Here is a 52853-nt window from a genome sequence, read left to right on the forward strand (position 1 = left end):
TTCTCCATCTTCTTCTGCCCCTTCACCAAATTTTTGTTTGAGCTTCTTAACATTTTTTTTCTTCTTCCTTATTATAGAGGTTGTCTTCAAGTCCATAGTTATCTTAGACTTGGCTACATCATAATTACCAAAGGTTGTAGTCTTCTTATCTGTTGGAATAATTTTAGAATAACTAGGGAGTGAATCAGTTATCCAAGGTCCAGATATATAAACAAAACTTTTCACAGCTTAGTGAACCCATAAAACATTTATCTTCATGCATGCATCCATAAGATTATGAAATCCCTTTAAAACTTGTAGGTTACTGTCAAATCAACTTGCATAAATGTAAACATGAAACATAAAAAATTCATCAACACACTTGACATAATGATTTATGTGGAAACCCAATTTGGGAAAAACCATCAGTAACATGCTACTCTTTTTCACTCTTCTAAAGTGATGCCTTGTGGAAGGCCAACCCTATTAAAGGTTACAATACACATTATTAAATGTGACCCTGTTAAAGGATTTCAATCACCCAAATAAGAGTGAGGCTTGTTAGAGGACTTTAAACCATTCACTTGGAATGTCACTTGGTTAAAGGATTTACAAATGATTGTTAGGTCAACCTTAATCCAAAGGATTTAACCTAGACTGATACAATTGTTAGAGAGTAACAATAAGGCTTGATTTGATAACAACTTACAACTTCATTTGTAGATTATAGATCATTGCTTCAATCCTCCATTTTGCTTGGTCTTCATACCTTTTAGTCTTGACAACTTGTTCACCATTCAAGCATTCATATCCTTAAGCCTTCTTGCTTAACATGTCAATGCAATCTCTTCTCTCAGGTCACTTGATGAAGCAAAAACCCTTGACTCCTTGTCTTCCTTAAGTTCTCGCACTTAGCACTTTTTCTTCTAACTATCCATTCCTATAAATAGGAAATTAAGATATTTTCCTGCTCATTTTCCATTGTCCAATTTAGGATGGATTAGGTAGGATACAATGAATCTATCCCATATTCCATATCTCTTCTAGAAACTTCTCCTTGAATCCTCTTTGAATTTGCCTAAAAATGGTTTACCTTGAATCCTGTCCCACCAACTCATCAATCTTATCTTCCACCTAGTTCACAAATTCCAAGAAAACAAACTTGTTAGCTTAGATTCATCAAATTCATAATCTTTTAAATAATGCAGCCACTCAACATTATTTGGCTTCTGATGCTTGGCATAGACTGCATTGTTCAGCATCCTATGTGAATTTACTCAGCATGAACTAAAGTTTATTGGTGCTTGACATCAACTAAACTTTACTTGGGATCTACTGTTTTGCTCGGCATACACTAGAATGTACTTTTACTTGGCTCCAATTGATTTTCTACTTGGCTTGCATTGACTTTGCTCGGCACCTACTCTCCACTCAGTCAAGCTTGGAAAACAACCTCTATGTAACTTGTTCTTCCAAACCTTTTTATTGTAACCAACCTTTGTAACCTTGAGTAGATTATCAATACATCATGTTATCACTGTCTTAACTGATTCTTGTACTTCATTACATAATCATAACACAACCTTTCCTCTAGGTGCTAGTGTTACATCTTTTGATCAAATCCTCTTCATCAATCAACAAAGTGATAGTACTTAAATCATATAAGCAATTGTCTTACTAGAAAATAGCAGGTTTGACATCATTGACAAAACAATGATTGAAACATACAATCTTCTTCAACAATCTCCTTCTTGTAATCTAATCACAACAATCTTCCTCAATAGTGATCTTCCTCAATCTGATCTCAACACTTATCTACTTCATCTATCAGAAAAGAAGTAATTGCTATAGATGCCTCATCCACATTTATCTCATAACCTAGAGGCCTTAACCATCTCACCCTTGGAACAATAGCCTAGACATATGTGAAGTCAGTATCAACTAGAAATCAAATATCATTGAAATGCTTCTCAACTAGTGACACTAGTATCCTCATTCTTTATTTCATTGACTTCTTGAAGTCTTCAAAGTAGCTGGTCATTATAGACTAAACATTTTCTCCAAGTTGCTCAATGCAGTTACCTTTCTGCACTGCAATAGATCTATTTGTCTTCCATGCAACTTTACCAAAAGAAGGAAATGTGTTCTGCATATAGAAAAATATACAAACAAGTATTGAACCAAACTTGCACTATGCACTCTTGATTTGCCTTATGGCTGCCAAGCTTTCTAATAAATGTTATAATTGTAACTTGGCAAGGTCATAAGAATGATTCTTCTTGACTATCTTTTAGCCTGTGTCAACAGTAATGCAAGGTATATTGTTCAATCTGCTAGATTGAAAGAATTTATGTGCAATTATCCTTACAACAAAAGAAATTAGGGGATCTATGATGGTGTCAATTGTCACTCTTTTATTCCACACTACCCCTATGTTTTTCTCAATAACCTCTTTTGGATCACTTCTCATGGTCTTATGTCTATCTAGGGTTGGATACCTTGTTACCCTCTACGCAATCCTCTTGGTAATATTGATAGGTCCATCCTTTAACCACATAGAGTTATCATGAATCCTACTTGAAATAATCTCTATCCACTTTGTTTTGAAAACATTGGGGAAATCAAGGGCACGAGTTAACACTTTTCTTTCTACAATCTTATATTCCTCCTTCAATATTCTGTCTTCACATAATTTTCCATATAGGTCTCTATTCTCCATGTCACCTATGCTACCCACCTTACATGTGTAACAACATCTTACATCTTGAATCATTAAAACTTGTGGTGGTATCATCAATAGCACACTAGATGGGTCTTGCTTGTATGCCATGTCAAGAATTGCTCTAAAGTTTGGTTGTCTAATCTCATTACTAATTAATTAAACATTTAAAGCTTCATTTCCCTCTTTAACCTTGGTATCAGAAGAACTAGATGCCATATTGATTATCTAGGGTTTGCAAAAATTCAAACAACATAGCTCAACACATGATAAATACCTTTACAAATATGTTGAATAGTGTCAAATAGTGGTTGAATCCAATCTACAAATGTTTGGAACAATCTCTTCAATTTTCCTTAAGCTCTTTGTTTTCTCTCCAAATTTGAATGATGTCAACTGAGTCAAAAATTGATCATAAACCCCTTAAAACTTTGCAATTAGTGTTCAGTTCTTACACAGCTATAAGCTTGGCTTCAATAGTAATTTCAAATCACTCAGCTTCCATGTAATTTTATTTACAATCAGAAACCACTACAAGCTCAACCAGCACTATCACCTATGATAGCTCAACATTGACTAGATTTCGCTTGGTAGCTAAAGTGAAAATTTTCATGCTTGGTAGCAACCTAAAAACTGACAAAATTCAAAGATTTCTCTTAGGTTCTAAACAACACTTTGAATCTTTATTCATCCATATATAATCTTTTCATAACTAAATCCTTGGAACTGATGTATGGTATATCATTTAAATATCAGTCCCATACCTACCTCTTGATTTCTCAATTGAGGTTGATGTGATCACCTAACCCATTGGGTGAAGTGATCCCATCTGAACTCAATTTATTGCAATCTTCCTTCTTCTTCCATGTTGTGTTCATCTACACTTTGACTTCTTCAACATTTTCCTTTCCTTTGCCTTTGTTGAACTCACTACTAGGCGCTCTTGACCTTGTTGGACAATTTCTACTTATGTGACTAGTCTTCAAATAGCTAAAGGACATAGTTTGACTCAACCTCTACTATAGTCACTTCAAAAATATGTTCTAATTTAATTTTAAGCAACATGTCCATACTCTTGGCAATAGTGACAACTATACCTTGCATTGTAATCCTGATTATAGGATCTACTAGTATGGTTTACCTTGGCTTGCTTATTTGATAACCAATTAGGCTTGGATCTACACTCATATGCTTTATGTCCATACTTCTTATAGTTGTAGTAGTATCCTTCAAATATTTTTGTGCTCATGGTCTTGGTTCTGCATTCATGTGCTTGATGTCCTTGCTTGTTGCACTTGTGGCAGTGACCCATGAACTTATGCTTAGGATCCTGATTTTTAGTCTTGCTCCTATAAACATTAGTAGTATATCCCAATTCTCCACAATTATGGCAAGTAGGTTTGGATTTCTTACTTTATTATTCCTTTTTTCACCACTTTTTGATGATTCTCCTTCTTCAGTACTGGTGTAACCCAATCTAGTAGTATCACTGTTAGATCTAGGAGATCTCATCAATTGCTTAAAATACTTGATGGCTTCACTAGGTCTGTTGAAACTTTTAACAAACTCCTTTTCCCTTCTTAGATCATTACTCAATTGTTCATTTTGTAATTTTAGGGTTGTGATTACAATATCTTTTCCATTCAATTCATGAATCACAATCATAACTTGATTCATTGTCTCCAATTGCATGCTAGCAATCCTTTTCACTTCTAATGTATTTTATTCCAATCCATTGGTTAGTATCCTTTTGTCATCTTCAATCATGACTTTGTCTTCTACAACTTTCTTCTTCTATTCAATTACCTCACGAAGAAATATGGTTTGTGATTCTTGCTCTATCTTTATATTTCTAACCTCTTCAACTAGGGTTCAATTCTTTTCCATCAGATTTACAATTACTTCATCAAATTTTCTTGTATTTCCATCTACAAACAATTCAGTAGTGTCAATATCTTGGTATTGTGTGTCATTCTCTTCAATAGCTATCTCTTTCCTTCTCTTCAATGAGTGCTTCAACTCATCTCTTGCTTCATTCAGCTGATGTAGGGCAAGATGGATTTCAATCTTCTGATTCTCCATAGTCTTTCCTAACTTGTAGACCTCCATCTTCAAGATCTTTCCTTAAAGCTACAAAGCTTTCCTTTCTAGAGAACCTATGCTCTGATATCAATTGTTGAAAATACAATAGGAAAAGTAAACTCTAAGAGGGTGGGGGTGGGAGACGGGGGGTGTTTAATCAACACTTCAAAACTTCAACCATAAAATCATTCACCACACATTCATCTCACAATTGTGCATGTAAATTGAAATACCAAATTAAGCATATGCATCCATAACATGAAAGAAAATAACATTCAACACATATGACACAATATATGATGACCTAGAAACCCTCCAATGAGAAGGTAAAACTGGGGTGGGGATGACACCCAAAAATCTTCACTACTATAGTTGTAAAGTGTATTCAATGAAGGTTACAATATTTGATCATGAAACACGGTCTACCCTATGAAAGGTTTTCCCTGTTAAAGGCTTACAAGATTTTTAGATCTTACCCTAATAAAGGATTTCAACACCATGTTAGAAGTATGCTTGATTAAAGGACTTCAACTTACAATGAATTAAACACCCTATTAAAAGATTTACAATAGCTTGTTAAAACTACTATGTTAAGAAATTTAACTGATTCACCTGTTAGAATGTCTTAGCAATGATTCTTTGGTTAGCACTCTGTTGCTAGATAATAGATTGCCTCTTTATTGATGTGTAGTTGATCCTCTCTGATAAGATGTATCACTTTTGTTTCTAATTCCTTTTCTTTGTTCTCCTCTAACTTATATTTTGTAATGTATCTCAATTCACAACTCCTTAGCCACCATGAATGCTCTGTTTGCACATGCAAACTTCTCTATTCTCACATTCCACATTCATACAATATTTAAGGTTTACCTTCCTTAAAAAGATCTAGGTGACTAGGGTTAGGTATGAGTCAATGATTGTAATTCATCCATCTAGCCACTTAATTCATCCCTTTAACTAGTTGGTTGTATGTACTGCATAGGGAATCTCAATTAATATCCATTCTTATCATCTAGGATTTCAAAACACCCTTAAGTTGACTCCAAAATGGTTTACATAGTAGTTTGTGCCATTACAAACAACTATGTCAAAACTATTTTACTCGACATCTAAAGTACCTAATGCTTGGCATCAACTACAAATTCAATGCTGTCACTCGGCATCTGAATGATTCAGCTCATACTGACTATTCGACACTTGAGTGACTCAACACTAACTATTTACTCGAAACTTACTATCTACTTGGCACACACTATCTGACATGTTATGCTCGACATGCTTTACTTGTTCGACATGAACTAAGTTCTAACTAGTAAATGACTTAAGTGTATAAACACTCATATGTCAAAACCAATCTGAGATCAATAATACATACATACATATATACATATAGACATGAAAACAACAATGCACTTTCTAAGAGTTTAGAATTGTTCAACAAAATTAATGTTTTACAAGGTAATGCACCTGAAGTACTGTTAGCTTAGAAGCAAGAACATGGTGTTGAAGTAGTAAAGAAAGTGCTTGGATTAAGGAGAGGTAGATATTCAGAAGTTCGATAATCAAAATTTAAGGTAGGAGAGCGAAGGAGAAGGAGTGGCTTTAAAAAGAGACTGTATGGCAGAAACAACAACTAGACAACATAGAGAATATTATGGGAGCCACTGGATAGAATCTAGGATAGTGTTGTGATAGGTACTATGACATTGGAAACACTAGTTAAATTGGTCTAGCTGTTGATTAGCTAGGTTGATTACTTCATTACTATATTCTCCAATAGTAATGTTAGTTGTTATTTTGACATACATGAAAGTATTATTATTATTCATTATTATATATACATACATACATGAAAACAACAATGCACTTTCTAAGAGTTTACAATTGTTCAAAAAACTAATGTTTTACAAGAAAATGCACCTAAAGAATTGTTAGCTCAGAAGCAAGAACACAGTGTTGAAACAATACATAAAGTTCTTGACATGAGAGGTTTGCAAGTGAGGGTGTTGACCTAATCTGATGACAATTCTATTTGAATTTGTAATCAACCCAGCTAATCAACAACTAGACCCATTTAACTAGGTTATGGCTAGTTTCTTTCTAAAAATATCTACTATGATATGTTTTTTGTAAAGTTTCTTGCGAACTCTGCCCATTTTTCCTGGTCTGCATTATTTTGTGGAGGATCTTGAGGTAAGTCACTTAGCATTGGTTGAGTGAGTTTTATCGGTTTATTATTTGGATTCTAGAATATGTATATAGCTGGATGAATTTTTCTATTGTGCTAAGATGTACTAAGCACCTTAAGAAAGATCTCTAAATATATGTATAGAAGGAAATACAAAGAGATACCTATTTAGAAGGAAAAGAAACCAACATTTACATAGCTCCCTTGAAGAAAATTATAGAACTAGAGCACGACAACAAAATCATAGAGCAAGGGCATGATGCCATAATGAAATCGCAGAGCAAGGGCATGGAGATCACAAAGGCATGACATGGCAACAAATTCACAGAGCAAAGGCATGACAACGAAATCTTAGAGCAAGGGCATGACAACAAAATGCAGAGATCACAAGGGCACGACAACCAAATCGCAGATCAAGGGCACGTCAATGAAATGCATAGATACACAAAAACAAAATCTTAGAGCAAGGGCATGACAATAAAATGTAGAGATCACAGCAACAAAATGCACCAGTGACAAGGGCACGACAACATTCAGAGCTTTCCACCCTCGTTCAAAGCTCTCCACCCTCTTTTGTGCACAGATCTCCACAATCAAAACAAATGGGGAATGATTTATGTCATGTGTCTATATATATAAGCATCACAATTATGATGTAGATGTCAGTATTGCGATGACATTGAGGACAATTGCCAAAGAAAAACATGAAAATCACCACAAATTAGACCATCGTCATAAATTGTCGTCGCAATTTGACCCCAAATGTTGTAGTGAAAGGGGGAGATTCTTAGAGATTGTGATTGTTGGGAGATTTTTTCAAGAGTGACATTGTTGTTGGTTATGCTTGGCACTAATGTTTTGTCATTCAAGTCAACATACCTATTTTTTAGACAAAGTGTTTTTTTATATTGTTTATTGCATAGATCAGTTCAATGGTGACACCAATTGGTTCACTTGTGCTTGTGATTATTATGGGTTGATATTTAGAGTGTCTAGAGTCTATGTTTTCCATTATACATGGTGGTGAGCTATTTTGGGTGAATTATAGTGTATTTGATGAAGCTTATTACTAATAGTATTTATTGGTGAACTATCTTTGATAGTGGTTCAATTTTTTGCTCAAAAAGTTTAGGTGGTGCAGGCTTGCGATATGTAATTTAGGATACTTAATGGAGACCCATATTCTTATGTTTCTACAATTTTTTTGAGGACTATTTCTATGGAATTTAGTTTGATTGTTGGATAGAGAAAGGGAATTTATTTATTGGTCAACTTAGTTAGCAAATGTGTTTCTTTGATTATTGGGATTATCTATTAGAGTGCTAGTGTGTTGATTATTATTGTAACTAATTCTATATGTGGTTATGGGATCACATTTGTTAATGTAATTCATTTTTGTATTAGGTCCTATATTAATTTGACCTAATATGTGCTTGCGACTTATATATGTAAATGAATTCGTGAATACAACATGCCTATGGTTGGATGCAATTTTTTTGTTGTGGAGCTTGATCAAAGCTAATATTAGAGAAGAGATATGAGTGAAATATAATGTTGTGCTTCAAAGAAATTGTATTGACATAGTCAATTCTTTTGGTTAGTTCATTTTAGTGGACTGTTGACCATAGTCAATTGTTGTTCACTCTTTAGGTTGTTTCCCTCATTGTAATTGAATTATTGTTTAGGCAATGTTGTTTCCCTTGTCATTTTAGAGCAATGAGCTCCAAGTGAGTGCCTGCATGCATGTGCATTCTCTATTATACCTTTAACAGGGTTTTATATGTGCTACTACATCATCTTGTGGGTTTGATCCCCACTGAGGTTTTTCCCTTAATCAAGTCTTGCTCGAGAACAAAATATTAGTGTAATGTGTTGTGGTGTTATTTGCTTTGCATTGCTATATATGTTTCAAATCTCATTGGCAGTGAATGGTTGAATGTTGTAATCTTCTCACAACTGATTCACCCCCACCCCCCAGTTGTGTGCAATGCATTATTTTTCCTAACAATATCTCTTTCAAGTATACCAAAATGTGACATGGTTTCAAGATGCTAAAATCTTGATAAGAATGTTGTATTTTTTTCTCATAGCTTTATTGATATTGTTGTTTCACTTTACAATAAAGCCTTAATTTGTACTAATGCTATGCTCCAAATTCATGTGCAACCAAACAAAATGGTGTTGGAGCTGGCCTATCTCCAAAAGTTATTGGATCATTAGGGTAGTGTACCATATATTGTAGCTTGGGTCCCCTCCTACATTTTTGTTTTATGTGGCTATTCTTCACTTTGTGGTTGAAAGTGAGGCCAGAGGTTTTTAACTTAGCATTTGCAATCCTTAGATCTTGGGCACTTCACTAACACTTTAGTAGTAGGAGCAACTTGACTCCCTTAAGTGGCTTGGCAATTTTAGTAGCAAGGAAATGACAAAAAGATAAAGAAAGAAGGGAGAAATTAAAATGAATGAAGAGTTGTTTGCTTTTAATGTTGCCATGACCTTTTTGATGTATGGAATAAGCCCTTATCCTTTGCCTCCTACTAGTATTTCTCATTTATTGATCCTATTTATTGTGACTTTGAAGAATGATCTTACATCCTACCTTTATATATATATGACAAATGACACAAGACATATAATGTATAAAACACAATTTCAACAAAAAGTATATTTTTTTTAAAATCATAAAATCTTTAAGAATACTTTTTATAATATTTAGAAATACACCAACCAATAAATAGAACTTAAAGAATTGCTCTTTACAATTCTTGCCGAAGTTATATACTTTTTTCTAATTATATCTCCTCCAATAAATAGAACTTAAAGATACCTTTTTCTAATTATATCTCCTCCCATTAAGGAAGGAATGAATTTGTACTCAGCTTGTTCACGTGGATTCCATAAAATTTCAAGCAAGCTAACTTATATTCTTAAATTTCTAATATTTTTATGCGACGTAACTTATATTCTTAAATTTAGCACAATTCCTTACAAATTAAACTTTTTTTATAGCCGCTTCTCTTCTCTACATAAATCGTACATCCAATACATTATGAAACAACATTACAGTTGCTGTCAGCTAAGGAGCCCAAATGACGATGGAAGCCTCACAGTCTTCAAACCCCATGTATATTTATTACATCAGACAGTAGACACCCATTTTTATAATGTTATGTTCAGGTGTATTGTAAATCTAATTTTATTTAATTCGTTTGATATATTTCTTTTCTCAGGCCTGGTGAGACATTGGGCTATGTTGTGGGTAGTGAGCTCATCAGAGATGTTTGGGAGGCTTGCTGCAAAGCTTATAAGTGCAGAGATTTTCATGAGACCGAAATTAAAAAGAATTTTATAATTATTGCGTTCTGCGGTTCTCAGAAGGTAACCGATTTTATCACAGAAAGTGACTTCGATGAATGTGCAATAAATAGCTACCCCCCTCATTTTGAGAACTTTCATAATGACGATGTTGAAAACCGAAAGCCAGCACTGGTGCGCAAATTGTTTCTGGACAAATTTCTTTGCATTATGCAAAGCTCTATTCTCAAAAATAAGGTTAGTATCTTCAGTAAACTTTTTTATAGACTTGAAACTTTTGAATTGCATAAACGTTGTAACGAAAATATTCAAAGGAAAAATTGTGTAAAAATTATGAGTAATACATGTGATTGGATACTTTGGACAATTATTTATATTTTCTGGCTCAGTTCTTTTTTCCCTCTGTTTCAAATTTCATAACTTCTTAAAATTTTAATGTGTCTAGCATATTTAGTTTTCTTGGAGGCCCAGATTTATTTACGGTTTAGTAATATTTATTCTGAGTTCTTTTTCCTTCAGTTTGAAAATTGCCCTGTAACCTTGTTTGTTTGAAATGTACATTTGTTTACCCAACTCTCTGAGTTTGGAAGATGATTCTATGAAAATCCTAATCTAATTATAAAATCCGTTTCTCAAGAAAGAATCACAGTATTATCATCATGCAGTTAACTGATATATCCACCGTTAAGAGTCTCAAAATTTCACGCATTAACATCATGAAAAATCTTCTCGATGGTGCAGGAGCACCTAGGCTAACTCCTAATCCTAGCTCTACATTTTAGGTTTTTGGGTTGTACTGACTTTAGCCAAGTCAGTTGATTGTGTTTGGACCTTAGAAGGTCATGTGTGTTTGCTCCTAGGTGGATTTGACTAGGCTCAATCCATCCTAGATGTTTTTGAGTTGCTTTTGCTTACTTTGTGTTTTGATTGTTAGGAAGCAAAACTAGGGTTATGGGCCTTGTACTCTAGAAGCCTGAGGAAGGTATGGTTTTGAACTTATTTTGTCATTTATGATGTTCTTACATCCTTTTGCATAAGTTGGAGGTCATACATTGTCATTTGGCAAGAAGTTGGAAAGATGTCAAAAAGATGTCAATTGTTGCAAAAGTTGCCCAATAGGTCAAAATGGTTAAAATCATGTGAATTGATGTTCTGAAGGCTAATTCATGCCTACACATCATAAATGGATCATAGTGGACCAATTTGGAAGTACGAAATGATGGAAGTCAAAGTTGGTAGGAAATGCAAAAAGTTGTCAGCAACTTTGAAAAGCTGCTTGACAACTTTTTTACAAGAGAGTTGCAAAGCGCAGGTTGATAGTTTAGATAATTGTCTGAAACCTCTTGAGGAACCTATAAAATCATGAAGGAGACCCATTCCAAGGGTTGGAGTTTTTGTAATAAGTGAATTTGAAAAGTTAAATGCACGAACTGGTGTCCAGTTTTGGCAATTTTCATGTTTTTGATTGCTTGAGTACTATGATGGATTGAAAAACTTCTTTTCTTGTTTGGTCCTTGTAGCTCATGTCCATACAGTGCTTTTTGATTCAGAGTGCAAGTTGATAGGAAGTAGTTTGTTTGTAGTTTTAAAATCATTTGTAATTATTCTGTTTGCTGTTCTGTTTTGGCAGTTTTTGTGTAAAATAGATCCTCCATGAATCCTCAGTTTGGAACCATCATGACTTTGAGGGACATGGAAGTGGAGTCTATGTACAGTGTATATAGCAAAGGAGAGGCCTAGACAAACTGTTTTGCTATTTTTCAAGTGATGCCCTAGGCAAGCCTTCATTGCATGGCTAGGCGATCACAGTGCTAGCAAATGGGATTTGGTGGATTGAATGTGTTAGATACTTCAATCTGAGAGTTGCAGAAGGAGGAGGGATGTGTGAGGAAGCCATGTACCAAAGGAGAAGGTTCCAAGACTAGTTTTGTTATGAATTTCAGCAGACCCTAGTGAATGCTCATTGGAAATGCTTGAAACCCTTGGTTTTAGGCATAAAAATAGAAAAGGGGTGTACGAATAGATTGAGGACCTGAGACCCACAAAATCTTGAAGCTTTCCCAAAAGGGTATTCACAATGGGGGTTAGTTTGTTACCTTGTTAAGAGAAATTTGGAGTTGGAGCCCAAAAACCAACTTTGGAGGCCTAGTTCTACTAGGTCTAATTAGGACAAATTTGTCAAGTTTGAAGGAATTGATAAGAAGACCTATGGATTTTGAGTCCGAGAGGTTAGGGGAAGACTAAAGGCCATCAAGTTGCATCCCTCATTCTATGTTGAAGGCAAAATGTCTATTTTTGGTAAAGTTGTGATCTTGAGGAGTAGGTGGCAATGTCCTTAGGATGAGTGCAAGTTGTAAAATCATTGGTGTAAATAGATGGTGAAGTGTGGAGTGTAGGATAGATACCCTCTTGAGGTTAGGGTGACAAAGGGGAACCCTAATAGGCTAGAAGAGAGCCTAGGTGAGTCCTTAGAGAAGGAAATGACTAGTAAGCAATCCAGCTTACATCACTTGACGTTCCAGTATTTGTTAAAGTTTACTTTGAGAAGAGAGGCCTTTCAAGAATTAAATAAATGTTGTACATATATATACCTGAAATTGTATAAGAATACAAAACTGAAATGTACAGTTAGTAAATAAATAATAACTAATCACAGAAACTAATCTTAAGGCTTGTTGTTTTGGACTTTGGGATGGATTTATTTAATTTGATTCAAGTAGTACCTAAAAAGCCAACATCTTTTTTTGAGAGTTCTTTAACAAATTTAAAACTACCAGGGTACCAACGATCTTTCCATTGAATGTAATTTCTGGGAAAATGAATAATATTTTTCATACTAGTTCACAACATTAGTTGGAACATGTAAAACATAAGAAAACTTAAGTACCAAAGAAATTAGCATGGGCAATGATTGACAACATTAATATTACACTGGAGAAAACACTCAATGGGTGAAAGCTTCATCAAGAGTGAGCTTGAGACTTCTCAATTACTAGATCCAGTCAAATACATATAAAAATGGGTCATTTATGATTACATACGAGCTTGTGGCATTCAAATTCCAAGCTCAACATCCACACTCTACCTACAATTTCATGGAAAATCCATTCTTCCATTTGCTGCTCCAAGTTGTGAACCAAAATGAATCAAAAGCACCAACCAACTTTTTCCTTCGTTTTATATATCCAAAAACTTCAAATTAGCAAATTCTGCATGAATAGTGGCTTAGTAGAGGAAGAGCTATCAACTGCACCCTTTACTCTGCCCCTGCAAGAAAAAATTACGAAACCACCACTTTCTGTAAACCAGCAGCTATGTAATCTCTGGGGAAAATACAAAACTCAGAGGGTGGCTAAGAAATCTCCCTTTGTATGGACCAATGGTTATGAAACGACCTCCTGCCTCAAGCAATTTGGACTGGTTGTTGACTTTGAAACCATTGTAACAAGGAATTTTTATCTTTGACATCTTTTGACTAATAGTGAAAACTTTTGTTGCTCTAAGCAACTAGTTCTATTTGACTTATGGATCACATCTCACTAATAGTAATAAGGCTCTTGGTGCCCAAATGCTCAGGAAGTTATGAACTGTTGATGTTGTCTGGGACCAGGAAACCATTGCAGGGCAACCAATCCGAGCAGCCAATGAAGAATTTCAAAACCTGGACACGCCCTAAAATTCTAAAAGTATTTTATTGAACTGGTCACTGGAAATAGCTACAGCCTATAACTACAATTTAGCAACTGATAAGTATAACTGGGACAATGCATGTTAAAAGCTCCATCATTACTTTTCTTCCCTATTACATCCACCACTACATTCATGCCTCTGGAAGACATGTTCGAATTGCAATATTTGTTTTCGCTTTCATGAGTTTTTCTTTTATATCATCTCTATTTTTTTTCTCACTTCCTCAGTTCTAGCAATTTCTTGACCTATATTTCAATACTCTCTCTATCATTGTAATTTGTGACATCAATTCATGTTCCTCATCATCTTTACTTTCACCTATGGATAAAATTTTCATTCTTTTCCCTTCCTCTTCTTCAGATTATCTCATCTCCTCTCCTTTATATCTTCTAACAACCTAGATGCCTCTAATACTTCATTTCCATCCCATTCCAACTTCTCCCTTGTAAATATCTCTCAAATAAAAGTAATTTTTATAACCCTCCTCAAGGCCATCTCTATCTTTTACCTTGAATCCATACCCACATAAACAAACCTGTCAAAAACCCAAAACCCAAAACAATGTCAACTCATAATAAGGAATGCATGTACACTCACCAAATTCGACAACTTATCTTCCTTAATAACTTGCATAGGTGTGCTACCTGACAATGTCTTCTTTCCAAAATATATATTTTTTATACATGGAGGTGTCCCCGCAACCCAAGCCCAGCGATGACCAGCGGCCGATGCGAGCTTAGGGCAAGACTAGTCCCCCATGGGAAAGAGCAACAGTGCGCAAGCCACTCTCACTAGTTAAACCTGGAGGCGGAATCGAACCTGAGACCATGGGGGTGACCCATGACTTCAAGCCTATCCGTCAACCGTTTGCGCTAGGGGTTGCCCCCCTCCTTTCCAAAATATTAGCTAAACAATGCACTCGAATTGATCAAACTTTCTCATTAAATTCCCAAGATCTCCAATTGATAAATCTGATTAAATATATGAATATATGCTTCTACAGCCACAAAATCTCCAGCAAGAACCAGCAGCAACAAAATGTAGAGATTATTCCAACAAAGTCACTACCTGAACTGCAACTCACAAAACACTGCAAAAATTGAAATGCTCTGAATGAAAGATGAATTCCACTACATCTGGGTTTTGTATAAAACACTTGTACTTCAGAAAACCAACCTTGTACAGCAGCTAACCTTGCTCCAAGAAAATCACACAAATCTGGAAACAACAGCATACAATGATTCCAACGACTATGCACTCGAACTATCATTGCAACCTTGCAAGCAAACTACCAGAAACCTGCTAAAATATTCCAAAGTCTTCAACTCCAATGTAATCCTTGGATGGAATTTTCCTCTGTGACAAAAAGGTTATCATCCTCTGGCCACCTGAAATTTTATGGGTTTTTATCTGCAAGCTCCAATTTCCAATGATTTTTTGTCCACTAAAGAAAGCACAAACACAAAGCTCGGTGAGAGGAAAATCAAAGATGCAATGCTTCAAAATGACTTCTGATTTTTATATGCATAAGGCCCAAAATGAGCACTGAAACTCCCATGCTTCTCTCTGGAAGATTCTACAAAAAGTTGCAATGAATAGGATATGACAATTGTCATAGCTCCATCACAATCATCAATGCATTTTGTCAAAGCTATCATATGGGGTCAATATTAAATTAAATAAAATAATATCAAAAGATGCTACCTAGATTCCCTTGGCTCATCTATGCTAGCATTAATTTATTTAATATTTAATTTGTCAGAAAATTTGAGTTAGGGTAGAGGGACCAATAGGTGATAAGGGCACTAATACATTTTTAATCAAAATAGACCCTAGAGTGGTGCAGTAGAATTGTCATGTCAATGCTTATCCCAGAGAGATTCCTCTAAATTTCAAAAATCAACCGCTCATGTGATGTCACATCAATGCACCATTAAACATCACTTAGTGCATGCCTATTGGTCTTATCACCTTTTGAGATTATTTTGAACACCATAAAATTATAAAAAGCATGCTGATGTGGCATCACACTTGACCATGTGGACTTGAAAACTATGTAAGGGGGGGACAATTGTACGAAAATTGAGAGTAATTTGAAATATCCACATAGGATTTTGAGAAGCCCAAAATTAAGGTGTACACATATTGGGCCCTCTCCCCTGAGTCTAAAAAAATCAATTATTAAATATGAATATTATCTCTAGCTAATTCAATTAACGCTCAAAAAAATACAATGGGTTGGGTTGATACCAGTCCTAAACTTAATATTTTTGGAAAGGAGACAACCACAATCTACCATGGCTAGTCGCCCCAAAGGAAAATGATTCAAACACTAACCATACTAATTTCAACCGTCACTAGCATCTAGAATAGAAATTGTCACCACAATCAGGATAACCGTCTGCTAAAATTTTAGCACTCTTGAATGGTGTTGGATGCTCCTATGTCATTTGAGGAAATCTCATTTGCATAAACTCAATAAACACCAACCTTATTTGGTGGTTGTTTCTTGATGCAACCACGATTATAGGGTCCAATGAAGGACTAACCACCTATGTAGCCACGACAAACAAAATGACATACACAAAGGGAATTCCCTAAAACAATTGCAAAAATCTATTGAATCCACATTTTTAAATGATTACATCTTATCACAGTCCAGCCATGCAGCATCGCACAAAATGCAAGACAAATGACTAGAATAAATATGTCATCACAAATTTATTGAGTTTACAATAAAAAATATTAAATAACTACAAATTTTCACAATGGGATTCATACATTTCTACATGTTTCTTTCCAACAACTAGCACACATTAACCTCACATAGAGCTATTAATTATAACATCTTTATTCAAACCATCTAATACAAGAATTGTTCTCCTCCTAACTATATGGTTCAAATACAGCCCACCCTTGAGCTATTCCTCACTCACAAATGTTTCTTTTCTAGCTTTGTTCTCTTTGATGAAAGTTAGGGATGATATGTTTTCCACCCTTCATGATCCTTAAACAGTTGTAAGCAATGCATGTATAGCAATTAGTGTTACTAGCCTTGGACTCGGCTCAGACTTGGTTCAGCCAAAATTGGCCTTGGACTCGATCTTAGTAGCCAAACTCGGCAAATTAAATAACCCATGAAATTCAAAGATTAAGGATTTTAAGTTTTTTCATGCATCATTTAGCCAATTAACATCAAATACACAATAATCATGATCATTAGAGTCAAATCCATCACTCTTGGTCTCAAGGTACTGCACTAGGTCTCCTTGTGCTCTAGCCTCCTACACTGCCATCACCACTGTCGGATCTCAAAACCCCAATACTCTTCCCTCAACTCTTCTTTCTCTATTCTTTGTGTTTGCAAGTGATAGAATGACCATTTTAGGTCTTACTCATGCTTAACATACCCAAAAGAATCTTAGTTACCGGATTCATGCCCTAGAGGCCGGATCCGGATTCGTGCAGATCCGGGCAAGATCATTGTTTTACACAGTGGATTCGTGGGGATCCAGCGTGAATCCTCAAGGATCGATAGGTTTAAGTGAGTCTAAGTTATTTAATATGACTTTTTAAAATATATTTTTTTGCTTTCTAGTGCTAAAATGACCCTTTTATGCATTATATATACTAAAAACTGAGAGAAATATACATAATATAGTATATATATTAACCTCTGTTCCTAGTTGGGGCTTGGGCAAGATCAGTAATATATATATATATATATATTCACGAATCCTAATTGGGAAAAAAAAAATTGTGAATCCATGGATCGGATTCACATGCCCGAATTGGATTCATATCCCGGATCGGTAACTAAGAAAAAAACAAAAAAAAACATTAAATTTTATTTTTTTTGTCTTTTCTAGACACTTCTTGCTGACTGAGTCAAGTTGACAGGACTTGGCAAATCAGCCAAGACTCGGCCGAGTCCGAGTCCAGAGGCAGTTTGCCTCGTTTTGCTTGGCTCGCCTCAGGACTTGCCAAGTCCTGTAACACTGATAGCAATATTAGGCCTCCAAGATGATTTGCATTGGCTATAAGGTGGCACAAAACTCTAGGCCACATGAAATGTGTATTCCACCAAGTGTAAACAACCTCCAAATCAAATTTGATGATAACGAAAGGGAATATACCCATGCATTGCTCATCATAGATTCCTAGGACCTAATGTACCTCTATAAGAATTTAGAACACAATTACTGAAAAATCCTAGAAAGTGAGCAAAAGTAAATACCATGTACATTTGTTGACTCAATTGAGGCTCAAAAACCACAGTATGCGTAGGTGGCAACCCAAATCTTTTGAATCATGAACATGACATTGCCTCGCATTTGCACAATATACTCTCTAAACTGCAAAAACTGATGAGCATTTGCAGTAAAATATGGGAACATCTTATGCTCCCACATTACCTCCTGACACCAGTCAGCCAAATTTATTTCTGTCCTTGGTGCATTCTCCACTCTCTCTAAAGCATCATTTCTTATCCCAGCTATGCATGGCTTTGTGGAGCCAATACATCCATTTAAGGCACCAACCTTCTTTATCAAGCATCGAAGGCTGCCACAACTATAACTTCTTTGCATTTGCTATCAAGTAGATTTTATTTTGTAGAGGCAAATCATGATGGACTTCATTCTTGTTCACCTACTCCAACATCTCTACTGGCTCATAGCTCAAGGGTGGGAGCTTCCTTTCTTGCGATTGGCATCTATCCTCTTCTAGGTACACCCAAACACAATCTCCAATCAAAAACTTATGTTCTGTCTAATGTTGGTCATGTTGCTTTTCACACCTAGCTTGAGACTCAAATTCTTCAAAATGTAGAGATGTACTTGACAAATCTTCTCAATATGCTGTTCTTCTTTGTGGACCATTGAATCTTCTTTTTGTTTATCTAAATGTGGCTGTCGCATGGCAGCACCCATGAGTAGGGACGGATACCCAAGCGTGCCTCAGAAGGTGAAAATCTTATAAAAATATGAACTGTCCTATTATATTTCTCTATGTACACCAAGTTCTCATCTCATGGCTTTGCATGCTTTTAACTTTAACCCATCAAGAGTCGTAAATGAGTTTAGTTAAATCACTTCCTTGGTGGAGAGGCGTGATCATTCCTTGTTTGATGAGTCCTTTTAGTTGTGTTTTGACTTCATAGGCTTCCAATACTTTGATGGTACAGTCCTATGTGTGGAAGAGGACGATAGGGTAGTAATTGGATCTGATGCTGAATTGCTCTACTAGATGGACCGCCTCTTTTCTCTTGGTTCCCACAGAATAATACCAAGCGAGCTTGTAGGTGGTGTTGATTAAATGTTTGTTCTGTGAAACACAGATCATGGAGATCATATAATTCTTTGAATCTCATTTCTGGATTCAATTGTGTTAGTAGTTTTCATTGACATTTCGGGTCACACTCCATGATCCATCCTTAGGATGAAGAGAGAAAGCATAAGGAGAAAATGACAATGCTTTCTCTCTTCATCTTGAGGATGGATCACGAAGTGTGATCCAAAACGTCGTTGAAAAGGCAATAACACAATCATATCCAGAAACAGCCTTCAAAGTATTCTTATGGATTGTAGAAATCTACGTACAATCATGATCATAGAATTGCTAACATGTGACATGAGTGTAAAAAATTTATGATCCAAAGGTGAATGACCCTCCTAAAGTATATGATATCCCAAATATAGATGTATGGATTCCGAAGAACAACCCCATAAACATCTAGTGGAATTACATCAACTACTAACTCATGAACAAAACCCAGATTGAGCCAAAATAGGATTTCATATTTAATACCACTCCTTGTTTAGCCACCCCAATGTGTAAGGATTTAGGTGCTGCTTCATCTCCAAGCCAGATTCTTCTACTAGCTTTTGGTAAGTCAAGTTTTCTTGAGAACACATATTAAACATACAATCCACCTTTCTTCCTTTGAGTTGTATTTTTATGTGGAATAACTTTCATCACTTTCATTTTGAGATACACTAGTGATGCTTATTTCCTCATCATGACACACAAATTCAGAGTTGCAATCTATCTCTTTAACTTTTCTCACACATGCAGTTCTTTTTTTTTCTCACCATCTTTGGAAGGAGCCAATTCAAGGTGAAGCTCCTAACATGTCTTTTGTCTGCCTATCTTTGGACAATATTTACAATGATGCTTATCCTTTCCCTTTGTAGTGATTGTGGATGTGGCATTTCTCTTGCTCTTCCATTTGTCTCTTCCCTTTTTTCAATTACCATGTTGATGATATCCTCTAACCTACAGCTTTGAGTGAAAGAAGCACATTTTCTTTTTAACATTATCCACATTGTGAGACTAAGTGCAAGCGTTATCAATATCTTGTGGATTAGCCATTAAATATTCCTCTTCAATTGCCCAAACAGCCCATTAATGCATATAATTAATATTTCCCTATCCATGGTGCCCTTTTCAAGTAGAATTGTCTTATTATGGCATTTGCTTGTATACTTCTTCATCTATTGAAGTGCCATTCAATGGCTCTCTCCTCCTAATAGCATATGGGTCATAGTATTTTATCAGCTACACCAAGACTTCTTACTTGGATACTAGTGGTTCCTTTTAAATTTGCAAAGAGTATATTAACATGGATTTTGTACGATGTGTGAGGATAGCCTTGCAAAGGATGTTTTCGATGCTCACTCAACTGATGCAAACTGAAAATAAACATTTGATTGGATTATCCAATATAAAGTTTTTCTTTACCCAAATTTCCATCAAATGGTTGAATATCAAACTTTACTTCATCCTTGAAAAGTGAACTGTTCCTACTCAAAAAGGGATGTTTTTAAACTTGCATTTTGTCTCTGAGATCTGTCGCTTGCTCCTATTTCTCTTAAAAAATTCTCAACTTGTATTGCAAGGTTAAGATTATGTTTTCTAGCCTATCCCCTACTTAAATAGAATTTTGGACCACATCAGCTTTGTACTTGCAAACCTGTCTTCATCTTCATCCATCTCCCTAGCCATATCTTTTTCTATCACTCTCATTATTCTACCCTGCTCTTTGGTTGCAATGTTGGGCTTAAATGGAACTAAATTTCCGCTTCTACTAGATCCTGTCAAGTGACAAAACTTGCAAAAGACAAATTTCCTACCTTTTCTGCTTCAAATTTATTTTGCAAGGAACCTTGCTCTGATATCTTTTGATCCATAAACTTACGTAGATATTCCACAAACAATTCTTCAATTATAGTTTTAGAACTATGGACGGACAGACAATCCTTCTATAGATTGCATTTTCTAGGAAAATGATCATCTAGTTCATTAATTCCTTAGAACATCAATTTGAAAATCATCACTCCCTGAGCTCCTCACACGAGCAGTTGTGAAGACAATGAGGAGAAGATGAAACTGCCAGGGAAGTTATATACTTGTCCACTGCATGAATCAACAATTAGGAAACTGCTGGGGTAATTACAAAACTGGTCCCCATCACAACCAACAGTTTCATCATCAGCCGTAAACATTCTAATTGCTCATCTTTTCTCATAATTTCTAATTTTGCTCAGATGATCAAATCACCCTTTATCACTGAGACCTGACTGGTGGTTTCAAAATCATCATAGCAACGAGTTCTGAAACTTCAACATCTTTTGACTGATAAGTGACAAAATTTGTTGCTCTGGCCAATTTTACCAATTCAATTTATAGATCAGCCTCACCCATCACACTGACTTTGATAAATCAGGCTCAAATCGTATAGGTTATTTAAAATTTGGAAGTTTTTTGTGCCTCACAAACATTCAGTTTTGTCATTTTGGAGATTCCAGTCCAAATACCAATTTTAGTTTAGAAAGCATATTATAACGAATGGCGTCTCACCCAATACCCTAGTTTGATCTTCTGGTCTGCATTTACATTAAAAGTCAGCTGAATGGCCTTGGAGATATTATTAATCTTGTAATTTCCCTGAAGAGGACAAAAAATGTTTGAATAAAAATCACAAAAAATGTGGTATCCAAATACACTTATTATGATTGACAGCAAAAATCTAAAATCTTTAATATTGTTCTTTACCTAATATATTCGTACAGGATTTAACTTCAATTTCTATATCTGCTAATAGAAACCTTTCATAAAAGCCCATTCTAGAGTAAAAATGCTAAGCATAACTGCCATTACATTTCTTTTCTATTGTCATGACCTTAAAAATGCATAACCGTGCAGATCCAACAATATCAGACAGAGAGAAAAACTGTGATCTTAGCTGGTCATTCCTTTGGCGGAGCAATAGCATCCCTTTGGACACTCTGGGCACTAGACAAACTTGATGAGAATTCTCCTGTGTGCATTACTTTTGGATGCCCATTGGTGGGTGACAAAATATTTTCCAGAGCAATTGAACGAGAAAAATGGTCTCCTTATTTCTGTCACATAATTTCAAGGCATGATATTGTCCCCAGACTTTGCTTCTCATCTTTAAAATTACTATCAATCTCCAAAGCCCTGGATCGTCTATTGCCCTTCTGGAATGATTCCATGCAGAAAGGAGATAACCAGCAGAAAGTCCAAGATGGAAGCCACTCATTGCCACAAGAGGATTCTTCGTGCTTTATAAAACAAGTTATTGCTGATACTTCACAATTAGTAACACATGAGACCAGAGCGCTTGTTGTGGGATCTGCTAATTTAGTTGGAGGTGCTGTGAAATACCTGATCAAAAGGAGTCCTTATAGGCCATTTGGTTATTATGTCTTCTGTTCTAGCAGTGGCACTGCATGTTGCATAGAAAATGCAGAAGCTACACTACAGCTGCTGTATTTTGCTCTGGGAAACAGCAGGCAATCTGGAGCTTGTATTATGGAGCACATAGAGTATGGGAAAACAATTGCACAGATATCTAAAAGCTCAAGTCTGATACAACCATGTTGGAAGACAGTGAACAATGAAATTCCACCATATTGGAAGAAAAACGAAAATTTGTCAACTGACGAGGTTGCATTAGCTTTGCAGTTGGAAGCAATGGGAATTGGTGTTCAGGTAAAGTAAGAATTTCATTTCTATTCCGTTACCATTGATATTTCTTACTATACTATGATATGCTACAATAAAATAAGTAAAAATATAAGATCTTTAGAAATCTCAAGGTTTTTTATTTCATAAACAACAATTCTACGCAGTAACCAAATTCTAAACAGAAACGCATACAAGATAGCTTTCAACAGTGAAACTGCCATGTTGAAGGTGAAGCCGACTCAGTCAGCCCAAACAAGATCAGGAATAATTATTAACTCTTCATAATCGTCGAGAATAATAAATGGCAGTGCAAAACTTGGAACCATGACAAAAGAATACTTCATCATTCAAATCTAGATTATATGTTTGCTTACGCGCAGACACTCCGGCATACAGGGACTTTAACAATCAAAACCTCATACTTCTCACTCCTACACACACAACAGGCCTTAATTCATCCAACTAAAGAAACACTTATTCTACATTGTCTCACTGCTTCCTTATAAAGAAAACCACTCTCAACCTTTGGTAGGATATAAAACAATATCCACTCTACCTTAGCCGGAATGCTATAGCTGCTGAAATTGTTTGTTCCCTCTTGCGAAATAAATAATTCAGAGCAGATATGCCTTCTCTGCTCTCTGTAATTCGGAAAAAGCTTCAGCAATCAACCAGTGTTCCATGAGATATGTTAACTGCCAACCACAAGAGACACAGGTTGGGAATGTTTTACCTGTCGAAAAAGAGTACAAAAAAACCATATTTAGGGGGTCCTTGGCCTCAAATCACTGGCATTTAATAGTTATCAGCTACTCCATTACTCACCTTTCTCTTCATTATTTGCCCAATAAATGTCAATAATCCAAAAGGATTAAAATCATACATGCTTGGGATCTTTTTTTAAATGCCCAGATCTTTACTAGCCATAGCTCTAGAAAGAATTATTTTATTAGCTGTAATTCTTGGAACAAGGGGACCTACCCTAAGTGTTTGAATGCCACCAAGAGTATAATTATTTTCTCCAGATCCTCCTGCATCAAATTTAGTCATCATAAAAATACACAAAGTTTCCAAAAACGCAACCATTCCTGAAAAAAAAATACCAAGCAAGAAAAAAAAATGCCTCTAACAACTTCATGTACACAGAAAGTTTATGAGTATCTTAAGGTGTCCTCCTTTTTCCTTTATTCTAATCCTCCATTGACTTCGAGTCGGCAGTTGATGGAGCAGCAACATCTGCTGATGTCTTTCCATAATGCTTTGGCATCTCAGGTCCTCCCTAGTACAACATTCCAGGTTTGGCACCATTAACAATTATTCTCTTTTCGAAGCCACAATCAAAAGCAATAGCTTCCTTTTATCCCGCCACAAGTGAAATAATGCAGAGCAGAACCCCGTTCAAGTCTCAGTTGCACCGTAATGTCTTTCCCAGCTTCATGTGCTGTTATAGACTTGCCATACACACTGATCAATTCAGGCATCATGGCAGCCATAAGTTATCAGCTTGTTAAGATTTTGATCTTGACAACAAGTTAAAGGCTAGCAATTGTATTATGATAGAAACAGAGCATTAAAGGAGATATTCTTTCTTGTAGTTGTCAGTGACCACCATTCTATTAATCTGATATTAAACTATTGCTAGCAGAAATTCATGCATATTGAACCATGGTGTCTTTCTTGTAACTAATGTCTTGCCATTTCATCATTCACCTGATCTACTACCACGTTTTTATGGTTTTGAAGTCTCTTCCACCATCAGATGACTTGACAAACCACAGTAGAGAGAAAACTTCCTACGACTCTGGCACTTGCTAGCTATCATCTTGGTTGAAAAACTAATATGAATGTTTTCAAAATTAAATAAAATTAAACACAAGTACTTTGCATTTTTCTTCTCTTAGATTAAGCTGAGATTAAGCTATGAATTACATTCCCTTCATCCTAAACTCCAATTCACTCATATTAAGAATAATGAAAACATTGAATGGAGTTCCACAACTCATTCTAACTGACATTTCCCCTATATCTGAGCATGATAAAAGTAATATTAGCAATAACTTTGAAACCTAAGCAAAACATTTCTTGAAATGCTCAAACTGTATTGTACTCAAGCCTCATCATAAGCCTCAGAGCATCTATAACATGAAATTGTCTGAATAATGATTCTGCGACAGTGTCAATGCAATTGCTCTCAGCCATATCTCTTCCCTTTACATTTTGTTTCAATTGGGGTTGAGATATTCCAATCAAAATATTCAGTAAATGATTCTTTTATTATTAACACACTCTATTTGGGGGAGGACATTATATTGCCTAGTCTCGAGTTTTTTAACATTATTATTACCATATACTAAATAAATGTTTTTTTCTTTCTCTTTCACAGAATGTTCAAGCATGGCTTGGGTTAAAATCTGTTGAAGAAAAGAAGAACAGATTGACTAAAAACATGGAGGAACAAATTATAAAACTGGATAAGATGCAGAACTACATGGCTGAGCTGGAATTGTATGAAATATCATGTCGAAAGAATGGATCCCCTCGCTACTATGATTGCTTCAAGCTGAATTGCACTAAGGAAATGTCAAATGATCAACTCAATGAAGTAAAGTGGATCAATGCAAACAAAAACAGGCTCAAACTTGCTGCCTTCTGGGATAGAATAACTGATCTATTGGAGAAAGAAGAATTGCCAAATGATCTCTCTAGGCAGGATAAGTGGATCAATGCAGGGACTGAATATAGATTGCTTGTAGAGCCTCTAGAAATTGCACATTATTATCGCCTTGGAAAACATGAAGACTATGGGCATTATATTGCTTATGGCAGACCTAAACGCTTTAAGCTTTTTCAGAAATGGTTGGAGGACAAGGAGAGAAAAGGGGGAGTGCAATCAAAGAAACGATCCCAACCACAGGATTCATGCTATTGGGCTCATTTTGAAGAATTTCATTCTCAAACTCGTGGTGATGACCCAAAATGATTCATAGAACATTTGAAGGGAATGATGTAACAATGTAAGCTTATAGCATGTTGAATATGCATGCCGTCTACAGATAGATTCATTTCAATATAAACATGTTATAATCCAATACATCTATGTAAGTGATAAGGTGGATATCCAACATCGTCAATAAAGTCTATTAGTATTAGCCAATCCAAAGCACTTCCATTTTCTTGCCCTGTATACAACTTACTGTGTTATTGTGAAATTGGTGAGTTTTTCCTCATATTTTATTAGTTTGGGTTTACCATTTTCTTTTATTGAAAGTCGATTGGAATGATCAAATAACCAAAGTGACACGGTAAAACAATATATACAATACACCTACTTGTTTCCCTTAATGACCATTTCTAGTTGTTTGAATAATTTATTTTGATGTAACACTCCAACAACCAGAAACTATTGAATACTTTTACCATAGTTCTAGTTTTAATTCTACTAGTTATATCTGCAATGGTGGAATTTGTATATTTGCATTATTGTTAATTTAATTTGATTTTATATTTATTTCGAGCAAACATTTTAATAAATATATACAGTCATAAATGATATGATGGTGTGTAAAGTTAGATTCATTTTTTGTAGTTCTCAAATCCATTTACACACCATCATTATCGAGTCCTAATATATGTATTTATGCTTAAATGTCCATATATTTCTAGTCCTACCCTATCCATTACAAACACATGCATCTACCTCTTTCGCTTACTTTTCACAATTGTGTATATACTTTCAATTGATTGTCACTTAGATTTGACCATTACATCATTGTGGGGCAAGTCTATGGTTGCCAACATGTGTCTCTTGAATTTAATTTTTAAAATTCAAGTATGGTTGACTAGCCTTCTTTGTCTTTCTGTTTTGAGTTGACTAAACATGCATTTGGCACAATTGATGTATTGTGCTAGTATTTAAACACGTGCAATGCATTAGTTTTAATCATGATGTGCTTCTCTTAATCAAACATTCTAGACCATTGGAGTTATCATGCATTTGACACAACTTGATGTATTGTGCTAGTATTTAAACACGCTCAATACATTAATTTAATCATCACGTGCCTCTCCTAATGCAACATTCTATACCACTGGAGTAATCAATAACCAAACAACTTGTATAATTGCAATGAAAAGAGAGAATTTGTACACTTAGATATTTACCATTTATGATATTGTTTAATTTTTTCACATTGATTTGAGAAAAAGTTCCCTATAACATGAAATTATATTTTGATGTTGTTTCAACTACCACCAATCCTCCTAGAGGTTTTGGAGGGAAGGGATGACAAAATTTAGTGGGAGGAGCTCATTGACCTGACTTTGGTGATTCTTAGTGACAACGCGAGGGAAATGGGGATGAACCTCCTAAACAATGCCCACAACAGTATGGTGGACAATTTTCGGTCTATTAAATGGATCTTCCATGAAATTGAAGAGATTAAGCTCAGGATGCAGGGGTAGGAAAGGCCAAAAGGTGGGGACGGGAATGTTAGAATTAGCAAGTTAGATGCAAGGGTTTCTGAGATTGAAAAAAAAGTGGAAAGGATGGAGAGCTCTCTCCATAGCTCGGCTAACTAGATCCTCAACATAATAAAAGGTCTTAATGATAACATCATTCAACTACACTCGATGATGGAGGAAAGCAAAAAAGGGAAGGAGGATAAGGACAAAGAAGAAACTAGGGTGGTTGATGAGGATGATTCTTTGCAGGGTGAGAGCCCGAGTAAAAGGAGAGCGGAAAAGAGGAAGAGGGAAGAGGAGGTTTCTCCGGATGATAGCCAATCGAAGACTGGCGAGGCTGAGGCCATGGGAGAGCTAGAGCTCAAGAAAGCGGAGTTGGCCAAAGAATTGGTGCCCTGATTGATGCTTCTGGTTTTCTGTCTATACCTTGGCTTTTGGCCATATGTTTTATATTTACGTCTGATGGACGCTATGGCCTATTGTTTTTTCTGTTGCTTGGCTACTAGACCTAAAGTTTTCATAGTTTTTTGTAGTTAACTGGTGGGTTTTAGGAACCCCTGTAAAAAAAACCCTATTTTACTTAATCAAAAACTACCACCAATCCTCAAATATTTAGATAAAGCAAAGCAAGCAATAACATATCAAGTTGAAGAGCAAAAGAATACTAATTGCCAATATGAATTCATAGCACAAGTACAATCAATGACTTAAAATTCATCTCATTGCCACTAACTTATTTTCTAATAGGGAAAAAATAAAATGAAAAATCCTAGCTAGCTTATTGATATAGAAGCTCTATTTCCTAAGTTAACAAAAGATATTCTAAAATTGCAACCATTTAGCATAATTCTTTAACCATCGAGCTAAGTAATAATGTCGATCTTCTTCAAATTTTAAATCAATTATCCAACTACTTACTCTTGGTTACATCTATTTAATTAGCCCAGGTTAACCTCATAATTTTGGCTCGTGTACTTTAGCATGAAATATTTTCATCCACTTCATTCACCTTTGGCTACAACATTAGAGCTCCATTTTTAAAACTTCAATTTCATTATTATTTCTAATTGTTTAATCTAAATAAAATATTTCTTCTCTTTTTCAATATTTTGTGTACACCATTTAGAAGTATCAAGATAAAAGTACAAACCAGTATCACACTTTATAAATCAATCAGCAACACAACTGAAAAATGTCAACTTCTACTACATAAAAGAAGCATCTATATTTTTAATTTGAAAAATGATATATTCAATATATTTATGCTATAAATTTAAGAGCAAAATTTTTATTGTTGAGAATCTAAAAAAAACTTAAGATTACTTAATATAAAAAAAAATACCAAAAATATTTTTCCTTTTTTTTTTCCCAAACAAGAGGATGTAGTTGCATCACGTTTCTACCACAATATTTTTATATTGAAGTTGAAATAATTGTAAATTGTAATAATACTATTAGAATCTAAATGTAAAACATAAGTTTAAGTTCTTTGAATAATAATTATAGTAACAATATAGTAATTATTTTGACAAATAGTAATGAGAAAAGTTTAACATTGTCTCGTTTACATTTAATGTTAAAAACTAAAATATTTTTCTTAGTAACTAAACAAAAGATGCATTGTATCAAAATCCTCTCAATTAGAAATATTTATAACATATTAAATAGGTATACAACATTGTAAAAAAAAAATCTATAGCATATTGCTTAGTAAGTCACAAACCCTATTGAAGGGGCAGTTAGGGGATCGATTATTGCCCACCCATAGTTGAAAATAGCATGAGTGATGGTCAAGAATGGTTCGATATCAAATGACATACATAGGCACATGATATTGGTATTGGCGTAGATGTTGTTTATGGCGCTTCACTAGCAATTACTATTAGGCATTATTGACAAAAAGGATGACACACAAGGGTGACTAGAAGTATTGGCATGATAAAAATTGCATGCATAGATTCACAAAGAAGTGTTGGGAGATTGTGTCATCATGGAGGAAGTGCTTTGGGAGACATACAAGAAATAAATGAAGAGATAAGGGGTTTTAGATGATGAATAGGGGAGATATAAAAAGATTCATTGATCTAAGCAATGGAGAGAAAAAGGTCATAGACGGACAAGGAGTCAAGGAGAGATAAGGAGGTACTCAATTAACCAAACTAATAAGGAGGAGAAAGTAGTAATAACATGAAACAAATCAAGGTGATAATGCATTAGTATTTGCCCATACCACCATGGGGGTGGGGTCTCCCAATGTGAACTCATAACTATTATTATTATTATTGGGTAAAAGCACAAACATGTCTCACCTTTTGGGATATCTTGATGAGTTATGACCAAAACTGTTATGGCCAAAAGGTTTTCAGTCATAACCTATTGATCATACATACATGGCACTTTCCTAGGCCAACGTGGTAGCCAAGGTTACGACCGAAACTGTTATGGCCGAAAGGGTACAAAGTAGTATATATACGCTGAAATCACTTTTGGGAGGTCATTTTCATTGTTGTAGTTTTCGCATTTTGTGGAGTGGGTTAGGGTGTTTCGACCATAAGTGGTAGGTGGTTTTTTGTTTGTTTGTTTTTGTCAATTTTTTTTTTAGTTATTACATGTTAGTATTAGTTAAATTAATTATATTTTAAGTGTTTTAGTAGTTAGTTATTTAGAGTAGTTAATTTTTATATATAGTTAAATCATATGTTAGATAGAGTACTATAGTATTTTTTAATTAAATATCTACTTAATCATAGATGTAGATTTTACATCAAACATAGAAAACTCAACTTCAGACCTAGATAACTAAATTAATTACATTTCAGAAAATATTAACATAGTAAACCTACATAGTTATTTATATATATCGAATATTTGTAAGATATCTAAAACTAACATGTAGGGAAACATTAAGTAGACCTAATCTACAATAACTTCTAGTTGTTCAAACTTGGAATCTTAAAATTTAACCTATATATATATATATATATATATATATATATATATATATATATATATATATATATATATATAGACCTACATCTACATGAAACTTAGAAAACTTGTTTAGACATATGGCTAGAAATTAGTTACATTTTAGAAAACATTAACATAGTAAACCTATGTACTTTAACATGTAGTAAAAAATACCACTGCAAAAGATATGGAATGTAATCTCTCATAAAGAAGAGAAAGAGGAAAAACCCTCCTCGAAAAGGAGAGATGAATAAATCAAGATGCATGCATGGATGAAGTAATCACGATCCCTCCTATTATGACATACATCATGTATATACAATATAGAATCCCTCCATAGGAAGAAATGAAATCAGCCCTCCCGCTACCTCCCCCCCACTAGTGGATAATGTCTTGCAAGTATGATGAGTGCTTGAACACAAAAGATGGTACAATGCCTACAAACAATATTTCTCCTCTTAGGAAGAACATACACCAAATACAAGTGAAAGAAGGCTTCCCATTGTAGATAGGAAGAAGGAAAGGGAATCCAAATGAAGTATGACATCTCTAAAGTCTTATAATGTGTCATCATGTCCTTGGTTGATGAAGATGCCACAAACCAATTAGGATCAAGCCCATAGTAGAAGGTGACAAGAAAGGAACCAATGGTAATTGATCCATGTAAGAATATGGTTCAAACTCCAAAGACAATGGTATCTGCTCAAAAGAAGTGATAAGTGAAGCAAAGAAGCCTCCCCCTCAATGTGGAATCTACACCCATGAAAGATGCTCCTGGATCAATGCACAAGCTGCACCAAGAAAACTAATTGATATTCTTCCCTTTAGGAAGAAATTGTGCCATAGGTGTATCTAAGATTCCTCCCCAATCAGTAGGAAGAATTCTCAAAATCTAGAATGTCTCAAGAAATTGAAGAGCAATCTCCAACATGAGTATGATCAACCATGCAATGCACCATCTCAAGTGAAGTTTGAGACTAGTGAATGTCAATCTTCAAAGACTCAACTGTCTTCTTTGAATTGAAAGAGACCTCCTGCAACTATTGCATCAAAGGATCCACAATCATGTCAAACTCTAAGGAATGATCGAGTGAAGAATGATGAGGGTTAGAGTGTTTTCTTGCAACAACTGAAGAAGGATCATCCTCAACAAAGAGAATATGTATATCATCAAGAATGTCTCCCAAATCCTCAATGTAGGACTCCATAAACAAACTTGCAATGTCTTTCAAGAAGTCATCCCAAGGAGTTGTAACTGGAAGACAAAGAATGTTTTGTTACACTAAATCACCTCAATCCACGCAAGTATAATCAGGAACAACAATAGATGTGATCTCAACTAGAGAAGTAGATATTGCAATTGGAGGCTTGGGATCATCACAACTTTCATTATGTGCAATTCTAGTGATGAAATCTAATGTATCATCATCATAGGGAATATCAACTACAACACCAAGCAGAATGAGACAATCAATAACTGGATCAACTAATACTAGAGGAATATTTAGGTCTCCAAAATGTTCCCAAATATAATTCCAACCTAGATCATTATATTTCATAACTGTACGTAAGCTTGATTATATCTCATGGAATTGAGATTCATACAAATCACACCTCTAATATGAGAAATTTTCATCATCTGAGCTAGTCTCTTCCAAGATGTTTATGGATTAGAAATGAGTCCATAAAGATGAGGTAAGAGATAATACATAATTATACTTAGTGAAATTTATGCCAATAGGATGTGGTATCATGATAACATTAATAATGTACCTCCAAAATGCAATGAATAAAAGAACCACCCCCACTTTATATCTAGTGCAAGTATGATTGCCACTCGCTCAATTTGGCCAAAGTGAACTTCTAATTTTGATTATTACAACAAAAAATATGAAGTAACAACAGACACAATATAATTGGGACACAAGATCTTTAAAGGATCTTTAAGTACAAGTATCCTAATAGGCCAAATTAGACCAAATTTTGAAAGTGAAATTTTTATCCAAATAAGTCTATTCTATGATAGAAAATCTGGATTTCTCTTTAAAAATTATGCACTTTAAAAAAATGGTACTTGAAAATGTGTCTGTATAAGGTCAAACAAAATCTCTGGAGTTGTGAAACCAAGGATTGGAAAAGTACAGTCACCAAAATGTATTTTCTTTGAAAAAAATTGTCCACTAAAATCATAAAATAGCTGCACCATTGAAACATTTAGAAAATTTTAGAGAAAAAAATTGCCTTCGATTTGGAGTCGAGATGACCAAGTTAGCTGTGTAAATTTGGAGTGCCAAGCTAACAGTGAAAATGATGAGGGTTGGAAAAGATGTCAACAATTTGTGAGACCAAATTTGATGATCGCATGACTATTACAAGAAGAAGTCCTACCCTTGTTTGACGTCCTGACGGGCATCAATTTTTAAATGGTAATTTGGAACTCGTGGTAGAATAGGGCTAGTCACTAGACATCTGGATTATTCACTAGACTGCTCACTGTGCAAGAATCTGATTTGTTCGATATGCAAGTCCCCATTTTTCCATGAAAAATCTGAGTGACTAACACATTGAGTTTCATTGCTACTTGGGGAAAGCTTTTCTTGAGGGCTCTAGAGATCTTAGATCGTTCAGAGTTGATGTTTATTGTTGTTTGTAGAGTCAATGTGAGCTACAGATTGTTTCACCATGGGTATGTGAAAATGGTGCTCTCTGCCCAATGTAATACACAGTCAAATCGTTGACTGCAAGCTTGAGTTTGATTTGCAAAAGTCACTTTCCAAAAGAATCTCTCTACCCAAACTGCTTAGAGCCTCTTTAGATCTAGATTTGGATCAAAGGTGTGTGCATGGGAGTGACGATGTTTGGAAAGCTCAAATTGGGGGTTGATTAGGATATCGAGATCATCAAATGAGATAGTCATGTAGAAGGCCACAAGTTCCATGAAAATGTTATTGTTGACTCAACGATGTGATACATCTATGACCAATGTCTTAAAATGATTTGAGGCGCTGTGCAAATGTGAGGGTTTGATGTGGGTTCATGGGCTAGCTCGATCGAAATATGATCACTGACTCAGTAGAGGATTGAATGCACTGATTTGGTTGGGGATTTTCTCTTAGAGTATTTTGTGCATAGTATAGAGATCGAATTGGCTCAATACAATGATTTTCCACCCAAAATAGTAACGATGGAAAAATGATTTTGACCAAACAATATTTTTTCCACAATATCGTAGGAACGACGAAAAAAATCAATAGATCTCACCCAAAAGAAAAATGATTTTTTTTTTTTTGAATAAATCGTCAAATTGTAGATCGGGCTTCCCAAGCTTAACTTGCAAAAAATAATTACCTCAAATTTGACTTTTTTTCTCAATATAGGCAAGTTTATAGTAAAAGAAAATGGTGAGGTCTGATCTTTCTCAAGACTCTCCCACAAGAACAATAATTCAAGATTTGAATTGTGACCCTCTGATAGATGAAGCAAAATGCTCTCTACTAGCTATGCAATGAAACACTCTTATGGCACTGATACCATGTAAGAATTTTCTTAAGACAAAAATGAAAATATTAAGATCTAGAAGCACAATGGATAGCACAAGAGAGACAAAGTGATATGATCCTCAAATGACTTGATTCAATGATGATCAATACTCAAATCAAATTGTGCAATGTAGATGTACCTCATTATATAGGCAATGCAAGATAGCTAGAACTTATGCAAGTGATAAGCACAACAACTAAGCACATGTCCACCAAAGGTGAATTATCCTCTATTGTGTATTAAAACATATGCAACAATGAGAGGATAATAACATGATAAGATCACAAAGGTGGATCTCACAAAATAGGTGCAAGACAAAATGTGCTCAAATGAAGTGCAAACTCATATGTGATTACATGACAACTAATATGAAAATGCATCATCCTAAGTAAATTTAAGTAAAATGTAATTAGTAATATTTAATTACACCAACAATTCTCTTGCCCTACTTGCATCCTAACATGACCAAAATCAATGAGAATGAAATCTATTGTGATGCTAATAAAGAGACCATGAGTACATGTAGATAACATTGTTTTACAAATAAACTAGTCAATGTTGGGAAAACCAAGATCACTTGCAGAAATAAGTACTCCCTAGAAATACTAAGATGCAAAATGAGAAATATCATAAGCAATGTGATAATTATACAAAGAGGTACAAACCACAAACATGTGGGAATGTAGGATCGAAACTTTGGCTATCCCTCCAAGTATGTAAGAAGTATAGGACTCTATGGAAAAGTATTGGAACACTTGGAGATTATAAATGAGACAAGACTAAAGACTACCTAAGCTCCAATGAAAATGCAAAGAGAATATCTCAATCTCTAAGTGAGCTACATCATTTGGATGAGGCTCAACTAAGTAGGCTAAAACAAAAGTATTTAGATAAAATACCTTTTCACATGAATACCCTCCCATAATAAAATTAAAGGAGTAAGCTAATCACATAAAAGATGAATAATGACAAGACGACCTAACAAGACATGTACAAATAAAAATATCTCATAAATAAAGAAAGACATAAAACTTTTTGGGGGAAAAAGTGATGTAGACCTAAAAAGACATCTAAGTGATCTCATAAATATGTATGAATAATGACTAAAGACTTCACCATAACCCCTACTTATACCCAACTAAGCCACGAGTCGGCCCAGTAAGCTACAAATTAAATATCCCTTACATTAACTACTTGAAGAGCCACAAGTCAGCCTCCAACAGAAATTAAATACCAAATGCCTTTAAAGGATTACAATACTTATTAAATACATCAAAATTAATTACCCAAGATCCAAACAGGTCCACTCAACTCCACAAAAATCTCTTAATCATGCAAGATAGCCAACTACCCTAGGATGCTCCTGTGTCAGATTCCCTAGCTATGAAAAGATGTTCTCAGTATTTGGAAGAATGTCTTCCAAGATCCAACACATAAATCCAAAACTTGTTCTTCACATACATGTCCTTCAAGTCCTCAACTTCTACACTCTTTCCCTTGCTCTTCTTTTGCTTCTTCACCTCCATCCTCAGTGTTCAACATGTTTTCTGTCCACTCTGATTGCTAACCCTTTCAAAATTTGCTAAGTCAACTCGGCTACCAATACTCAGGTTCTTTCTATTGACGTCGTCATTTTACAAAGGAATCAAGGAATGCTTCTTGCCACCTTTCTCAATTGTAAACACATTCTTGACACGATCATGCACAACCTTGCAATCATACTACCAAGGTCTACCAAGCAACACAAGAAAACTGTTCATGTCCAAAATATCACACAAAACTTGATCCTTATACTGCCCAATATGGAAATCAACAAGGGATTACTCCCTCACTTCCAAAGCATTCTCATCTAGCAACCAGACAATCCTATAAGGATAAGGATGTCTCACTCTCTTTAAACCAAGTTTTTGAACCATCTCTTTAGCAACAAGGTTATTAGTACTACCACCATCCACAATCACGTTGTAGACTTTACCACCATACTTACAATGAGTCCTAAATAGATTACTCCTCTGACAAGATTCCCATGTCCTTTGACCAACCAATACTCTGCGAGCCAATAAAACTCTCTCCTTGCTTAGGTTCGTGGTCTTCAACCTCATTCACAACAACAACTTTCCCATCACCAGCCTTTTGCAGACACCCATAAGATCTATGTCCTTCTTTATGACATCTGAAACAAGTACCCTTAAACTAACCTCTACTTTTCCTTCTCTTTTGCTCAACAGGTTTTGGTTCATCTTCTACACTTGGTTTAGCCTTTACCAAGTAGTTCTGCTTCTCCTTCCCTCAAGAACTACCTCGATTCTTCCTCTTCAACTTCTCTACTCTCAAAGCATACTGATAAGCATCCTTAACCAAAGAAATGTTTAGCATGCTCACCTCATCCTGAATATTGAATTTCAAACAATTAATGTACTGAGCTACCTTTTCCTTTGACAATTCTCTATGCCCAAACCAAATAGTCAATTTGTAGAACTCCTTGGTATAATTTTTCACAGATATATCTTTTTGTTTTAGATTTTGCAACCTCTTAAAAAGCTCAAGTTCATAGTCAGTAGGAATCAACTTAGCCTTCAACTTAGTCACCATCAATCTCCATCTAGTGATTTTCATTTCCCCTTCTTCTTTTCTGTCTCTTTGCAATTCCTTCCACCAAAGAAAAGCATGTCCCTTCAACTTAGTTTGTGCCAACCTTACTCTAAGTGGGTCCTTAATATATTCAAGCTCAAAGTAGTCTTCCAATTCACCAATCCAATCAATCCGATCTTTAGAATTCAAAGTATCCGAGAAATTAGAAACCTCCATCTTATGCTTCAACTTCAACTGAGATCAAGTTATAGAAACTAACCAAACCTATTTCCTATAGGTCTCTCCACATGATCAATTTTGTCCTCAACATTCGATCCAGAAACTTCAAAGTCTTCAGCAACTTCTTCATAACCATCTTTATTACCCACATGCCTAGCTACACCACCTAAAGCACTCACAATTTTAGCAATCATGTCACTCTTCATCAATGCAATCTTAGATCTGAATTCTTCTCTAATATTCTTTGAGATCCTTTCTTCCACAACATCACTAAGATCATCAATTACCCTAGGGTCCGATCTTCTAGGACGCATCTTCCAAGATTTTCGCAAACCCTTTGAGATCAAGATCTTGGTGCAAACTACCTCAACTTCGGTGCACAGTCTACACACTTATGAACAACCTTCACTCTAATACCACCTGATGTAATGCAAGGTAGGAGAATCCCCAAAGGATATGTCCTAGCCCCCTAACAAATAAACACACAATGGAAAAAAAACAACAATACAAGATTTGATACCAAATCACAACTCTTTATTAACAAAATAACTGATTACATACAATGAGTTGGGTTGTAAGGCCTTCCTGGTTATGACCAAATACAAAGCAAGCTATAGTTCTGCAAAATCCCTCAAGGTCCCATCCAAACCCTAGCTAGTCCAAATCCACACTCTGGTAGAAATCTCCAAGGAAAATCCAAACTGGTACTCGCAATCCCACCAAGTAATCTCCTTGTTTCCCAAGCTTCAGCTACTAGCCCTTCTCCAAATTCGCTCCTCTACTTCTCTAAGATGGATGAATAATGACTAAAGACTTCACCAAAACCCCTACTTATACCCAACTAAGACACAAGTCAGCCCAGTAAGCTACATATTAAATATCCCTTACATTAACTACTTGAAGAGCCACAAGTTGGCCTCCAACAGAAGTTAAATACCAATTGCCTTTAGAGGCTTACAATACTTATTAAATACATCAAAATTAATTACCCAAGACCCAAATAGGTCCACTCAACTCCACAAAAACCCCTTAATCATGTAGGATAGCCAACTACCCCAAGATGCTCTTGCATAAAAAAGAATCCCCCAAAAAGAGAGAGTAATAATGATAAAACATCCTATGAAGATATTCTTGCGATGATGAATAACTTTTGAAACATGTCAAAAAGTGTAAACTTTGATGAAAGATGAAATAGTGTATGTTGGAATCAACAAACCTCGAGAAGATGTAGATCAAGAGATACAACTATGATCAAATAATATAATAATGAAGCATAAGTATCATGTATTACACTACTTAGAAATGATTTATGTTACACATGGAAGATCAAAGAGCACAAATAGCAAAGCATGAGTTTCATGTTGTACACTATATAGAAGTTTTTATGTCCATGAATCACATGATTAATTATGAACCCCCCGTATGAGAGATGAAAAAGAGTAAGGCTATTTGAGCCCCATGCAAATATGTGAAGTCCATATCGATCCATAAGGTTTCCCCATTGTTCCATGAAAGACATAAATCATTAGCAATACAAATGTCATTATTCCCCCTTTAATGATAATGAGGAAGCACAAATTTCAAATCAAATATCAATCATCTATATAACACTTTATATTAGTGCACTTAATTATATGTGGTGGGAGTTCTTAAATAGGTAAGTGCACCAAGATCAGGTCTTAAGATAAGACTTTTTCCTAAAATCATTGAAGTTCGACCTTCAAAAGAAAATGAAGATAGTTACACTCAAGATTTGAAGATTCAATAACACTATGTGTTGTATTTCTTCAAATCTAGTTTTAAACTACTTATTTATATTTTGTGAAGATTAAGACATTCAAAAATGAGGATCATATAAAGTGGTCCAATTTTTTCAAAAAACAAAATAATATTTCATCTAGTATCTTCTCCCTAAAATGTTTTTTATAAGTTCCACAAATCACTTTAGTGATAAATTATCTAACACCATATAGTTTATGTCATTTTTGGGTAGTTTTTAAATAAGTAATTTTTAAAGTGGACACATCGTAATAAACAAAAACATAAGCATGACCACCCCTTCCCCCCTCCCTGTGCAATAGAAAAAAAGTAAAAAAATGAAAACTAATCAATTTCAATTTACAATGCATATAATGGAATTTAGTTTCTAAAAATGTTTTAAAAAATGAAAATTCAATGGATGAGTAAGAAAACCTAAACATAAATTACCACATTTTGGTTTTTGATGAAAAAATGACACATTAGAAAAGAAACAAAATAAATTAAGGATGGAAACCTTAACATAATCAATATGTGAAAAAAAATTATATGGTCACACAACTAAGAGATATGTAATGACATCTTGGAATTCATGTAAATATGCATCGAAACACATACAAAACTAATGGTGATCGTAGAAAAAATATGCGAATTTTTTCTACCCTTTCAAAAAATGTCTTTGGCATGAAATATTGTCCAACCCTTTGAGTAGCACGCCCAAGGAAAATCCTACCTAAAGGGGTGATATTTTCCAATGCAAATAGTTTGGTGCTTGCCAAATTTAGCACATGCCAAGTAAATGTTAAATGAAAATTCATTTTCATGTTATTTTCATTTGGCATGTTCCAAATGAAAATGCATTTTTAGAAAGATAGATCCAAATTACCCTCTCTTTCTCTTTGTTCTTCTTCTCTCCTCACTTCTCTGTCCATCAGTTCTCTACCTAGTCATCACCCCTCCCTCTCTTGTATAGTTATATGATACAGGGTTTAGAGTACAAGATTAATGGTACTGTACTAACTTAAATTGGAAGAACTTCAATTCATGACTATTTAGAACCTATTTAATGCACATTAATGTTAAATATGCATTTAGGATGTATTTTCATATCTCCTTTACGCTTTTCTTAAATGGGATCTAAGTAGGACCTAATAAGTCCTCTTTGGAATTCCTATTCTATAATAAAAACTCAAGGTAGGATCTATTTACTTAGGTCCTCCCCTTTCTCTTCTTCTAATAATCTTAACTCCTTTATCACACTCAAATGAGATTCCTCAAAATTTGCACATGATTTCTGAGTTCCAAAACTTGTTCTAGGATCCTGAGATAGTCTTGGGGACTACTTCACTTGAGTATCAGGGACGTAGTGCATCCCTGCTTAATCATTGTGTCCCTTCTCGGTCCCATTTTGGCTCTTCCCTTTTGGGCCCTCAATTGGGGGTTGATTCAAGGTTTAGTTTCTTTCTCGATTAGATGATTGGATAAAGTTAATCTAGAATCCTTTATAAGAACTCTCAATTTCTTCATTTGGCACATACACATGCAATGATAGGTGAGCATGCCTCAAGAAATCATACAAGACAGAGAAAGTAAGAATGCACATACTTCGTGTGGAAATCCTAATTTTTATTCATATATTTTCAAGGTGAAAGCAAGCAGGCTTGGTGTAACATCCCATTTTCCTGGGTCTTAATTAACAACTAACGAACACATAGAAAATTAGTTATTATTCATTTCTTAGGAAGACAGTTATATCATTCATGTTCATGTGAATAAGATTTATCGTTAAAATCAATTAGACAAAATTTCTTAACTAAGAACTTAAAACATCATCAAGGAATTTAATATAGATAATAATATCCATGTATCTTGGAATTTGAATCGATAAATCAACTAGGGATGTTTTTGCAACCACTTGGGTTAGTCCATAAATACCACTACAATATTATCACAAAATGACTTCCATCCAATATTGTTTATTCAAAATCAAATGACGATTATTATTACATACCACTATATAAAATTAGGGCATCTCTCACCACTGTAAAACATTAGGGCATTGATTACCATTGGATCCTTTAGGGCTTTTGGTACCATTTTATCACTTAGGGCTTTCAATACTACCGATTCAAATAGGGCGTCTGATATTACGGGTTCAATTAGGGCTTCCAATACCTTTGATTCAAATAGGGCTTTCGATACCACTGATTCAACTAGGGCCTTCAATACCGCTGTATCATTTAGGGTTCTAGTTACCACTGAATCAATTAGGGCTTTCGATTCCTTTCCATCCGATTACTTAACTTCTCATATATAAAAGTGATAATACCTGTTTCCAATTGAATGTATACTTATCTTTGTCCGACGCTTGTCCAAAAACTTATGTAGAGATGAAACATTGTCAGAGGCTTAACCACCCAAACTCGGACCAAATCTTATTCCCACATGATCTTTAACGAGAAAGGCCCTCTTGAAATTGGCAAGGATCATCTTGCCATCCATTGGGCATTCTAGTATGTAACACACCATAAGACTTGACAGCATGAGATCACAATAACAGGAATATGCATGAGCTATTAATTACTCATTACTTAGATATTCATATCTGATTTCAAAATTGGTTCTTGCAGTTTAACTCCACCTCTTCACCTTTCATGGCTTCTTACCAGTGAATCCTAGGTGCTTGAAGATTTTGATTGTTTTGTTATCATTTATATCTCTTCACCTTTCCATGGCTTCTTGTCGGTGAATTCCTCAGTGTTAGGGATCAAATAAATATAAAAACATGAGCATTGATATTGGTTCATTCATACATTCAAGTTTTACAGTTATCATAAGGTTATTTAAAGAAGATCTTCAATGAATTCTATATTAAGCTGGAAAGCAATAGCAAGGTGCTATAATCTAGTCTCAATCTTTTAATGTATAGCCAACTATGGTTTTAACATTTAGACCAGGAAAGAAAAGGTTATGAATATGAAAACCCTTTGCATTATTTTCAGCTCTATCAATATGTACTTGATAGTAATCAAATAAAGAAGAACTAGGAATCACAATGCATATGTCTTATTTCTCATAGCCGACTACAGTCAGATTTTCCATTCAGAAAAAGGTAAACTTATGAACATGAATGCATACACTACATTACTCTCAATCCTAGCAAATATGTAGCTAGCTACAGATGGACATACACTCAAAAAGAAGGAATTCATTAATAATGACATGGTATTATACAAAAGGAAAATTTGCAGTAGTGTCTAATAAGAGGAACTGGTTAATAAATGGAAAATGATTTCATGTAGTTCTAAGTTGTGAATGAGATTTACTAGAATGATGTAGACATTTGTACATGTAAATAAATTGGAGATGAATATAGAGCTTGAAATTTTTGAAAGGATATGAAAGGAATAAGGCACAAACTAGTTTGCCAAGAGTAATTATTTCAGCAAGTAGCCAATCGGGAGACCGCCATGTATTTCAAACTTCATAGCTTCCCCTGAATCCCTGCCTTTTTGAAGTGTAGGACGCGATTGGGAATTATGGAAAAGTTGGATTGTATCTTGAATGTCCCCCCCACATCAAGGCAGTTAGATTAATATATAAAAATGTCCGACTTCCAAACTCGGGTTCCATATTAAGGAATGAGCCATGACTTCGTGGCTCCCATTGGTTACAAGATAATAAACTATTTGAATTCCAAGATGACCATTCGAATCCATCATAAATTCAAATTTAAAGATAAGAAAAATAAAAAAAGTTGGAAGAGAAGTTGGAAAGATTGAAAAACAATTCGAATTACCAAATATTAAATTGATTAAAAGAAAGAATTTTAAAATGGAAAGAATAGAATTGTAAGATAATTATTCCATTATTATTAAAATTCGAACATTATAATTCAAATGTTGTTATATTTCAAATATTGTTAAAATCTTATATTTATAAATGTACATGTAAACATCACTTTATTAAATTATTAAAATATAATGATGCCAAATCATTTTTTATATTAATATGCACGTATATAAATACTATTAAAATAATATGATGAAAGATAAATTAAAATCCTTTGAGATATGTTTTATATTTTAACTCAATTATTTTAATTAAATTAGTTATTTAAATAAATCATGCAGTTCCACAGATGTATCCTATTTCAAGTCGCTAGATCCTCTACCCATCTGCCTAGTAATGGTGATGCTCCTACCTAATTCTTTTTTGACAATGCTTCCACCCCCTTCGACATGTTTCTTGCAAGGAAATTCCTCGCAGTTAAATTATATTATCATAATGAACTATTTAATTATAATTCATCATAATGGTTAACCATCTTCTCAATTCCATGAATTCGCGATTAACGATCAACTAGCATGTTTCTTCACTTGAAATGATAACGATTGACTATCTTACCATTTCACTAGATTATAAAAAATTAAACTGCCAACTGACTTCATGTGAACCTCAACAACTATATGTCAATTTAGGTAAAAAATTGGGATGTAACATTTGGAATCATCCTTTGAAGCAAGAGATTTCATCATTTCTCCTATACATTCTATCATTCAAGCATCCAAGATTCAACCATGGAGCAGAAAATACAGATTATGAGTATGGCTTAGAATACTTTAGCCTTTGGGGCTTGGTAACAATTTCAAGATATCCTCAAATCTATGCATTGTTACTACATCATCATTTAAGATCAAACTTCATGCTAGGGTTTGGATCAAGGGATTTAGATAATAGCACTTCACATTCAAGTATCAACATATCTTGGAAGGAAGAATAAATTACATATTCATATACACTTTTCAAGGAACTCCATAAGTGTGAAATCAAATTCAGATTTGGACATATCCTATTGTGGTTGTATTTCTTCCCTACTGAGAAAAGTCACTTTTTTCTTAGAAAGTTGACTTTGCGAAAAGAACAAAAGATTTCATGGTTTTTAAGATTTTATTGTCTTAGGCGTAGATCAAACTCTGATCATTGACGAGAGAAACACATCAAGTATAAATTCAAATTCAACTATTTGGCTCCTTGTTTGAGATAAGTACTCCATTTTTGTTTTGTTAATTTAGTAATTTGTACTTTACATGTCATTCTTATTCATAGATTTTAGAAGTAATTTACTTGGATTTCAAGGACATATCACATTATTTTACCTATCTTCATAACCATTAGATCTTAGTTTGAGTTGGTGCTCCACTATCATTTTGATTGCATTGACTTACTAAAATTTAACATCCTAGAGGATTGGTTGGAAATAATACTTTTCCTTGGTCACATCTTCATGAGGTGGTAGGCTATGTGATGAACTTAGGGTATATTTCCTTATTTCACATTTCCCCACACATTTTTTGGTGAACCCGCTTCCAAAAACTCTTTCTTTTATATTGTTAGGTTTAATCTTTCATCCTATTTTAGATTAGATATTGCATGCATATTAGATTCCATTTCTCATATGTTCTTTCATTCTTTATATAAAAATAGAAAAACAAAATATTTAAAACAAAAGAAAACAAAAATATCTTTAGATTGGTCATTTAGTTTACTTTCAATATGTTTGATTCCTTCTATGATTACTTTGATGATAGCTTTCTTATAGATATGATATGTTGGATAAGGTTTCTCATGATCCTATTCCACTTTCTTCCAAATCTTTTTTAACCAGCCTCTATGATAAGTTGTATGAAAGGCTTCCTTTTTCCACAATTGTTTTTTCTATCAAGTGTACCTCGCATACGCTATGAAAAACCTTTGATGACTATTAAGGGTTGTCCTATGATTACGATTAAAGGTAAATCTACAAATTCTTTAAACTATTTTTTTGACCTAGATTCCATTGCTTATTCTTATTAGACTCAGAATAATCCTCAACCTATTGTTGCAGTTTCTTTACCACCTTCTCCACCCATGCTTACTCAGGCACCTCAATTACTGATTACTTTCTCTAAAGAGTATGTCTTGGTGGAACAATTGCAAGGTACTCCTACTAATATTTCTCATTGGGAATTGCTTCAAACTTTACCTACCTATCATGAAGCTTTGTAAAAGGCTTTATCCACTCTTCCTATTCCTCCAACTAATATAGATACTATCAATTCCTTTTTGGAATGTATGTATACTATGACATTTTTTCCTCTTATTATCTTCATTGAAGATGATCTTTCTCCTCCTAAAAATCAAAACAAGTGTGATGCTCTTATGGTAGTTATATCTGTTAATAGGAATACTATACATCATACTCTAATTGATAATGGTTCAATATTGAATGTTTGTAGCATGGATATGTTTAAAGCTATAAGAGTTGATCTTTTAACTATTCAACCCAATCATATTCCTATTTTTGGATATAAAAATATTTTTAAACAAACTTTTGGGTATTATATTACCCATTAAAGTTGGTCTCATAATCTTGGAAGTCCTATATACATGTTATGTCTAGACCGTTGAACTATAACCTTATTTTAGGATGACCTTGGTTGCATTCTAGGCATGTTGTTCCTTCTACTCTTCATTAAAAGGTGCATTTTGTTCACAATAATCTCATGTATACTCTTCATGCTAATAATTCACCTAATCCTTTCTTAAATGTGTAATATGCTCAACCTTCGTCTATAAAAGAGCCTAAGACACCTAGAATTAAAGATGAACCTAAAAGAATAAAAATCCTTCTTCTCTTTCTGAGGATGATTGGGGTACTCTAGATTTCAATCCTACATTTATTGGAGAATGTAAGGTGTTAGATTAAAATTTCATTGAAAAGAAAACTAAACACAAAACAAAACCATCTACTTCCACTCCTCTTTTGGGTGAATTGAAAAACACATTTGTGCCTTCTTCTACTAAAGAAAATATAGAGACTATCAAGCTTGATTTCTATGATATAAAATTTATGAAGTACCTTCAACTCTTGAAAATATGGTTGATTATTATGATCACGGTATGATGAAATATGGATTTAATGTTAAAGTTTTAAAACAATTGAATAAGGTATACAAGTTTCATTGGATGGTGGATCTCTGAAAAATACATATGGGCTAGGATTTAATCCTTATAAATAACCTTTTCTATTCCCTTTTAATGTTACTCACATTCATAGCAGACCTTTAAAATTGATTAACCCAGATCTTCTAGATCTTGAAATGAAAAATGAAATAGATCTTTTTCGATGATGATGCTCTAATGGACCTTTTAGGAGTCTATGGTAACCTTCCTTCTTTTTTATCATAAGATGTGACAACCATATTGCTTTGATATTGATGGTTACTTTGGAGAAAATACGATTTTTAATATCACCTACAACGATAATTTACCAACTACATAAAGTAATTTTCTTATAACTAAGATCATTGATGTTCAAATAAAATTTGTTGATCCTTAAAAAGTGATTAAAATTGGAAAATGTTTGACTCAAGAAGAAAATGAAAAATTTAGTTCTGTCTTGATTGAATTTAAAGATATCATTGCATGGACTTATTTGGATATGCCTAGCATTGATCCTCAAATTGTGAAGCATAATATTGTTCTTACATCAAATGCTAAACCTGTCAAGCATATGATTCATAAGATGATATAAGTATTGCTCTTCTTGTTGGATGTTGGATTTATTTTCTCTATTGATTATTCTCCTTGGATATCAAATATTGTTGTTGTTTCTAAGATAGAAAATAAGATTAGGATGTGTACTAACTTTTGAGATTTAAATAAATCTTCTTTTAAAAATATTTTTTCCTGACCTAATATTGACATGATAGTGGATTCTATAGCTAGACATGTTTTATTATTGTTCATGGATGGATTTTCTAGTTATGATTAGATAATTATTCCCCTACAAGATCAATATAAAACAACATTCATCATACCTTGGGGAACCTTTTGTTGGGTCATGATTCCTATTGGATTAAATAATGCAGGTGCAACCTATCAACAAGATATGACTCTTATATTTCATAATTGCATGCATAAGATCCTTGACGATTATATTGATGATATTCTTGCCAAATCCATTAAACCTCATGAACATACTTATATCCTTAGAAAAATATTTGAATGGATACAAAGCAATTGTATGTTCTTGAATTCTTGCAAGTGTTCCTTTGAGGTAGACAGTGGGAAATTGCTAGGATTTTGTATGAATTTGGTATAGCTTTGATACCATGTAAAAATTTTCCTAAGCTAAAAAGATAGCACAAGAGAGACTAATTATGATCAAATGAGAATGGATATTAGATAATTGGATAATTCCATGAATACATCATAGAGGGTGCCTATATATAAGGGCAACCGATATGTCTAGAAGTCACACAAGAGATAAGGATTACAACTCAACACATGTCCACCAAAGGTGTATTATCCTCCATTGAGCATAGGAGTTTGTGCGTTGATGAGAGGATGAGTTTACATAGGTGTATCTCATAAAGAGATGTTGTAGACACCATGTGCTCTAATAAGTTGCTAACTCCTGTGTTGCCAACAAGACAACTCATATGACTATGCATACTCCTAAGTAAACTTAAGTAAAGTGTAATAAAAATTAATTATTTACACTAACACCCCCCCTTAAGTGCAAATAAGGGGAATGCACTTAAGCTCACAAAGCTAAATGCAATATACAATCACTAGTAAATTTGGACTCAATTTTCGATGAATACTGATCAAAATTTTGACATAGGTTGGTCGAAATTTCAACCAAGCAATTTGTGGTAAATTTTCTTGTCAAAATTTTGACCAACCAATGTTTGGTCAATTTTTTTAAAGAATTGGTGGAAATTTCGACAAACTACCAAGAATTAGTCGAAATTTCCACCAATGTTTGGTCGATTTGTTTTAATAATTGGTGGAAATTTTGACCAAGTCTTGGTAGAAAACTATCAAGAATTGGTCAAAATTTCCACCAATGTTTTGTCAATTTTTTTTAATAATTGGTAGAAATTTCGACCAATACTTGGTAGAAAACTATCAAGAATTGGTCGAAATTTCCACCAATGCTTGGTCGATTTCTTTTTTTATGCTGTATCGAGAAATTGTTTCTTATCCAAGCCATTTACTTTGCAATCTTTTAAATCTCTGCAAAGATAAAGTTGGAGCAGGTGAACTTTTCTTCTCAAAGGTGTCCTCTAATTGTAAGCATCCACTCCAACTTTATCTTTGCAGAGATTTAAAAGGCTGCAAATTAAATGGCTTGGATAAGAAACAATTGCTTGATACAACATGGAAAAAGAATTTCCAAGGTCAACTCAACTAATGTCTAGAGTTTGTAAGGCTTTGGTGGTATAGTTGTAGTGTTAATTGCTCTGAGTGACTTTGCTTCTGGCATTGTTGCTACTATAATACTATATTTTTTTCAAATGTTGCTGGGCTGGGGCCACATATGTATTCACATTAATATAATTTTAAGGAAAAAGAATGTGAATTACATGGGATACAAGAAAAAGGGCATATAAATTATTAATGCAACCTGATCAGTTACTATTAGTCTTTAGAATATAATTAGGAACATTTTAAATCTCCTCTACATCAGACATTTAAAAGCCTCAAAACCCTTGAATTAATCATGATGTATTGGACAACATCCACTAATGCCATAAGAAAGAAATTGCAACTAGAGAGAAACAGATTACCTCCAATAAAATTTTATTCATGATACTACCATCACAATTGACAAAATCCACATCTTCAAGAGGCAATCCACATTGATGAAGATGCCTTAGCATTTGATCCATCAAAATGCTAACCTGGAATAGAAAAAGGCATTCAAATGAATAGAAATGCAAAATTATTTCCTTTTTTCTTGCATACATTGACAATTTTGATTCTAATATTAACAGACATCATTAGACAATATGTAAGATCCTTTAAAAGTGTTAATTAGCACCATTATAAATTTATCAAAACAAATATGAATTCAAAATTAAAGATATGGAGGATCATACACACTGTTGCAAAATCATTGCTAGAGCTACACACATATCAATAGAAATTGTAGGATTTCATATATGAAAAATAAAAAAATGAAAATGGAATTATAGAATCCTACAATTTTGAGTAAATAGTAAAGATGTACCTACAAATGGCTGATGAAAATAAACATCCCATGTATGCACAGGTTTAAAATATATATTATAGATTTTTTTGATATATGCATGATATATTTATTTAAACCTTCAACACTATGATGAGCTATAATGTATGTCACATAGCAGGCACTAAATCCACCTATCAACTATCTTATGTTTTAGCAAGAAATTCACCATTTGTTTGAAAAGCCTATCCTTCAAAAATTGATGCTATCATATATACATTCAAAACAAGAAAATATTTAGAAGACAACGCATGATCTTACAACCGCAAAATCACATGCACTAAAATTTAAATATTGATGCTCATACTTATAGCATACTCCCGAGAAAGCTACTGAAGCATTAGCCAAACACACAGAACTTAAAGCATCACCACTTTGGTGAAAATCGATCATCATAAAGGCCAAGAACAATATTTTTTTAATGCTAGCAATAAAATATTAATCTTGCTTTGGTTAAAATCGGAGAAAATTGTAGGAATCCTTTTTTACACCTATGGTTCTTAAGGCACACAGAATAAGGATGTATTGTACACTATTAAATCAACCATATACAAAAATAAGTTGAAAGAAAACCAAAATGAATAGTTTTATAGATGTTTTGAAGGAAAACCAATTTCCTCCCCTACTCCCTTACCATCAGAACCAGTAGCAACCTGAACACTAAGCTCTTTAAAAGAGTGTTTTTAAACCACAAATCAAACTATCTTTTAAAATATTAGGAAGAATTAACAAAATTGGAAATTTCCAACACTCATTATAGAGAATTACTAGTAGTCCATCTACATCCATTGCAAGATCTCAACCCTAAAACACTAGTTCTATTTCAGAATAAACTAGTTAAATCTCCCCGCGCAAGGTTATGAGTTCCCCCACCAAGCTTTTAGCTAGTTACTCTGCCATGCCTATACAATCTTCATTTGAACTATCAAATAAAATAATTACTCTGATGTTCCCATACTACCTTCATTTGAACTATCATATAAAATAATATTTTTTGTAGAAAGGAAAACTACTTTTAAGACCCACTCTTGATAGCCAGACAATGAATGTAAGCATTAAGTTTATCCTTGAAATTAACAAAAATGAAAGCACTAGTTCTGAGAATGTCCATACTCCCACTACCATCCTACGCTAGTATTACTATAAAATTAATAATCTTTTAGACATCAACATCAAGAATCATAATGGTATTTTGGAGCCTGTCAATTTGAAACATCTCCACAGATGGGAGAATCCCAAGATGAAAAGCCATGTTCCATCATTTCTAAGAGAGCCAAAAGCTTTAGAGCACACCACAAATATCTCAACAAAACATATCCTACAAAGCACAACATGATAGAGGAAAAACTTATCTTCCACCATAGATATCCCATCTACACATGCCAACTGGTAGGAGCATATACCATGCACTGCGATTGTTGGCACATCTTAAATAGAGCCATGTGGTACACAGTCAACCTTAGTGAATAATGATGATCCATACATTTACATGATACACTTCGAGCTCAGGCAAAATGCATTGGGAAAGGTAATGTGAAGCTGAACAGTTAACCTAGAATTAGGAATGAAAAACCTAATTAACCATTAAAATGACTTGACTATTTATGAGCATATTTCTAATCTTTTAAATGAAAAAATGCCCATCATAAAGAACATGTTATCTAACTAATGTCTGGCTTTTTTTGACTTCGTTCAACAACATTCCCTAGTCCAACCAAGGCTTCCATGAGATGTAAGATGTTATTTGGAACACTTTCAACATGTCTAAATTGATGGTAAGGATGGGTTCATACCCGATTGCATAGTTTCTTCACAAATAAGGCTGCTAGAAGAGCCCCAATTAGGCCTCCTTTTGGATTTGTAGGGCTTATAACGCCTTCCCCTCAAAGATTCAACTCACTCGCTCTAAAGAACATCTGCTACATTAGACCCATTCTCAAGGATTTTTGAGGTCTCAAGTCTTCAAATGACCGTACAACAGAGTTGTTAAAAATGAGGGTTCTTAAGGGTTTGGGTAGCCTCCCTGCTGTCCCCACATTTTCACCAACTTCCATAGCTTTTTAAAACTCCTCCTTCACAACATAGCATCTATTGCACTCCCCTTGAATCCCTCAAAAGGACAAGTCATGAAATTGCTTCTTTTGCTCTTGAGAGCACTTTTACTATTGACTATAGTTTTGGAGAATTTTAGAAAATGGCTTCTAGTTTTCCTATGCTATTGGCGGGAGTCTATTACATGGACCACACAGCTTGGGTTTGGATCTAAGTCACTGTAGCATCTTTCATTAACCTATTTGGATATGAATGACAATAATTATTGTTGGCAAGAATAAAAAACTTGATTTTGGTTACTGGATGATGATGCTAGAGGATGATGATTTTTTGCATCATTTTCATCACGCTTTTTTTGAGTTGGATGTAGAAGAAGGAGCCCTTATTTGTCCAAAAATCAGGAGGAGATTTCCAGCCATCAAGAGTATTCCAAACATGTTGCTCAATGAAGACAAGGTGTAAATTTTGTGTATAAAACAAGTGAGGTAAAAAAAATTGCAAAGATTAACATAATTTCAATTAGGGAATGGCTACATGTTTGTAACCTCTTCTATTTTGTACAGTTTGTTAAGTTGGAGTGAGGTAGAATTTGAAGGGAAATATTATAGAAGAAATATGTATAACCATCAATATATTTAAATCCCTTTTACTTTACTTTACTTTGTGGTAATTATTAAATTGTAGCGACGACCCCATATCAGGGAAGGCTACAAATGTTTATTTATGGAACTTCTTGTCCTTTAACCATTTCATGTGAACTTCACACATTATTTAAGTTGGCTTAATTCACAATTAGCATTGTTGAAGGAAAGATTTAAGTACAACCTAGATAAGCAGCCACATAGGAGGACACTGTAATAGAGAATGTAGTATACTCTTATGTGTGGCCAAAACCTAGTTATCAAAGCTAGATAAGCAACTGTATAGGACCACCCATAAAGTAATCTCGTATTACTGATCAAGGGCTATATAAATGTGATGGTATTCTAATAAATATTTCACTAGAAACCCTATTATTTACAGTGGTTTTTCAATAGTTGTGAACGGACTCTGATTTATTTTTCACCTTTTGCAAATACATACAGAATATGGTAGGCCATAGATACACACTTCTCAATTATTTCGGCTAAAAGGTTATAATCTATCTATTCTGCATATTAGTTTGTAATTGTTCTTAATGTTGAAAGGCATGACATTGTTCTTATGGCCAAACCAAGATAAGCATGACACATTGAATTTGGTGGCAAGCAATCTCTAGTTATCAACATATGCTTCTCCCTATGGAGAGGAAAGTTATTTAATACTATTGCCTAAAGAAAATATAATAGTATAGATATCTAAACATTGTCATATTTATTGACAATGCGATTCTGCTTATTTTCTCCAGGATGTTTACCTTTCTCATGCTTGCTACTTAAGGTGAGTAATGAATTCTTGATGTTATTTCAGGTTCAACTCTTGAAGAATATCTACTATGCTCTTTGTCTATATTTGACATTTCTAAGTTAGTAGGTAGTTAAAGCATAGACTTGCCCAAATAGAATTTGATGAGATTTGAATTAGGTCTCTAAATATAGTTTTTGATCACAATATACACAACTTTAAAATTAAGAATATACAAAATGATATGGCATAGATATGATATTGGTGGGGGTCTATTGCATGAACTACACAGCTTGGGTTTGGATCTAAGTCACTATAACATCTTTCATTAACCTACTTGGATATGGATATGAATGGCAATAATTTTTGTTGGCAAGAATAAAAAACCTGATTCTGGTTAAACGATGCAAAAAATCATCATCCTCTACATCCAACTAGGAAGGTGTATTCAAAATTACATGCTCTTCCATATTCATAAGTTGTGCTACAAACAACTAGGGGCCATGCATTTCCTTTGTGATAACTACAGTTGGCCTAGGCACTCTGAAGAGAGACACATCTTCATCACCATAAATATAAGTAACAAAAGCCTCTTTCAGTGCAAATTCATCTGCCTGGCAAAAAAGGCACAAGATTAGCTCTACCATTATCCCAATCCATCAATAACACAAGAAAAAATAGTGTTGTGCAAATAGCAAGTTATTGTTACCCTGACCAATCATTGGCACAAAATAAATAGTGTTGTGCAACTACTAGCTAATCAATAATGTTTTGCAAGGACAAGACAAGCTTCTAAAATTGGAATCACCACATTAACTTCACAAAAATGC

At 34.3% G+C, this 52853-nt stretch overlaps 1 protein-coding gene and 1 long non-coding RNA gene across 2 annotated transcripts; one reads left to right on the plus strand and one right to left on the minus strand.

The window, feature by feature from the left end:
* Positions 1-9939: 9939 nt before the first annotated feature.
* On the plus strand, positions 9940-26127 carry LOC149564682 (protein EDS1-like). The gene is made up of 4 exons (XM_089818231.1): positions 9940-10092; positions 10199-10520; positions 22179-22991; positions 25351-26127. Exons 1-4 carry the CDS (start codon positions 10058-10060, stop codon positions 25945-25947), a joined length of 1767 nt encoding a protein of 588 aa, XP_089674357.1. The 5' UTR covers positions 9940-10057; the 3' UTR covers positions 25948-26127.
* LOC149564683 (uncharacterized) lies at positions 23293-25342 on the minus strand. Its single transcript, XR_016361887.1, has 2 exons — positions 23949-25342; positions 23293-23700 (listed from the first exon to the last, which is right to left on the minus strand). It is a non-coding gene; the product is annotated as an uncharacterized LOC149564683 (long non-coding RNA).
* Positions 26128-52853: the final 26726 nt, after the last annotated feature.

The sequence above is a fragment of the Cupressus sempervirens genome, chromosome 3 (genome assembly GCF_028749045.1).
Source record: "Cupressus sempervirens isolate cs-2001-9-10 chromosome 3, ASM2874904v1, whole genome shotgun sequence".
Lineage (NCBI taxonomy): Eukaryota > Viridiplantae > Streptophyta > Pinopsida > Cupressales > Cupressaceae > Cupressus > Cupressus sempervirens.

Bases quoted from the DNA above. Each gene is read 5' to 3' on its own strand.
- LOC149564682 (XM_089818231.1), top strand. From the start codon at position 10,058: ATGACGATGGAAGCCTCACAGTCTTCAAACCCCAT. The intron at 10,521-22,178 runs GTTAGTATCTTC...ATAACCGTGCAG, and splicing joins GCTCTATTCTCAAAAATAAG to ATCCAACAATATCAGACAGA. The intron at 22,992-25,350 runs GTAAAGTAAGAA...TCTCTTTCACAG, and splicing joins CAATGGGAATTGGTGTTCAG to AATGTTCAAGCATGGCTTGG.